Genomic DNA, 60,948 nt, shown 5'->3' with positions numbered 1-60,948 from the left:
TCAGGGATCAGACCCACGTTGCCTGCATTACAAGGTGGGCTCTTAACCACTGGACCACCAGGGAAGTCCCTCTTATTTTAGATGAAGAAATGGAGGCTGGGTAGCACTACTGGAGCAGGGGCCCAGGCCAGACTCCCTGTCCAGTGCTTCTCACCTGTGCCCCTTGGCCTCCCCACACTGTCCTCACCTGCTCCCCAAATCGTGCTTCAGAGATGAGTAATACATGTGCTCCGGGGAGGAGTACAAGGCAGACAGCCAAGCGCAAACAGGAGAGGCGGGGTGCTCCCTGTTTATCGCCTGCGGAGGAACAGGCATAGCAGAGCGAGGGCCACCCTCTCAGAGCAGGCTCAGGTGTCTCCAAATGAGGTGTCTATTTAAAATACTGCACAGACCCTTTAATGCAAGAGTTCCATTTCTACAAATCTCAAGGGATAAAAAGGCGGGAGAGGGTAAAGATTCACAAGCATCCTCGCTACATTAGTTATTGATAAGAATAGGAAATGCTGCTCATGTCAGAAAGCTAGCAGTCTATAAAATAGTATCTAATAACACTTGGAAATGAAGTTTTCACAGCTTTTTTTAAAGACACAGAGAAATGGGAAAAAGCTTATAAAAGTCATACAGTATGGAGTCTCAATTACATTTTTTTTTTAAATCGAGTGAGGTTTTTAAATATTTGTTGATTTGGCCATACCATGAAGTGGATCTTAATTCCCTGATCAGGCATTGAAGCTACGCCCCGTGCAGTGAAAGCACAGAGCCCTAACCACTGGACCACCAGGGAATTGCCTCAATTACATTTTTAGAACATTGCCGACAAGACTGATAGGCAGCACACCAAGATGCTGAATGTGGTTATACTGGACTGTGAGAATTGGAGTGGGTTTTTTCCTTTCTATATTTCTCTTATTTTCTTTTGTTTTTTAGCAATGCTTAGGTACTATTATACTTTGTAATCAGGAAATAAATTTTAACTGTTAAAAGTGGAGTGGGATATGGAAAGAAGACTTGAGCTAAAAACTACTAGACTTGAACTTCACAAGTTTGGGCAGCGTGTGGCTGGCTTTTTATTACCCAGAATCTAGATACATGGTATGTATTTGCTCTTTTTTGACTACCTGCCATCAGAAGCAGGTTAGAAGATAAGGAAGTCCTAGCCCTTTTTCACAAAGGCTGAATGTCAAAAATGGTATCAGACCCAATACAGTCAGAAGCACAGTTGTGGTTTTATTCAACAGGCATGGGACTTTTGACATTAATCAAACTGGAAACCAAACTGGCTCTAGCCCAAGTTCCGGGACAGGAGAGAAAGCAAACACCAGGGTTGCCGCTTTGACACTTGGCCTCAGCTCCCTTCTGCAAAGAACTGAATGAGGCTGTTGACGAGCAAAAAGGAGTTTTATTCCCTTGTGCCAAAACGTTTCAAGTCAGGCTAGTCAGTCACACTCGGGTGAGTAGTTCCCACACAAGAAATGGGGATAGAAGAGGTACTTAATGTTGTACTCTGCTCGGGCTAAGCAGTGAGCAAACTCCTGGTCACACTTGCATATGAGTTCTTGGCATTTGTCCTCCGTTGGTTCTGGAAGAAGTGGAGAAACTGAGGTTAGAACAGGGATTTGCACAGACCTGAAGATAAACACAAGGGAAGCTAGTAAAGCAGGAAACAGGAAAGGTCATAAACTGCATCCGGGTAACACTTTGACAGTTCACCACAGTGATCTCCCTCATCATGACAACTCCCAAGGAAAGTGATATTCAGTCCATTTTACAGAAAACGAAGTTACCAGGGTAATATTTTCAGAGGAAAAGTCCAAAGTCCGTACGCCCTTTTATAAAGCTTCTCTTCTGTAACAGTATTACACTATTGCATTTGAGGATCCAGTTAGACAAGCAGTAGGTGCCTGGGAATCCAGGCTTTTTTTTTTTTTTTTTTTTTTTTTGAGCCCTGCTCTGTGTGATCTTACTATGAACTTTCTGAGCGAAGTCCTCATTTAAAAAGGGGCACTATCCACTTTGCAGGTTTATTATGAAGCCTGGGTAAGAAAGCATATATAAAGTGCCAGGCAGGGGCTTGGCCCTAGGCATGCACACCAACAATGTTGGTTCCACCTGCACTTCCCTACCTTTTCTCTCCAAGTCTCTTTCAGATGCTCCTTCAAGAAAACAGCTTGTTCCCATAGCCAACATAATAGTGGTGAAAAGCTGAACGACTTCCCACTGAAATCTGGAACAAGACAAGGATACCCATTTTCGCCATTCCTATTCAGCATAGTAGTAGAAGTCCTAGCCATAGCAATCAGATAAGAAAAAGAAATAAAGGGTATCCAAATTGGAAGAGAAGAGGTAAAATTGTCATTATATGCAGATGACATGATAACCATATTAAAAAACAGCTTGTTTTAGGTAACAATTGTATATTCCATCTCTTCCTTCCATCTTGGGCCTATTTTATACAGAGATGCAAAGGCTGCCACCCAAAGATAAATCTCCCTCTACCTTGGGAATTTTGCTGCTACAGAATCATTCCTTTGGGTTCGAAAGATTTTGTGATCTTCAAGTTGTATCTATTAATCTAGAAGATATAACAGCTCTGGATACGTCACCTGCCTTTGACTGTGAGTTTTTATTTATTCACAAAATGGGCGGTGGAGGTGAGCGGTGTTGGGGGAGGGCAGGGGACACCCACTATTAAATCCTTCCAAATTTCTTCCACAGGCACAGTAAAGCATGAGCTTGGAGGTAGGCAGCTCAGCCATGGATATAGTTCCTTTGGACACATCACTTCATCCTTCCCAGGCAGCTTCCACAGGGTCCACACGAGGATACTAAAAGTACCTACTTCTAAGGGCTGTTGGGAGAATGAAAAGAGACGAAGTCAGCAAAATGTAGGGCATACAGCAGGTGCTTATGAGCTGTAGCTGACCTCCTTAAACTGCCAGCTAATCTTAAAGATCTCCTCTTAAAATGCACAGGTTCCTTAGAGATCCTAGCAAGATGAAGCATGAGAGTCAGAAAATTCAGCTTCTGTCTCAGGGCAACACTCAGAGAGCTTGGCAGCACCTGGCCTGATGAACAGGGGCAGGGTCGGGGGATGTCAAGCAGGAGGCAGGGGGCCTGAGACCTTCTGACCCTGTAATGAGCTGAGCTGATTAAAGGTGTTTATCAGCATGACTGCACACAGGGTTTCCCAAACTCAGGCTCGTGGCAGCCTCAAGATGATAGCTTTATGTGTGCTCGCTCACTCAGTCTTGTCTGACCCTTTTGTGATCCCATGGACTGTAGCCCACCAGGCTCCTCTATCCATGAGATTTTCCATGCAAGAATACTGGAGTGAGTTGCCATTTTCTTCTCCAAGGGATCTTCCCAACCAAGGTAATCATATTCATGTCTCTTGCATTGCAGGCAGATTCTTTACCACTGAGCCACCAGGGATATCTTTAAATCCCCTTTATTTTTAATAGTCAATTATTAAATAAATTATGATTTAATTATATTAAATAGTATTAAATTGCATTAAATAAATCGTCACTGACATAAATGGAAAACCAAAATCTTATACCACAAATATATAAAACTGATTAAGAAAAAAAGCCAGTGAAGATAAAGTTCTAATATCAGAGTCTAGTTAAATGCTGTTACCCACCTGAAGGCTATGAGCCCCTAGAATGGAGTGTCTTAGTTTTAAAAAAGGAAGATTAGTGTAAGAGAGGTTTACCCTCTCTAGCAGTCAGACCATCATGCAAGCGATACTTCCTCCTTGCCTAACTGGAGAAATTAACAAAGGACTGAAAGGGAAAATTCTTCTCACTTAAATTCATTTATTAAGCTTCTCACACTCTGGGAAACTATTGAGAGAGAAGGCAAAACACAAACACCTCCAACTCCAAGAGGCTGTGTTTAAACACCCTGCCTTGGGGATTCGCTGGCGGCCCAGGGGTTAGGACTCCAAACTCACTGCCATGGGCATAGACTGGATCCCTGGTCAGGAGACTAATATCCCAAGCCATGCTGCATGGCCAAAAAAGCAAAACAAAATTTTAAAATACAGAACAAAAAATTGCCTTGGTTATAATTCAGTAAATGGTAACAGAAAAAGTCGAGATGATGGAAGCCTGAGTTAACTGTGCAGTTACGTGAAGGGCTGGCTCTGTGGTCCCCATCTCACCCAGTCCTCTCAGGGCAGGGCCACTGGCACTAGGGGTGTGCAGGGCCCTCTGGGGCTCCTGGGCACAAGGCCTTTGTGCCCCTCACTTCTTTGATTATAGGAAACAGCCTTCCTTCAGCCTCCATGATTTCTCCATGAGTTCCTCCAACTCCTTCCCTGAGTTCCAATAGGCAGAGTCAGTTCAGTTCAGTTCAGTCGCTCAGTCGTGTCCGACTCTTTGCGACCCCATGAATCGCAGCACGCCAGGCCTCCCTGTCCATCACCAACTTCCGGAGTTCACTCAGACTCACATCCATCGAGTCAGTGATGCCACCCAGCCATCTCATCCTCTGTCATCCCCTTCTCCTCCTGCCCCCGATCCCTCCCAGCATCAGAGTCTTTTCCAATGAGTCAACTCTTCGCATGAGGTGGCCAAAGTACTGGAGTTTCAGCTTTAGCATCAGTCCTTCCAAAGAACACCCAGGGCTGATCTCCTTTAGAATGGACTGATTGGATCTCCTTGCAGTCCAAGGGACTCTCAAGAGTCTTCTCCAACACCACAGTTCAAAAGCATCAATTCTTCGGCACTCAGCTTTCTTCACAGTTGACATTCTAGGAATCCGCGAACTAAAATGGACTGGAATGGGTGAATTTAACTCAGATGACCATTATATCTACTACTGCGGGCAGGAATCCCTTAGAAGAAATGGAGTAGCCATCATGGTCAACAAAAGAGTCCGAAATGCAGTACTTGGAGGCAGAGTCAAGCAGTTGTTAACTAGGGAAGGGAAAGGATGGGAGACCAGGGAGAAACAGTCAAGAGCAGCCTTGGGGCAAGGTCCTGTTTTCCTACCAACAGATCCACACAAGAATGTCTTTGGGATATTTTGCAGATACTGAAAGGCTTCCAGGTGGGAGAAGTTACCAGTAGTATGCTGCCCATAAGCGCATAGGCCTCAGGCTAGTTGGACTTGAAGGTTGATGATGTTGACTCCCAGTTACCCCACCACCAACCCACCAGAAGAACATCCTCGAGCTGATCACTCCCTCTTTGGACAATTACTATAAAACTTCTCACTGTCTTCCCAAGTGGGTTTTGAGGGCATAAGCCTGCTCTGTCCCCCGCTTTGCCTGACAAAGCAAAAAACCTATCCTTTTCTACTTTGCCCAAAATTCTGCCTCCAAGATTTGATTCAGCACCCGTGTACAGAGAAGCTGAGCTTTTGGCATCAGCACCCCAACCTTACAGAAGAAAAATCCAGAGAAGAGGTATAGGGACTGATCCCCAGTTCAGCTCTGCCTGATCCCAGGCCTCCTGGCTTGTCTGCCAGAAGGGAATAGGGTGTCAACTCAGGGGACTCATCTGCCCTTACAAATCTAAGTTTTAAGACAGGATTTTTAAATCAATCAATAAATCTGCCTGCACCTGGTCTTAGTTGCGACATGTGGAATCTAGTTTTCTGACAAGGAGTCGAACCCTTGAAGGCGGGAGGAGAAGCGGACGACAGAGGATGAGATGGTTGGATGGCATCACTGACTCAATGGACATGAGTTTTAGGAAACTCCGGGAGATAGTGAAGGACGGGAACCCTGGCGTGCTGCAATTCACTGGGGTTGCAGAGAGTCAGACATGACTTGGTGACTGAACAACAACAATCTATTCTTTTAATAGAGCTTTTTTAAATTACTCAATGTATTTTAATTGGAGGGTAATTACTTTACAATATTGTGATGGTTTTTGCCATTAATGACATGGGAAGCAACTTATATTTAAGAAAACTTAAGGGGTACAAAACACACTGCTATATTTTTTTATGTATTATGCACTCAAAGACAAAACAAGAACAGCACCAGAAAATTAATCAAATGGAGGTCTGGGTAGTGTCAATAGGAGTTTTATTTCCCACAAACCTTTTGTGGGAAAAGTTATAATTTGAAACTTTTCTACTTTGAGCCATACAGTGCTTTCATTGTGGAAAAGTGATCTCAATTAACCAAATGTGAGCAGCCGCTATTTTGAATTTAGTTTACATTACTTATTAGACTTAAAATATCTATACCACTCAGTGATGAAAGGAGGTGGCTTGTGGGGTCTTTGATGGCCCTCCTCCTCCCTAATCTTCACCAGGCCTCCCTTTAGCACCTCCCCAGCTTCTACAATAAATACAATTTACATTGTTTAAATGCCCTTGCAGAGTAAATACTCCTTCAGGACAAGTCCTCCAATCTCCCTTTCAGGCTGCCCGCCAGCCCTTTCTACATATAAATTCTAGTAAGTAAGTAGTTAGTCGCTCAGTCATGCCCAACTGTTTGAGACCCCATGGACTGCAGCCCACCAGGCTCCTGTGTCCATGAGATTTTCCAGGCAAGGATACTGGAGTGGGTTGCCATTTCCTTCTCTAGGAGATCTTCCCAACCCAGGGATTGAACCTGGGTCTCCTGCACTGCAGGCAGATTCTTTACTGACTGAGCTACAAGGGAAGTCCATTATGCTAAGGGTGCCTCAAATACACCATCTGACCCTACAATTCTAAGACTCCATGTTGCAAAGGCCTCTCACAGGTGCACAAAGCCTTATGAACAACCACAGTCTCTGCAAAATGAAGTACATTGGTGCCACAGACTGGCCATTCTCAGCTGCGGGCTGTTGTGTCCCCCACGGGGCTTGGGGTAGTGTCTAGAGACATCTTTGGCTGTTCCATGCAGAGGGTAGGGGGTTTGCTACTGGCATCTGGTTGGTAGAGACCAGGGATGTTACTAAACATCTGCAATGCCCAGGATGGCTCCCACACCAGAGATCCAGCCTCAAATGTCCATAGTGTCAAGATGGAGACACTCTGCCACAGGTGATTGTCAGACTTTAAAAGAATGAGGCTGGGGCTTCTCTGGTGGCTCAGTGGTAGAGACTCCATCTGCCAATGCAGGAAACATGGGTTTGATCCCTGGTCTGAGAAGATCCCACAAGCCATGCAGCAACTAAGCCCATGAGCCACAACTATTGAGCCTGAGCTCTAGAGCCCAAGAGCAACCGCTACCGAGCCCACGCACCCTAGAGCCCATGGTCCACAATAAAAGAAGGCACGGCAGTGAGAAGCCTCCACACCGCAACTAGAGAAAGCCCATGCAGTAACAAAGATCCACCACAGCCAAAAATAAATACATAAAATAAATATATATTTAAGAATGAGGCCAACCTAGATGTTCCAAGATGTCCAAGACACAATATTAAGTGGAAAAAAAAAAAAAAACCATGATGTACATAATGTGATCTGATTTTTGTTCTTTTTTTAAAAAAAATTATTTATTTTATGTATTTTTGGCTGGCGGGGTCTTCGTTGCTGTGAGTGGATTTTGGTTGTGACGAGCAGGGCTACTCTCGAGTTGCAGCGTGCAGGCTTCTCAGCGCGGTGCCTCTGTGGCGACTCTCGGGCTCTAGAGCACAGGCTCCATAGTTGTGGCACCCGGGTTTAGCTGCTCCAGGGCATATTGGATCTTCCCGGACCAGGGATCGAACCTGCATCCTCTGCATTGGCAAGCAGATTCTTAACCACTGGACCACCAGGGAAGTCCTGATATTTGTTCTTGTTTGTCTGTTTACACATGCATAAATCTGGAGGAAAACAACATGCCAAGCAACAGAAGCTAGTTAACACTGGTGGATGAAGCCTAACTTCCTACATTACAATGATTCTGGGATATTTTGATTTTCCACAACAAACATGGATTAAGTTTGAATCAGAAAAGGCATGTGCATGGATGGACAGACAGATGGATGGACAGATGGAAAGATAGATAAAACTAATACGTAAAAATTGGTAAATGAACCAGCTGGTACCAGAGCCAGCACTGTTACCAGTAAAATTTCCACGGGCCACACCCTTGGAACGTGACCTGGTGGGCTAGGGACTTCTGAGGAAAGAGCCACTGAAGCTCCAAGGTTGCACTGTTCCTGCAGAGTTGGCCAAAGGACAGCTGTCTAAGGACAGGGGGACCGGCACAAACACTCCAGCCATTTCCGCTTCCCTCCCCCGTCCATGGGAGTCCCCCGGCTCCACCTTCCACTACCTCCACTGGTGTCGTCTGTCCAAGGCACTTCTCACCCAGATCCCTGCAACAGCCTCACAGGGGGACCTATTTGCCACCCTTGTTCCCTCCAGCTATATTCCTTGCAGCAACCAGAGTGGAAGATCCCCTGGAGAAGGGAATGGCTACCCATTCCAGTATTCTTATCTGGAGAGTTCCATGGACAGAGGAGCCTGGCAGGCTGTAGTCCATGAGGTCGCAGAGTCGGACATGACTGAGCAACTGACACTTTCATTTTTCATTTTCATGCATAGTACCTCATTGATTTCTTTTCCCACAAGCGCTTATAAAAGCAATTGGTATGGACACTATTTCCTGCTCTCTTTTCCGACCACAGAGCCTTGCTCCTCTGTTTTGCCCATCAGGGAGTCTGACACAGAATAGTTTCTCAATAATGGTTGTTGGGAGAATATAGAAAAAACATACATCATTTCCAATTCTTGTACAAACCCAGCACCAGAGTTTTATTATTCCCATTTTACAGAAAAGGAAAGTGAGGCTTGAGGGATTCAGTAACTTGTCCAAGGCTACAGATCTGGGAAACAGTGTACCAGGATTCCAGCCCAGCATCTCCTGACCCAATGTCTGTCCCTCCACTATGCTCCCCACTTCTCCCTGAGCAAGAAAATCCTTTGGAAAATAAGGCTTGGTCTCACTATTCTATGGCCTCAGAAGCCCAACAGATTCATGTTATTCAAGAATAATAAAAAACTGAAAAGGAAACCTAGCTCCCAAGGGTTAAGTTTAAAATAAAGGCCTGCTGGTAAATATTATTATATGCTTAACATTTTAAAAAAATATATTTGTCAAGCCCATAAATGGAAAATGGGCCACACCTGTAATTAAGCAAACAGCTAAGTTCAGAATATCTCCAAACAGAATAAGAGAATATTTTTAGCCAAAAAAATGCATAATAGATATTTTGGTTCTCTTCATTCGGTTCAGGGAAAGCAGTTCTGTAAATAGGCACAGCCCCACTAGCTGACACACTAATAAGTATTTCACAAATATCATTTTTAGATGTGTGTGTGTGTGTGTGCGCGTGCGCACGCTCAGTTGTATCTGACTCTTTGTGACTCCATGGACTGTAGCCCACTAGGCTCCTCTGTCCATGGGATTCTCCAGGCAAGAATACTGGAGTGGGTTGCCATTCCCTTCTCCAGGGGATCTTCCCCACCGAGGGATCGATCCCACGTCTCTTGCATCTCCTGCATCGGAGGCAGGTTCTTTACCATTTGTGCCACCTGGGAAGCCCTTTCACATGGTTAGGGGCAGCAGAACATGCAGGTTGAAGGGAGAAGAGAAAGGTCTTTAACATATTTTCCACTCGAGGTCCACTTCTCCTCTCCACTCACAATGGAAGGGGGCAGTGTGGGGACAGAGAATACGCCCAGAAGTGGGCTTATCATCACCAGGTTAAGCAAGTCACTTCTTTCCCTGGGCTTCATTTCCCTGCAGCTCTAAGTGAGATGGTTGGATGAGATGATGTCTGGGACATTTTCAGTCCTTGATTGACTGAATTAAGGACTCCATATTAATGTCTCCATATTAATTCAGCTTTGCTCTGTGTCAACTCTTAATGTAGACTAAGAAGACATGGCTAAGAATCTGTGCATATCTAAGAATATCCTTCTATGTAACCCTTAGTATAGCCTCCTTGCCTCTAGAGCAGACCAAGTCTGTAGAAGCTGGGGTTTCAGTGAAAAATCACACCAGACCTTCAGTTCTCTGAGGTGGAGGCAGTGGGGATCAGAGAGAAGTTCAGATAAGGGTGAGGGATGGAGGAGAGAGGAGGGGAGAAAGTAGCAACCTCCATCCAATCTGGATATCACATGATAAACTCTTTCTTTTTCATCTTTGCAACATCCATCTTCCAGGTAAGAAAACAGGCTCAGAGATGACACCAATCTAAGGGCCAAGTGATTTTCAACAAAAGTACCAAGACAATTTAACAGGGACAAAAGAGTCTCTTCACCAAATGGTTCTGGAACAACTGAATATCCATATGCCAAAGAATAAACGTGGACTCCTACCACCCACCATTGACAAAAACCAACTCAAAGTAGATCAATGACCTAAAGTTAAGAGTTCAGTGAAAAAGAATATATAACTGAGTCACTTCACTGTTCAGCAGAAATTAACACAACATTGTAAATCAATAATACTTCAATAAAATGTTAAAAAATCAAAGAGTTCAAACTATAAAACTGTTTGAAGAATATAGGGGTAAATCTTCATGACCTTGGATCTGGTGACAAATTCTTAGATAGGATACCAGAAACGCAATCAACAAAAGACAAAATTGGGACTTCCCTAGTGGTGTGTGGTTAAGAATCTGCCTTCCAAAGCAGGGAGGTGAGCGTGATCCCTGACTGGAGAACTAAGATCCTACATGCTGCAGAGCAACTAAGCCTGCACACCCCAACTAAAGAGACCACGCGCTCTGGAGCCCTAACGCCACAACTACTGAGCCTGGGCATTCCGGAGCCCATGCACCACAGCTGGAGAAGTCCACTTGCCATAACGGAGATGAGTTCAGCCCCAAAATAAAAAAGACAAAATTGATAAATTGGGCTTTATCAAAATTAAAACTTTTGTATACCAAAGACATTATCAAGAAAATAAAAAGGCAACAGAATGATAGGAAATCTTTTGCAAATCACATATATGATAGAGTCCAGTATCCAGAATAAGAAACTCTCACAATTCAACAACAATAGGACAAGCTACTCAATGAGCAGAAGACTTGAATAGACATTTTTCCAAAGAGGGTGGAAAAATGACCAACCAGCACATGAAAAAATGTTCAACATCATTACTCATGAGAAAAAGGCAAGTCAAAATCACAAAGAGATACACTAATTATCTCCACTAAATAATAAATAAAAATAGCAAATGTTGGCAAGGCTGTGGAGAAATACCCTATACATTGATAAGAATGTAAAACAGTGCAGCTCCTATAGCGAAAATTGGTGTGGAAGTGTTAGTCACTCACTCATGTCTGAATCTTTGTGACCCTATGGACGATAGCTCACCAGGCTCCTCTGTCCATGGGATTCTCCAGGCAAGAATATTGGAGTGGATAGCCATTGTCTTCTCCAGTGAATCTTCCTGACCAAAGGATCAAACCCAGATCTCCTGCATTGCAGGCAGATTCTTTACCATCTGAGCCACCAGGGAAGGGTTCCTCAAAAAGTAAAATGGAATTACCAGACGATGCAACAATTCCACTCCTATGTATATGCCCGCAAAGAAATGAAGACATGTATTCAAATAAATATTTGTTCACAAATGTTCACAGCAGTACTATTCCCAGTAGTTAAAAGGTGGGAATGCAACAGGAAGAAAAGGGGCAGGGCACAACTTGTGAAAGAATGACATAACCCAAGGACACAACATAAACCAATTAGAATCAAATGGGCCAAGATGGCAGACAACACTAGACCTTGATCCTCAATCAGCAAGTGTCATGACACATGACACCCAGAGGTGCCATCAGAGTTCCAAGGCACTGTCAAAAGACCAAGGAGTGGGCAGTGGACCAAATCCTGGAACTCTCCACCTCTTCCCAAAAATAGTTGGAATAATCCTCCCACTCATTAGCATGTGAAATTACCCAGCCTATAAAAACCAACCACATCACATTCTGTGGGCCACACTCACCCTCTGTGATGGCCCACACTCTATGGAGTGTGCTTCTCTCTGAATCTGAATAAATCCACTTCTCACCAATCACTTTGTCTCTCACTGAGTTCTTTCTACGATGAGACATCAAGAGCCTGAGCTTCATTAGGTCCTGAAACCAGGTACCATGGGTTTTGGCTGGGTTTGAGTCCCAGCCATGTGAGCTCAGTTGGTAAAGAATCTGCCTGCAATGCAGGAGACCCTGGATTGATTCCTGGGTCGGGAAGATCCCCTAGAGAAGGGATAAGGCCACCCACTCCAGTATTCTTGGGCTTCCCTTGTGGCTCAGCTGGTAAAGAATTTTCCTGCAATGTGGGAGACCTGGGTTCGATTCCTGGATTAGGAAGATCCCCTGGAGAAGGGAATGGCTACCCACTCCAGTATTCTGGCCTGGAGAACTCTATGGACTGTCCATGGAGTTGCAAAGAGTTGGACACAACTGAGCAACTTTCACTTCACTTCACTTCATGTGGGTTCAAGTCCCAATCTGAGGTAAACGGTTTCAGAAACAATACAATGTCCTACAATGAATGAAGGGATAAACAAAATGTATTATATACCTACAATGGAATATTATTCAGTCATAAAAAGGAATGAAGTTCAGATACATGCTACAACATGAATGAACCTTGAAAACATGAGGCTAAGTGAAAGAAGTCAGACACAAAAGGCTTATTGTATGACATCATTTATAGGAAATACCTAGAATAGGTAAATCCATAGAGATTGAAAGCAAATTGGTGGTTGCCAGATGCTGGAAGGAGGAGGAATAGAAGCTGAGCACATGACAGGTACGTGATTTTGGGGGGATGTTGATGAAAATGTTTTAGGAACCCCTGGTGGTCCAATGGTTAACAATCTGCCTGCCAATTGCAGGGGACACATTACTGGTCCAGGAAGATGCCACATGTCATGGAGCTACAAAGCCTGAGTCAAACAACTACTGAGCCCACACGGCCTAGAGCCCTGCTTCACAACAGGAAAACCCACCGCAAGGAGAAGCCTGTGCACAGCTGGAGAGTAGCCCCCACTTGCCGTAACTAGAGAAAGCGCGCACGTCAGAGAAGACCCCACGCATCCAAGAATAAATTAAAAAGAAGACGTTTTGGAAATCGAAGTTATGGTTGGAGGACGTTGTGAATGCATTACATATCACTGAAAGGTACACTTTAAAATGGCTAATTTTAAGTTATGCTCAGCTAAAAGTAAAAAGAAAAAAAAAGTTATGGAGTCTGTTGTCTGTTTCATTTCTAGCTCCTCAGATAACTTGGAGTCTCACTGCCCAAATCCCAGTCTTATCTACATCGTGCCTGTACAATTATTCACATCCTGTTTCTTCCCTTGATCTGGCTTTTTAAATTTGTGTGAACAGAAACTGTAAATGGAAAACACCATCCATCAGAAGATAATCCTAAAAACAAATACTTCATTCCTTTTCTTACTGGTTCGTTTTGAAAACCAGTAAGATTGCCCTGAGGTGCAAAATATTTTTAACCACAGGTTTATTTTTCTTTCAGCTTTACAGGTAGCCAGTCATGTAAAATGTACAGTGGTATCAGGTTATGTTACAATTATCCTCATTAAATACATGCTGCTTGTGGTTAAAGAGAAGTAACAGACAGATAGATGACAGATGGATAGATATGAAGGATTTTTTAAAGCCAGAATTAAATTTAAGAATAGAACTGTTTTTGAATAATGTTATAAGCCAGAAATCTCCTCTCTCTGTTCAAAAGGTTCAGGGAGGGTCCCACAGATGTTTTAGCTAAATTAAAACTGACTCTAACTTCACAAAATTGGAAGGATTAAAAGAAAATTGAAAGAGAAATCACTTTCTCTTGAGGGCGTTCAGGGTTACTCAGAACTGTGTTCATGTCCTTCCCTAAATCCTGGGCTCCATAAAATTGTGCCTGGTCTTGCTCATCGGAGGTTCTGTGTTGGGTCATTTCTTGAACAGACCATTAAGGACATCTATTAGGCATGAAATGCCATGACACTCTCACTTCATCCTCACCACAGGCCAGCTTGATTTCTACCCCATAGTTTACCAGTGAGGAAACTGAGGCCCCAGGAGATCAGGGCTTGGTGACGTCACAGAATCTGAATCACAGACCAAGCTGTCAGCCACAGGCCAGGGTCTGCAAACTCAGACATCCCCTGGGGCCAGCAGTGCTAACACAAAGGGGACCCATTAGACACAAGCATACTCTTTATTCTGATAAGTAAATGGGCTCGCTCACCACTCTCATTTTTCTCAAATCATTCAGCCTTTGGACCTACCTTCTGTTTTCCTAGGTTTGACAGAAAAATTCCTTTTCCTTAACAAAATCAACAGCACAGGAGAAATGAACTATGGTAATTGACCCTTGGCCACAATGTCGGAGAGACAATAGGGCATGGTGGAGACTGGGGCAGATGAGAGAATGGCCCTACCTACAGCGGGAAGCCCCTCTATGTTCCAGCCAGTGGCTGCTGCTGGGTGTCATGTTGGGAACTCACCACACTTGACACTCTGACTGACACAATTCCAGGAGTAGGGCTGCACCTTGGGATTGCAGCCGGAGTTCTCGGCATGTGTATAGCAGCAGTCGTGCGCATGACAGCACCTGTGGATAGCAGACAGACAGACCAAGGGCTGAGTGAGGGCAAGGATGGTCCCTTGGCCATCCTCCTGTGCCATAACTTCAGGAGAATGAAGACCCACAGGGGAGAGCATCTTCTGGTCCAGGCTTTGTTCCTGAGAATCCCTGTCCTGGGAATTAATTCCGCCGACCCCAGTGTGTCTTGGCCTACCCCTATCTCTCCTCCATGCTCAAGTCTGGCCCTTGCCTGCCTCAGTCTCTGAGCCTCTCAGCTCCAGCCATGCTGGTCCCTTCCAGCCATACCTTCCCTGCCTCCTGACTTTGCCCCCAGTCTGCCTCTGCCTGGGAAAACTTCCTGCCCACTCTTCCTGCTTGAGGTCTCAGCCCAAGCACCAGCCCCCAACCCCAGGATGGGGGAGGCAGACAAGTCTCCAGATGCAGTGGGCATGGGCGAGAAAACCTAGGATGCAAGTGATGGGATTCTGGGAGCCAGAGGGGATGCCAGGTCCAGCTAGGCTTCAGAGAAGACTTCCAAGAGGGGGTGATGCCTGGAGGGGCTACATCTGGAAAGATGTGCAGGAACCAGACAACCAGAGTGTGGGAGGAAGGGCAGGGCCCGTGGCAGGAGCCTTGGACGTACGAGGCTGGATAGAGACCTGTCAGTGACAACTATATCCTCTGAGACCCGGAAGAGACAATCAACGTTTTGCCCCCTGACCACTCTGGAAATGGATGAGTGTCTGTGGGACCCGGTCTGTAAAATAGGGATCACCATCGGATGGCCATGGCTGTGGTGGCAAATGAGAGGAGCCCGTGGCAAGGCCTAAGCCCACAGCCTGGCACAGAACAGGCCCTTCTCAGCCAGCAGCAGAAGGCAGTGATCAGGGGCGTGAATCCAGCCAGGCCGCCTGGGCTCAAATCCCAGCCCCCACCCCTCACTCTGTATGCGGCTCTAGACAAGTTGATCTCTCTGGGCCTCACTTTCCTTATCTCTGAAATGGGGTTGTTGTGAGAACTCAAAGGGGTTCTCAGGACAGTTCTGGTGCATAATAAGTCTGATCAGTGATGTATGATTTTCTTTTTTTTCAGCTAAAGTAATCACCCTGCCAGACTGGGGGCCAGCTGGCACCAAGGTCTGGCCTCATGGGCATGTTGCCCAGGAGACCCTTTGCCTGCAAGGAGCACCATTTTCTGGGGGCTTCGTATCTAAACCCCAACCTCAGTTTTGGGTATTTCCTCATAAGCCTTAAGCACCCCAGGGGGTGGGGACTTTATGCCCCCAGCATGCACTCACCAGTCTATAGCATCCTGGGGCTGGCCATGGCCCCCCAGACCACAAAAGCAGCCGTATTTCACGTAGACCAAGGCAGGGCGAGGGCCAACACAGTCAATAGTCCCGGCCAGTCCTATGAGCCCACGTCGGTGCACATGTGACCTCTGGGGAGCTGGGCGTGGGGGAGGGGGACAAGAGTTAGAGGCTGCAGGTGGGGGCTGGCCTGGCCTGGGGATAGGCACTAGCCTGAAAAGTGTCTGGATGATTTGTTCAGTCGCTCAGTTGTGTCCGACTCTTTGTGACCACGTGGACTGCAGCACACCAGGCTTCCTTTTCCTTCAGTCTCCTGGAGCTTGTTCAAACTCATGTCCATTGAGTTGATGATGCTATCCAACCACCTCATCCTCTGGATGACTATCTCAGGGTTGAATCCTGCTCTCCTTCTTCCTAGCTGTGTGACCTTGGACCATTCAACCTCTCTGTGCCTTGGTTTCCTCATCTTAAAACAGGGGAATAAGGGGACATCTCTCCCCAGAATGGAATGAGATCATGCATGTAAATTACCAGCACACAATGAGCTCTAACTATTATTATCAATATCTTCAAGGCAGCCATGAAGGAGAAAACAGGTCACAGAGCCACGGCCTCTGAAAAAAAATCATACCTCTAGGCCCTTGCACTGGCTGGTCCCTTTTCCTAGAATGCCCTCATTCTCAATCTTTTGCCAATGTCAACTTCAGACACAGTCGGATTGTGGGTTGTGCGTCTAATGTCTGTCTAGTTGCCCGTCCTGGGCACTGGACATCAGAGATGAACCAAACAGGGTCCCTGCCATCTTCTACAGGGACCTTCCCCACCCCCTCACCACTGCCTTCCAGATTCTTTGCATCACCTCTTATTTTCACTGCCAGAGCACAGATTCCTGCCACACAGGGAGGCCCTGTGACCCCATCCCAGCCATTTCTCTGGATCCTCATGTTGCTGTGGACCATAGCAGAACACAGTTGGTGCGACCGGAACCCCTGCATCTCACATGGGAGAAAGAGGAAGCTCAGATGGGAAGCACGACTCCTACAGTCACGGGGTGGGGTCGGGGAGGCGCGCTTCTGACTCCCAATCCAGTGGTTCCTCCTCACCCAATAGCAGCAGGAGAGGGAGGCCTGGGGTGACAGAGGTAAGGGGCATCAAGGACTCCATTGCTTGCGGTCAGGGGCGGTCAAACCCACTGCGACTGGGCATCAGAGAATCCCAGAGCCACTCCTCCTTCTGGTGAGGTCCAAGAGTCCACTCTGGTGTTTGGTCAAAAACCACAATCAGGGACTTCCCGGGAGGTCTAGTGGCTAAGACACTGTGCTTCCAGCGCAGGGGGAGGGGTTCAATCACTGGTCAGGGAACTAAGATCTCACATGCTGCTCACAGTCAACAAGTAGAAAACACACACACACAATCAGCCACAGCGCGGAGAAGCTATTACTTGAACTTCACCTGGCACGAGGCACCGTGTTCCCCAATCTACAGGCGACATCTGTTGTCAATCTCTTTGTCCTGTGGGCTGCTAGTTTCCCATTCAAAGATGGAGAGATTGAGGCTAGGAGAGGCAAAAGGACCCATCCTAGGTCCCAGAGCAGGTGAATTGCTGAACAGAAACTTATTCCCATATCGGCCTGACTCCTGGGAGCTCACTCTCCACCCATGGCTCCAGGACTGAGAATCCAGAGATTTGTGGATTCCCTTTCACATTTGTAAAATCTAGAACAAGATTTTATCATGCTGACTTTTCTTTGAAGAATCCAGGTCAAAATTCAAATTCAAATTGTTTTGTTGTTGGGTTGGTTTTTTTCCTTTCTTTTTTTTTTTTTTGGTTTTGTTTGGCCGCAAGGCACAGCATGTGGGATCTTAGTTCACTGACCAGGGATTGAACCAGACCCACTGCAGTGGAAACTCAGAGTCTTTCTTATCACTGGGAAGCCAGGGAGTCCCCTCAATTTTCTTTTTTCTCAGTGGAAAAAGGAGCATATTCATCTAGGGGATTGTTGCTGCTGCTGCTGCTGCTGCTAAGTTGCTTCAGTCATGTCTGACTCTGTGCGACCCCATAGACGGCAGCCCACCAGGCTCCCCCGTCCCTGGGATTCTCCAGGCAAGAACACTGGAGTAGGTTGCCATTTCCTTCTCCAATGCATGAAAGTGAAAAGTGAAAGTGAAGTCGCTCAGTCATGTCCGACTCTTAGCGACCCCATGGACTGCAGCCCACCAGGCTCCTCCATCCATGGGATTTTCCAGGCAAGAGTACCAGAGTGGGGTGCCATTGCCTTCTCCAATCTAGGGGATTAGAGATAAACTAAATAGAAACAAAATGTAACAACAAGTTTAGAGTTAAAAGCTTTGCCCTCCTCTCTGGATGACCAGCCCTCACCCTCACAGGACTTGCCCAGGTGCCCACATCTCTGCCTGAAATCTCCCCAGGCTCCCAACCCCCTCCAGGTAAAGCTCAGGGTCCTCACTGAGCCAGAGGCCCTGCAGAAGTCCATCCTCTTACCCCTCTGGCACCCTCTCTCAACATGGACCCCACATGGACCCCACTCATCATTTCCTATTCCTCCAATTAAACTTCCCATCACACTGTCACATACACCCTGTATAACAAATGCCCTGACCCCATCCTCACTTAGCTCACTCATCACCTCCTTCTAGAATCTGCCTCCTTGCCATGTGACCACAAGGGACCTTGTCACCCTGTGCTACTCTCTGCTCACAGCAATGACCCTCCAGCCTGGACAGATCTCTGCCCTAGGAGCCCCAGATCCCCTGGCATGAGTGGGCTTTCAGAAAAGGTCCCTTGACCCCTGGATCCACCAAGCCCCATGGAACACTTCCAGTCTAAGCACATCTGGGGACTTCCCCGTGGTCCAGAGGTTTCGATTCTGTGCTTTCACTGCAGGGGGCATGGTTTGATTCCCTGGCTGGGGACTTAAGAATCCACCAAAAACAAATAAATAAAAACTTAAAAAAAAAAAAAAAAAGCACATCTGAAAAGACCCCCATTCCAAACTCATACCCCAAAGCTGTCCCCAGAGGTCCCCCTACCCTGACTTGACCCTGACTCTGGCATCTCAGGGTCCGGGGCTCAGCCTTAGGGAGAACCCGAGCATGGGTGGATGCCCAGCGCTGGGTTTATAACCAAGGCAAACACTCCCTCTATGCCAACTTAGGTGGGGCAGGTCATTCTGGGGGCTGTTTGCTCTGTCTGCCCACAACAGCCTCTACTGGGAGTGCCAAGGCTGCCCAGGCTTCCTATGGGCCTGAGGGTGTGCATGTGTGTGTGTGTGCATGTGTGTGTGTGCATGTGTGTGTGTGCATGTGTGTGCCCATGTGATTCTGTGTGTGTGTCTGTGTGTATGCTCATATGGGGCTGTCTCAGTATCCCTGAGTGTGTGTGTGTATGTTCCCCTTCGTGTGTCTTTGCCTGTGTCTGTGTGTGAGCCTGAGGAGGGCATGGCAACTGACTCCAGTGTTCTTGCCTGGAGAATCCCATGGACAGAAGAGCCTGGCGGGCTACAGTCCTTGGGGTCACAAAGAGTTGGACACGACTGAAGTGACTGAGCATGCATGCAGCATGTGTGTGAGGCCATCCGTGAGCCCAACACCTGTGTACGCAGATTTTGCTGGTGGTGTTCTATGCCTGTGTGTCTCTGAGCTTGTGAGGACCACATATTTCCCTGTGGTATCCATGTAAATGGGAGGTTGCCAAGGGGACCTCTCCAAGGGTGATGTCCAGGAGTGGGTGAGAAGGAGACATCACCTTCTCTGGCTTCAGGTAGGGTTAGGCCCCTTCTCCCCCTGTTCCTTCCAACCTCTGGTGTCTCCCTGGTGGTCCCACTGCAGACCAGGGACAGGCGGAGAGAAGGGTGGGTTCACAGGATCCCAAGTCAGGTGATGGGGAGATCTGATCACTGGAGAGGGTGACAGAGGGGATGTTTGGGGAGGACACAGAGCCCCCCTGGAGAAGGTTTCAGGGTCCCTGGAAGGGGTGAATGAGGCAGGGGCTTTGGGGGAAGAGGTGGAGGTGGGGAGGGGGCGACACACGGGACTTCCAGGAAGCCGGGAAGCAATGTGCAGGTGGGCTGCACGAAGGAGGGCTGGGGACTGTAGGGCTCCTGGGTCCCCTGGAAGGGCTGGGGAGTTGGGGTTCTTGCAGGTGGGTGGGGAGGCAGGGTTCCAGGTATCCCGGGGAGGACTGAAGGAGTCCCAGGAAGCCCTGGGTCCTCGGATGGGGGCTCGTCCCTTCACTCACCTGCTCTGAGCCCGGGTTCAGATCCCAGGAGCAGCAGCAGCAACAGCCCTACCTTCGGGCACAAAGGCAGCGGAGCCATCGGACCCATCGGCGGGAGGCAAGTGTGGAGCGGTCTGGCGGGCCACTGCAGTCACCCGGCCGGGGCCGAACCCCCTCCCCACGCCCCGCCCAGCTCCGCCCGACCCCGCCCCCGGCCTCAGTCTCCGGAGCGCCCGGGCGGAGCCACAGGGGCCGGGGGAGGTGCCGGCCCGCCATCGCGACCTCTGCGTCTTGGTCACCGGATGGGCGCCCGGCCCCAGGGAGAATCCGGCCCGGGCTTAGGGGAGAATTACGGACGAAAGGCGTTCAGCGCGCGTCGGGTCGCGGAATCCCTAGGTGCTCGGTTGCTGTTATCATTACCTGCGAGCCCCTCCCTTCCCGGAGCTCACCTGGGCGTCCGACGGGAGGAGACGTAGGGGAAAGGGAGGGACTGGAAGGATCTTAAAAACTTTAGATGTCCCTAAAGCTTGGCCTCCCTGTCCTTGTCCCTTGTCCCTGCAATCCACTACCCACCGCCAGTCGGAAACGGAGGGGAGCCGACTTGCTCAAGGTCACAGAGTGGCTTCTGGTAAAAAAAAAAAAAAAAAAAAAGACCGAGGAACAGCGGTGGCAACGGGGAGCCAGGCTGCAGCTGCGTCTCAGCAAACCCCCCACCCCAGCTCCCTCCAGTCCTCAGGCTCTTCTCGGGTGAAGGGCATCAAGTCCTCCAAGAGGCCTCGCGAGGCTGAAAGAGGTACACAGTAGGTGCTCCGTGTCGAAAATAGATGGCACACATCTGTTCCCCTTTGTTCCCGGTGATAGCCCTACCCAATTAGTCATGACTGGTTCTGAGGGGGGAACCCCTCCCCAAGCCCTCCGAAAAATAGTGGCAACTAAGCCCTCCGAAAAATAGTGGCAACTAAGGTGACGTCGCGTATCACCTGCTAAGTGTACTAAGGACTTCGGGTGCACGATTTTACTTCAGAGCCCTGATGTTCTCATTTCCCCAAGAAGAAAGTGAAGCTCAGAGAAGCCAAGAACCAAGAAGTTGGGGAGCCCAGGTTCACATTTATTTCTACATGGTGCCAAACCCCTGTCTGCCTCCTTGGAGGAAAACCTGAGCCTCCGGGCATCCACCTGCCATACTCTGAGGTCACTCTCCCCTTGCTTTGAGGAGTGAGCTTCTCAAAGCAAAACCAGTCTCTCCTCTTGAACACCCAGCATTGGCCTGCCTGGCATAAAACAGGTATCCAGTTAAGGCTTGTCCAAACAGATTATGGGTTTCAGACTCTACAAAACATGGGATAAAAAACATTTTCTTTCTTCTGAAGGTCTTCATGGGCAATGGGGAATGAAATATCCCACATAAATTTAGGGAAAAAGACTTCTGCTTTCAAGGAGCTTCACAATCAATATGCATGGAGGAAAACTCATTTATATTGTTAAAAGTGTTAGTTGCTCAGTCATGTCCAACTCTTTCCTATCATATGGACTGTAGCTCAATAGGCTCCTCTGTCCATGGGACTTCCCAGGCAAGAGTACTGGAGTGGGTTGCCTCCTCCAGGAATCTTCCGGACTCAGGAATCGAACCTGGGTCTCCTGCATTGCAGGCAGGTTCTTTACTGTCTGTGCTAGGTCCATTATAATTAAGAATTTAGGGAATCTGCTTTCAATATTGGAACTTTTGCATCTCAGACTCTACTGCTTTAACTGGTTATCCTCAATATCTGCAATATTTGCAAAACAATTTGTTTCCAATTATGTTAAATAACTGGAGTTTCGAGACCATCACCAAATATGTGAGTGAGTGTATGTTGCTCAGTCCAATCTGACTTTTTGCGACTCTTTATTCTCTGGGTCAGAATACTGGAGTAGGTAACTTTTCCCTTCTCCAGAGGATCTTCCCGACCCAGGGATCAAACCCAGGTCTCCCACATTGCAGACAGATTCTTTACCAGCTGAGCTTCAAGGGAAGTCCCATCACCAAATATACTAAAGATCTACTCTGTCCTTAATATATTTAAAGTAACTCAAATTAAAAGATGCTTACTCCTTGGAAGAAAAGCTATGACCAACTTAGACAGCATACTAAAAACTAGAGACATTACTTTGCCAACAAAGGTCCATCTAGTCAAAGCTATGGTTTTTCCAATAGTCATGTATGGGTGTGAGAGTTGGACTATAAAGAAAGCTGAATGCTCGCTTCGGCAGCACATATACTAAAATTGGAACGATACAGAGAAGATTAGCATGGCCCTTGCGCAAGGATGACACGCAAATTCGTGAAGCGTTCCATATTTTTTAAAATTGACAAACCATTAGCCAGACTCATCAAGAAACAAAGGGAGAAAAATCAAATCAATAAAATTAGAAATGAAAATGGAGAGATCACAACAGACAACACAGAAATACAAAGGATCATAAGAGACTACTATCAACAATTATATGCCAATAAAATGGACAACGTGGAAGAAATGGACAAATTCTTAGAAAAGTACAACTTTCCAAAACTGGACCAGGAAGAAATAGAAAATCTTAACAGACCCATCACAAGCACGGAAATTGAAACTGTAATCAAAAACCTTCCAGCAAACAAAAGCCCAGGTCCAGATGGCTTCACAGCTGAATTCTACCAAAAATTTAGAGAAGAGCTAACACCTATCCTGCTCAAACTCTTCCAGAAAATTGCAGAGGAAGGTAAACTTCCAAACTCATTCTATGAGGCCACCATCACCCTAATACCAAAACCTGACAAAGATCCCACAAAAAAAGAAAACTACAGGCCAATATCACTGATGAACATAGATGCAAAAATCCTTAACAAAATTCTAGCAATCAGAATCCAACAACACATTAAAAAGATCATACACCATGACCAAGTGGGCTTTATCCCAGGGATGCAAGGATTCTTCAATATCCGCAAATCAATCAATGTAATACACCACATAAACAAATTGAAAAATAAAAACCATATGATTATCTCAATAGATGCAGAGAAAGCCTTTGACAAAATTCAACATCTATTTATGATAAAAAAAACTCTCCAGAAAGCAGGAATAGAAGGAACATACCTCAACATAATAAAAGCTATATATGACAAACCCACAGCAAACATTATCCTCAATGGTGAAAGCCTTTCCTCTAAAGTCAGGAACAAGACAGGGTGCCCACTTTCACCATTACTATTCAACATAGTTTTGGAAGTTTTGGCCACAGCAATCAGAGCAGAAAAAGAAGTAAAAGGAATCCAAATTGGAAAAGAAGAAGTAAAACTCTCACTATTTGCAGATGACATGATCCTCTACATAGAAAACCCTAAAGACTCCACCAGAAAATTACTAGAACTAATCAGTGACTATAGTAAAGTTGCAGGATATAAAATCAACACACAGAAATCCCTTGCATTCCTATACACTAATAATGAGAAAACAGAAAGAGAAATTAAGGAAACAATTCCATTCACCATTGCAACGGAAAGAATAAAATACTTAGGAATATATCTACCTAAAGAAACTAAAGACCTATATATGGAAAACTATAAAACACTGGTGAAAGAAATCAAAGAGGACACTAATAGATGGAGAAATATACCATGTTCATGGATTGGAAGAATCAATATAGTGAAAATGAGTATACTACCCAAAGCAATTTATAGATTCAATGCAATCCCTATCAAGCTACCAACGGTATTCTTCACAGAGCTAGAACAAATAATTTCACAATTTGTATGGAAATACAAAAAACCTCGAATAGCCAAAGCTATCTTGAGAAAGAAGAATGGAACTGGAAGAATCAACCTACCTGACTTCAGGCTCTATTACAAAGCCACAGTTATCAAGACAGTATGGTAATGGCACAAAGACAGAAATATAGATCAATGAAACAAAATAGAAAGCCCAGAGATAAATCCACGCACATATGGACACCTTATCTTTGACAAAGGAGGCAAGAATATACAATGGATTAAAGACAATCTCTTTAACAAGTGGTGCTGGGAAATCTGGTCAACCACTTGTAAAAGAATGAAACTAGAACACTTTCTAACACCATACACAAAAATAAACTCAAAATGGATTAAAGATTTAAACGTAAGACCAGAAACTATAAAACTCCTAGAGGAGAACATAGGCAAAACACTCTCTGACATACATCATAGCAGGATCCTCTATGACCCACCTCCCAGAATATTGGAAATAAAAGCAAAAATAAACAAATGGGACCTAATTAAACTTAAAAGCTTCTGCACATCAAAGGAAACTATTAGCAAGGTGAAAAGGCAGCCTTCAGAATGGGAGAAAATAATAGCAAATGAAGCAACTGACAAACAACTAATCTCAAAAATATACAAGCAACTCCTACAGCTCAACTCCAGAAAAATAAATGACCCAATCAAAAAATGGGCCAATGAACTAAATAGACATTTCTCCAAAGAAGACATACAGATGGCTAACAAACACATGAAAAGATGCTCAACATCACTCATTATCAGAGAAATGCAAATCAAAACCACTATGAGGTACCATTTCACACCAGTCAGAATGGCTGCAATCCAAAAGTCTACAAGCAATAAATGCTGGAGAGGGTGTGGAGAAAAGGGAACCCTCTTACACTGTTGGTGGGAATGCAAACTAGTACAGCCACTACGGAGAACAGTGTGGAGATTCCTTAAAAAACTGGAAATAGAACTGCCTTATGATCCAGCAATCCCACTGCTGGGCATACACACTGAGGAAACCAGAAGGGAAAGAGACACGTGTACCCCAATGTTCATCACAGCACTGTTTATAATAGCCAGGACATGGAAGCAACCTAGATGTCTATCAGCAGATGAATGGATAAGAAAGCTATGGTACATATACACAATAGAGTATTACTCAGCAATTAAAAACAATACATTTGAATCAGTTCTAATGAGGTGGATGAAACTGGAGCTTATTATACAGAGTGAAGTAAGCCAGAAAGAAAAACACCAATACAGTATACTAACGCATATATATGGAATTTAGAAAGATGGTAATAATAACCCCTTGTACGAGACAGCAAAAGAGACACTGATGTATAGAACAGTCTTATGCACTCTGTTGGAGAGGGAGAGGGTGGGAAGATTTGGGAGAATGGCATTGAAACATGTGTAATGTCATGTATGAAACGAGTTGCCAGTCCAGGTTCGATGCATGATACTGGATGCTTGGGGCTGGTGCACTGGGACAACCCAGAGGGATGGTATGGGGAGGGAGGAGGGAGGAGGGTTTAGGATGGGGAACACATGTATACCTGTGGTGGATTCATTTCGATATTTGGCAAAACTAATACAATTTTGTAAAGTTTAAAAATAAAATAAAATTTAAAAAAAAAAAGAAAGAAAGCTGAGCACCGAAGAATTGATGCTTTTGAACTGTGGTGTTGGAGAAGACTCTTGAGAGTCCCTTGGATTGCAAGGAGATCCAACCAGTCCATCCTAAAGGAAATCAGTCCTGAATATTCATTGGAAGGACTGATGCTGAAGCTGAAACTCCAATACTTTGGCCACCTGATGCAAAGAACTGACTCATTTGAAAAGACCCTGATGCTGGGAAATATTGAAGGAGGGAAGAGAAGGGGACGACAGAGGATGAGACAGTTGGATGGCATCACCAACTTGATGGACCAGAGTTTGAGTAAGCTCCAGGAGTTGGTGATGGACAGGAAAGCCTGGTGTGCTGCAGTCCGCGGGGTTGCAAAGAGTCAGACTCAACTGAGCAACTGAAATGAAATTACAAGTCTGGTCCAGAGGTGCCTCCACTGAACATGCTGAGTGAGAGGGAATATGCCACAACGTGAATGGAGCCAAATCATCTCATTTCCTAAGGGTGAGTTAAGCACATTAATTAACTGTGATCTAGAGTTGGCCTCGGGCTTCCCTGGTGGCTCACTGCTAAGCAGGAGACAAGGTTCGATCCTGGGTCAGGAAGATCCCCTGGAGAAGGAAATGGCAACCCACTGCAGTATTCTTGCCTGGGAAATCCCATGAGGGAGGAGCCTGGCGGGCTACAGTCCATGGTGTTGCAAAGAGTTGGTCACGATTTAGCAACTAAACAACAGAGTTGGTCTCAGTCTAATCTTCAGGTTTCATCCTGGTCTATTGACAAAAAATTGCTACAAATGTTTGATGAATAAAATAATTTCTTTAGGTGATGTAAGTGAGTGCTCTTCTATTAGAAGATAAAATGGAGGTATAGCTCAGGGGAAGAGAATTTGACTGCAGAAGATAAAATAACTTTATACATACAGGGGAGTGTGTGAATCTGTGTACATGCTCCAACTCGTGAGACCACAAATAATAGAACAGTGAATCCTGATACATATGAGTACATCCTTTGACCCAGAAACCCATTTCTAGGAATAACACTAAGAAAACTAATTTCTCAGACAAGATTTATACACAAAATGGATCCTTAACAACAAAAATCTAGAAATGGCATAAATATACAACAATTAAAACATTATAAGATTTTCATACATGTTCATTATAATAGTGTTTTGAAGAATATTTGATGGCCATTTTAAAATACTTTAAAAAGCAGGCATTGGCAGTGTAATCCTATCTTTATCATTACACATCACACAACAGACAGAGAGCCATATATAAGCGTGTGTGTGTGCTAACTCGCTTCAGTCATTCCTGACTCTGTGCAACCCCATGGACTGTAGCCCACCAGACACCTCCGTCCATGGGGATTTTCCAGGCAAGAATTACTGGAGTGGGTTGCCATCCTATCCTCTAGGGGATCTTCCCGATTCAGGGAGCGAACCCATGTATCCTGTGGCTCCTGCATTGCAGGCTGATTCTTTACTGCTGAGCCACAGGGAAAGCCCAATATATAAACATATCTGATGCATGTTGACTTCCCTGGTGACTCCATGGAGCTTCCTCCGGAACAAACAGAAGAATGAAGAAGAGAATTTGGAAGAATGAATGAAACGTATCAAAATGGCTACTTGTAATATTCTGCTGGTGGAACTGCATGATTCTTACTTTTATATCTTGGAGAAGGAAATGGTAACCCACTCCAGTATTCTTGCCTGGAGAATCCCATAGACAGAGGAGCCTGGCAGGCTACAGTCCATGGGGTCACAAGAGTCGGACATGACTTAGTGCACTGTCTCACCTACTTTTATATCTGTATCTTTGTTTTCCAAATTTCTATAACAGCTTCAACTTTTGTGATTCAGAGAAAAAATTAAAACAAAACAAGATTAATAAACTTTGATTCAAGAAAGCTTGTCTATTGAAAAGTTATCTTGATATCATTCAGAAAACTCAAAGCCACAAATATAAGAATAAAGATACCCATCAGTTTTGGGTTTCTGTTTTGTGGTTTTTGAAAAACTTTGTATGCCTGTTGTTACCATGGGCTATGGGGAGGAAAAAGAGAGGAGTTGTTGTTTAATGAGTATAGTTAAATATATGCATGTACCTCTTGATTCAGGAATCCCATTCTAAGAACCTATCACAAAAATATACTGGGAAAAAAATGAAATGGTGTATGTTCAAGGCTGGGCTTTATGGATGGCTTAGTGGGTAAAGAATCTGCCTGCAATGTAAGGGACACCGGAGACTCAAGTTCCATCCCTGGGTTGGGAAGATCCCCTGGAGGAGGAAATGCAACATACTCCAGTAATCTTGCCTGGAAAATTCCATGGACAGAGGAACTTGGTGGGCTACAGTCCACGAGGTCGCAAAGAATTGGACATGACTGAGCAGATGGCACCCTCATTTTAAACTTTTGTTGCAGGAAGAGGGACCCCTTTCAGTACCCAAGAGTGGGCTCTTGTCTAACATTCGGAAGTGAATTGTCTGAGGAGACACGCATGCTGACAAAGCAAGAGACTTTATTGGGAAGGGGTGCCCAGGTGGAGAGCAGGATAGGGGAACCCAGGAGAACTGTTCTGCCATGTGGCTCACAGTCTTAGGTTTTATGTTGATGGGATTAGTTTCTGGGTTGTCTTTGGCCAAGTCTTTGTTTTGACTCAGGGTCCTTCCTGGTGGTGCAGACATTGCCCAGCCAAGATGGATGCCAGCAAGAAGGATTTTGGGAGATGGTAGGACACATGGTCTTCTCTGAGCACCAAAGAATTGATGCTTTTGAACTGTGGTGTTGGAGAAGACTCTTGAGAGTCCCTTGGACTATAAGGAGATCCAACTGTTGCAGGAAGAGGGACCCCTTCCAGGGCCCAAAACTGGGCTCTTATCTAACACTCGGAAATGAATTGTCTGAGGAGACACATGTGCTAACAAAGCAAGAGATTTTATTGGGAAAGGGCACCCGGGTGGAGAGCAGTAGGGTAAGGGAACCCAGGAGAACTGCTCTGCCGCGTGGCTCGCAGTCTTGGGTTTTATGGTGATGGGATTCGTTTCCAGGTGGTCTTTGGCCAATCATTCTAATTCAGAGTCTTTCCTGGTGGCACACACATCGCTCACCCAAGATGGATGCTAGTGAGAGGGATTCTGGGAAGTGGACGGACACACGGTGTCTCCTTTAGACCTTTCCCGAACTCTTCCGGTTGGTGGTGGCTTATTAGTTCCGTATTCCTTATCAGGATCTCCTGTCATAAAACAACTCATGCAAATAGTTACTATGGTGCCTGGCCAGGGTGGGCGGTTTCAATCAGTGTGCTTCCCCTAACACAACCAGTCCATCCTAAAGGAGATCAGTCCCAGGTGTTCATTGGAGGGACTGATGTTGAAGCTGAAACTCCAATACTTTGGCCACCTCATGCAGAGAGCTGACTCATTTGAAAAGACCCTGATGCTGGGAAAGATTGAGGGCCAGAGGAGAAGGGGACAACAGAGGATGAGATGGTTGGATGGCATCACTGACACAATGGACATGGGTTTGGGTGGACTCCAGGAGTTGGTGATGGACAGGGAGACCTGGCGTGCTGTGGTTCATGGGGTCGCAAAGAGCCGGACACGACTGAGCAACTGAACTGAACTGAAACTCTTCCAGTTGGTGGAGCCTTGTTAGTTTTGTGTTCTTTAGCAAGATCTCCTGTTGTAAAATAACTCATGCAAATGGTTACTATGGTGCCTGGCTATGGTGGGCAGTCAGTCAGTGTGTTTCACCTAAGAACTCCCCCTGAGAGACTTCATACTCCACCTTGGGGTGGAGGTCTCTTTCTTCTGTAACTTCTTGCTGCTGTGCATGGGAGTAGTCCTGCCTAGCAGAGCAGAAGTCTCTCTCTACCTAATCTAAATCTAGATATGAAAGAAAGACAAGAAAGTGAAAGTCACTTTGTCATATCCAACTCTTTGCGACCAGAATTCTCTAGACCAGAATACTGGAGTGGGTAGCCTTTCCCTTCTCCAGGGGACCTTCCCAACCCAGGGATCAAACCCAGGTCTCCCACATTGCAGACAGATTCTTTTCCAATTGAGCTGGGTCTGAAACCAGCCTTCACCCTTCTAATAACAGCCATTTTGCGTGAAACCCTGAAATAGGCAGGGGCCAAACAGGGCCCAGGGAAGGAAGGCACAATCTGGGGTGAGGGCTGCAGCGTGTGTGACTTTGTTCTGATTGGTTGGTGTGAGGCAACAGGGCGGTGCTCCAGGAATCTTGCCCTCAGCCTGAAGTTACCATCCTCCACCTGGGTGGGGCTCCAGTTCTGCCAAAGAACTCAAAGATATTGTTATGCATATTCCTTGAGTAGGAAACAGGACCCTGCCCTAAGGCTGTACCACCACTTGTCTGTCCAGTTCAGTTGAGTCCGACTCTTTCCAACCCCATGGACGCCATGCCTCCCTGTCCATCATCAACTCCCAGAGTTTACGCAAACTCACTTGACTGTTCCTCTCCTGTTTTTGTGTCCCATCCCTTCCCTGATCAGCAACTATTTGAATCTACCCTTGGAACTCAGGGAATGTCAAAGAAGCTGAATGAAGTGTGTATCCTACAAACAAGAACAGAAGACACAGAAAGACCCCAAAACCCCATAGACTCCTGCTCACTTTAATTCAGGGAACTGGGCAACTATGGCTCCGATAACTTCCTGTTGAAATGGGGCATAGTGCTGCCTCAGTTTGAAGAATGGACACTGAATTGGAAGTATTTCTGAGTACCAAGTCCTGGACCTGAGTCTTTATGATTAAAACCTCAATCCCTCGGCCTGTCATTTTTGGGCAACAGACCCAAGTAGAAGTAGTTGGAAGTGACAACTGGAATCTAAATAGACAAAATAAATCTCATTTCTTTTCAGAAGAATAAGCCTGAAACTGACTCTGGACGTATAGTCAAGTAGCCAGTTGTCTGGCTTTATAAAAAGTAAGATTGCAGTTACTAGCTGCCGGCAGACATTGTTTTGAGAACGTCTGGTGGCATCCAAGTCAGACACAACTCAGAAAACTCAAGTTCTTAGCAATGCAAGGACTAGCCTAAAATTACACCCATAGTGTCACCTGGTTATTTCCTTGGATGTCTGAACCATAGCTACTCATAGGCAGGGATGAGTAGGTACAAACTTGTTATTGTTCAGCAACCCAGTCATGTCTGACTCTTTGCGACCCCGTGGACTGCAGCATGCCAGGCCTGCCTGTGCCTCACCATCTCCCAAAGTTTGCCCAAGTTCATCTCCATTGCATCAGTGATGCCATCCAAACATCTCATCCTCTGATGCCTTCTTCTCCTTCTGCCCTCAGTCTTTCCCAGCATCAGGGACTTTTCCAATGAGTCAGCTGTTCACATCAGATAACCAAAATACTGGATACAAACTACTATATGTAAAATAGATAAACAAGGTCCCACTGTATAGCATAGGGAACTATATTCACTATCATTTATCTTACTACAATATCAATTATCTTGTAGTGAGCTATATTGGAAAAAATCTGAAAATTATATCGACATTGATCATATATATTTATCTGAATCACTTTGCTATACCTCAGAAACTAATGCAACATTGTAGATCAACTATACTTCAATTTTTAACAAAGAGAAGAAAAATTAACTTGGTATGATGATATGTCATAAGTAGTGAAACTGAGTAAATGAGATAAGAGCTTCTAAGATGAATTCTTTAGAAATAATGCTTTAGATGTGTATATTTTTAAAAGTTGGAGGGGGCACATCTCAGGGCATGTGAGATCTTAGTTCTTAGATTGAACCCTCACCCCCTGCAGTGAAAGTATCTTAACCACTGGACCATCAGGGAAGTCCTCCTGTTCTTTTTTTTTTTTTTTTCCTGATGGGTTAGGGAGTGTTTTTCATTTTCTATACTTTCTTATTTTTGGCTGTGCAGGGTCTCCATTGCTACCTGGGCTTTTCTCCAGTTACAATGAGCAGGGGCTACTCTTTGTTGTGGGGTGTGGCCTTCTCTTTGTGGGGGCTCCACTTGTTGGGGAGCACAGACTCAAGGCACGTGGGCTTCAATAGCTGTGACTCCCAGGTCCTAGAGCGTGGGCTCATTTGTGAGTTGCAGTGCACAGGCTTTGTTGCTCTGAAGCATGTGGGATCTTCCCAGACCAGGGATCGAACCTGTGTCTCCTCCTTTGGAAGTACAGACTCTTAACCAATAGACTGTCAGGGATGTTCTTTTTGAAAACAAAGTTGTCCAGGTTTTATTCACCACCAACTCCTCTCTCTTCTCCCTGCCCACTGCTGTGCCCACCTTGAGCATTCCCAGTCAAGGGTGGGCTTCTCTGGTCAGCTCAGCTGTACTCTCCTGGGAGTCTAGAGGTCGGAGAGGAGACCTGGCACCCAGTGGTAGGTCTCCTCTGGAGCCCAGCAGATCCAGCCAAGCCAGCCCTTCCTTCAGCAGGTGTTGCAGCACTTGCCTTGCTTGCTCCATCTCCCATTTAAGACTGGCTTTGATAGGGGCTTCAGCGGTAAAGAATTCTCCTGCCAGTGCAGGAGACATAGGTTCGATTCCTGGTCTGGGAAGATCCCACATGCTGTGGAGCAACTAAGCCCCTGTGCACCACAACTACGGAGTCTGGGAGCCGCAACAAGAGAAGCCACTGCCGTGAAGCCCACACACCACTCTGCAACTGGAGCGTGGCTCCTGCAGCAACAAAGACGAGCATAGCCGAAAACAAATAAATAATTTAAAAATAAAAGACTGACTTTGATATCACTGACATTCACAGAGCCATTTTCCCTGCCACCTGCAGCACCACAGCATGATCCGTATTTAACTCAGAGGGACAGACCGAAGGAGGTAAGTGCCGCCCCCAGGGATAACACCAAAGCCAGTGCCGAGTGCCTTCAGTGTCTTGATGGCCCCAATCAGGTCGTCTTGGCTGACATCCTGGGTGAATGTGACCTTTCCTTTTAACACCTGTTGATGTCATGTAGTCACTCCAGAGTTATCAGGTCTCCATTCTGTTGCTTCAGGGCCAGGCACACGTGAATAATCTAGACACCCAGCTTGTAATAGACGTCTCCCACGCCTAGCATCTCAGACCAAAATCCTTTCCCAGAGGCCAAAGAATCCACCCCAATAGTAGCACACGTGTCCTGGAACTGCATCTGGGACACAGGATTCTTCCAGATCCCCTGCTTGGGCTTGCTGACATATTCTTTAAGGTTGGTCTTGTACACATCCAACTGCTTGGACATCCATCTCAGCCAAGACAGTCACTCACTCCCTATACTTGGCCGTGCAAGCTTCTTGGGGATGACATCAGTTCCCACCCCACAGCAGTGCATCCCTTCCCTGGCCCATAGCCACCCTGCTGCCAGAAAACTGGATCCACCTCTACTCTGAAATTATTTCCTATTATATATTGAATGGATAAAAGTCCTAGTGTGTAGCGCAGGGAACTATACTCAATATCCTGCCATAAACCATAATGGAAATAAAAAGAAATATATATGTATATAATACACACACACACACACACACACACACAATGGAGTCAATTTTCTATACAGCAGAAATTAATACAACATTGTAAGTCAAGTATGTTGTTTTTAGTTGCTCAGTTGGATCTGACTTATGCAACCCCGTGGATTGTAGCCCACCAGGCTCCTCTGTCCATGAGATTTCCCAGGCAAGAATACTGGCATGAGTTGCTATTTCCTTCCCCAGGGGATCTCTGACCCAGGGATTGAAACCAGGTCTCCTGCATTACAGGTGTCTCCTGTATTGCAGGTGGATTCTTTACCAATTGAATCAACTGTTGTTCAGTTCGCTAAGTCATTGAGATCCTCATGGACTGAAGCATGCCAAGCTTCACTGTCCTTCACTATCTCCTGGAGTTTGTTCAGATTCATGTCCATTGAGTCAGTGATGCCATCCAACCATCTCATCCTCTTCTCTGCCTTCAATCTTTCCCAGCATCAGGGTCTTTTCCAATGAGTTGGCTCTTTGAATCAGGTGGCCAAAGTATTGGAGCTTCAGCTTCAGCATCAGTCCTTCCAATGAATATTCAGGGTTAATTTCCTTTAAGATTGACTGGTTTGATCTCCTTGTAGTCCAGGGGACTCTCAAGAGTCTTCTCCAGCACCAGAGTTTGAAAGCATAAACTCTTTGGTGCTCAGCCTTCTTTATGGTCCTGCTTTTACATCTGTACATGACTACTGGAAAAACCATAGCTTTGATTATACAGAACTTTGTTGACAAAGCTATGTCTCTGCTTTTTAATACACCATCTAGGTTTGTCATAGCTTTTCTTCCAAGAAGCAAGCATCTTTTAATTTCATGGAATTTGGAGCCCCCAAAATAAAATCTGTCAGTTTCCATTTTTCCCCCATCTGTATGCCATGAAATGATGGGACTGGGTGTCATGTTCTTAGTTTTTTGAATGTTGAGTTTTTAGCAAGCTTTTTCACTCTCCTCTTTCACTCTTATCAAGAGGTAGTTTAATTCCTCTTTGTTTTCTGCCATTAGGGTGATATTATCTGCATATCTGAGGTTGTTGATATTTCTCCTGGTAAAGTTGATTCCAGCTTGTGTTTCATCCAGCCCAGCATTTCACATGATGTACTGTGCATATAAGTTAAATAAGCAGGGTGACAAAATTCAGCCTTGACATACTCCTTTCCCAAATTTCAAACAGTCTGTTGTTTCAGGTTTGGTTCTAACTGTTGCTTCTTGACCTGCATACAGGTTTCTCAGGAAGCATGTCAGGTGGTCTGGTATTCCCATCTCTTTAAGAATTTTTCAGAGTTTTTTGTGATCCACACAGTCAAAGGCTTTAGTGTAATCAATGAAGCAGAAGTAGATGTTTTCCTGGAATCCTCTTGCATTTTCTATAACCCAACAGATATTGGCAATTTGATTTCTGGTTCCTCTGCCTTTTCTAAGTCCAGCTTGAACATCTGGAAGTTCTTGGTTCATGTGCTGCTGAAGCCTAGCTTAAAGGATTTTGAGCATTACCTTGTTCACATCTGAAATGAGTGCATTTGTACAGTAGTTTGAACATTCTTTGGCATTGCCCTTCTTTGAGACTGGAATGAAAACTGACCTTTTCCAATCCTGTGGCCATTGCTGAATTTTCCAAATTTGCTGGCATACTGAGTGCAGCACTTTAACAGTATCATCTTTTAAGATTTGAAATAGCTCAGTTGGAATTCTATCACCTCCTCTAGCTTTGCTCGTACTGATGCTTCCTAAGGCCCATTTGACTTCACGCTCCAGGATGTCTGGCTCTAGGTGAGTGACCACACCATAATGGTTATCCAGGTCATTAAGACCTTTTTTGTACAGTTTTTCTATGTATTCCTGCCACTCCTTCTTAATTTCTTCTGCTTCTGTTAGGTCTTTGCTGTTTCTGTCTTTATTTTGCCCATCTTTGCATGAAATGTTCCCTTGATATCCCTAATTCTCTTGAGATCTTTAATCTTTCCCATTCCATTGTTTTCCTCTATTTCTTTGCCTTGGTCACTTAAGAAGGTTTATCTCTCCTTGCTATTCTTTGGAATTCAGTTGAGTATATCTTTCCTTTTATCTTTTGCCTTTAGCTTCTTTTCTTTTCTCAGCTATTTTTAAGGCCTCCTCAAACAACCATTTTGCCTTTTCTCATTTCTTTTTCTTTGGGATGGTTTTGGTCACTGCCTCATGTACAAGGTCATGAACCTCCATCCATAGTTCTTCAGGCACTCTGTCTATCAGATCTATTTGTCACTTCCTTTGAATCTATGTGTCACTTCCACCGTATAATCATAAGGGATTTGATTTAGGTCATACCTCAATGGCCTAGTGGTTTTCCCTATTTTCTTAAATTTAAGTCTGAATTTGGCTCATGAAGAGCTCATGATCTAAACCACAGTCAGCTCCTGGTCTTGTTTTTTGCTGACTGTATAGAGCTTCTCCATCTTTGGCTGAAAAGAATATTATCAATCTGATTTCAGTATTGACCATCTGGTGATGTCTACAACTAGTGCGTTTTCTTGGCAAAACTCTATTAGCCTTTGCCCTGCTTCATTTTGTACTCCAAGGCCAAACTTGCCTGTTACTCCAGGTATCTCTTAACTTCCTACTTTTGCATCCCAATCTCCTAAGAATGAAATGACATCTTTTTTTTTTTTTTTTTTGCATTAGTTCTAGAAGGTCTTGTAGGTCTCCATCAGTTCAGTTCAGTCCAGTCACTCAGTCCTGTCCAACTCTTTGCGACCCATGGATTGCAGCACGCCAGGCCTCCCTGTCCATCACCAACTCCCGGAGTTCACTCAAACTCAAGTCCATCGAGTCGGTGATGCCATCCAGCCATCTCATCCTCTGTCGTCCCCTTCTCCTCCTGCCCCCAATCCCTCCCAGCATCAGGGTCTTTTCCAATGAGTCAACTCTTCGCATGAGGTGGCCAAAGTATTGGAGTTTCAGCTTCAACATCAATCCTTCCAATGAACACCCAGGACTGATCTCCTTTAGGATGGACTGGTTGGATCTCCTTGCAGTCCAAGGGACTCTCAGGCATCTTCTCCAACACCACAGTTCAAAAGCATCAATTCTTCGGTGCTCAGCTTTCCTCACAGTCCAACTCTCACATCCGTACACGACCACTGGAAAAACCATAGCCTTGACCAGACGGACCTTTGTTGGCAAAGTAATGTCTCTGCTTTTGAATATGCTATCTAGGTTGGTCGTAACTTTCCTTCCAAGGAGTAAGCATCTTTTAATTTCATGGCTGCAATCACCATCTGCAGTGATTTTGGAGCCCCAAAAAATATAGTCTGACACTGTCTCCACTGTTTCCCCATCTATTTCCCATGAAGTGATAGGACTAGATGCCATGATCTTCGTTTTCTGAATGTTGAGCTTTAAGCCAACTTTTTCACTCTCTTCTTTCACCTTCATCAAGAGGCTTTTGAGTTCCTCTTCACTTCCTGCCATAAGGGTGGTGTCATCTGCATATCTGAGGTTATTGATATTTCTCCCGGCAATCTTGATTCCAGCTTGTGCTTCTTCCAGCCCAGCGTTTCTCATGATGTACTCTGCATAAAAGTTAAGTAAGCAGGGTGACAATATACAGCCTTGATGTGCTCCTTTTCCTATTTGGAACCAGTCTGTTGTTCCATGTCCAGTTCTAACTGTTGCTTCCTGACCTGCATACAAATTTCTCAAGAGGCAGGTCAGGTGGTCTGGTATTCCCATCTCTTTCAGAATTTTCCACAGTTTATTGTGATCCACACAGTCAAAGGCTTTGGCATAGTCCATAAAGCACAAATAGATGTTTTTCTGGAACTCTCTTGCTCTCTTGATGATCCAGCAGATGTTGGCAATTTGATCTCTGATTCTTCATAGAACTGTTCAAATTCAGCTTTTTCAGCATTAGTGGTTGGGGTATAAACTTGGATTACTGTGATACTGAATGGTTTTCCTTAGAAACAAACAGAGACCGTTCTGTCATTTTTGAGACTGCGCCAAAGTACTGCATTTTGGACTCTTTTGTTGACTATGAGGGCTACTCTATTGCTTCTCAGGGATTCTTGCCCACAGTAGTTTATATAATGGTCATCTGAATTTAATTTGCCCATTCCCATACATTTTAGTTCACTGGTTGCTAAAATGTTGATGTTCACTCTTGCCATCTCCTATTTGACCGTATCCGATTTACCTTGATTCATGGACCTGATATTCTAAGTTCCTATGCAACATTCTAAGTTCCTATGCCTTACAAATAGCTGTGAAAAGAAAAGAAGCGAAAAGCAAAGGAGAAAAGGAAAGATATAAGCATCTGAATGCAGAGTTCCAAAGAATAGCAAGAAGAGATAAGAAAGCCTTCTTCAGCGATCAATGCAAAGAAATAGAGGAAAACAACAGAATGGGAAAGACTAGAGATCTCTTCAAGAAAATTCGAGATATCAAGAGAACATTTCATGCAAAGATGGGCTCGATAAAGGACAGAAATGGTATGGACCCAACAGAAGCAGAAGATATTAAGAAGAGGTGGCAAGAATACACAGAAGAACTGTACAAAAAAGATCTTCATGACCCAGATAATCACGATGGTGTGATCACTCACCTAGAGCCAGACATCCTGGAATGTGAAGTCAAGTGGGCCTTGGAAAGCATCACTACGAACAAAGCTAGTGGAGGTGATGGAATTCCAGTGGAGCTATTTCAAATCCTGAAAGATGATGCTATGAAAGTGCTGCACTCAATATGCCAGCAAATTTGGAAAACTCAGCCGTGGCCACAGGACTGGAAAAGGTCAGATTTTATTCCATTCCCAAAGAAAGGCAATGCCAAAGAATGCTCAAACTACCACACAATTGCACTCATCTCACACGCTAGTAAAGTAATGCTCAAAATTCTCCAAGCCTGGCTTCAGCAATACGTGAACCATGAACTTCCAGATGTTCAAGCTGGTTTTAGAAAGGGCAGAGGAACCAGAGGCCAAATTGCCAACATCTGCTGGATCATTGAAAAAGCAAGAGAGTTCCAGAAAAACATCTATTTCTGCTTTATGGACTATGCCAAAGCCTTTGACTGTGTGGATCACAATAAACTGTGGAAAATTCTGAAAGAGATGGGTATACCAGACCACCTGACCTGCCTCTTGAGAAATTTGTATGCAGGTCAGGAAGCAACAGTTAGAACTGGACATGGAACAACAGACTGGTTCCAAATAGGAAAAGGAGTACGTCAAGGCTGTATATTGTCACCCTGCTTACTTAACTTTTATGCAGAGTACATCATGAGAAACGCTGGGCTGGAAGAAGCACAAGCTGGAATCAAGATTGCCGGGAGAAATATCAATAACCTCAGATATGCAGATGACACCACCCTTATGGCAGGAAGTGAAGAGGAACTCAAAAGCCTCTTGATGAAGGTGAAAGAGGAGAGTGAAAAAGTTGGCTTAAAGCTCAACATTCAGAAAACGAAGATCATGGCATCTGGTCCATCATGGGAAGCAGATGGGGAAACAGTGGAGACAGTGTCGGACTTTATTTTTTGGGGCTCCAAAATCACTGCAGATGGTGATTGCAGCCATGAAATTAAAAGACGCTTACTCCTTGGAAGGAAAGTTATGACCAACCTAGATAGCATATTCAAAAGCAGAGACATTACTTTGCCAACAAAGGTTCATCTAGTCAAGGCTGTGGTTTTTCCAGTGGTCATGTATGGATGTGAGAGTTGGACTGTGAAGAAAGCTGAGCACCGAAGAATTGATGCTTTTGAACTGTGGTGTTGGAGAAGATGCTTGAGAGTCCCTTGGACTGCAAGGAGATCCAACCAGTCCATTCTGAAGGAGATCAGCCCTGGGATTTCTTTGGAAGGAATGATGCTAAAGCTGAAACTCCAGTACTTTGGCCACCTCATGCGAAGAGTTGACTCATTGGAAAAGACCCTGATGCTGGGAGGGATTGGGGGCAGGAGGAGAAGGGGACGACAGAGGATGAGATGGCTGGATGGCATCACTGACTCGATGGACGTGAGTCTGAGTGAACTCCGGGAGTTGGTGATGGACAGGGAGGCCTGGCGTGCTGCGATTCATGGGGTTGCAAAGAGTCGGACACGACTGAGCGGCTGAACTGAACTGAATGAACTGATGCAACATTGTTGTTTAAGGCACCAGACTTAACTTTCACAACCAGACACATCCACAACTGGGTGTCATTTCCACTTTGGCTCCATCTCTTCATTCTTTCTGAAATTATTTCTCCATTCTTCCCCAAGAGGCTATTGGGCACCTTCCAACTGGGGAGTTCATTTTTAAGTGTCATATATTTTTGCCTTTTCATATTGTTCATGGGGTTCTCAAAGCAAAAATACTGAAGTGGTTTGCCATTGCCTTCTCTAGTGGACCACATTATGTCAGAACTCTCCACCATGACCCATCCATCTTGGGTGGCCCTGCACAGTCTGGCTCATGCTTTCATTGAGTTACACAAGGCTATAATCCATGAGATCATTTTGGTTAGTTTTCTGTGATTGTGTTTTTTGTTCTGAAGGCCATGAGACTGAAGTTCTTGCTTCTCCTGTCTGCCCTCTGATGGATGATGCTTGTGTCAGCTTCCTGATGGGAGGGACTGGCTATTGGGAAAACTGGATCTTGCTCTGGTGGGCAGGGCCATCCTCAGTAAAACTTTAATCCAATTTTCTGTTGATGGGTGAAGCTGTGCTCCCTCTTTGTTAGTTGTTTGGTCTGAGGTGACCCAGTCCTGGAGTCTGCACTCTCTATGGAAGGGCTATAGCCTCTATTGTAGGGCTAATGGCAACCTCCTCCAAGAGGACGTATGCCAACATGCCACACCTCCCAAGACTGCTGCTGCTAATGCCCCTGATCCCTCGGCAGGCCACTGTTGAGCCTCACCTCCATAGGAAGCCCCCAAATACTCACAGGCAGGTCTGGTTCAGTCTCTTGTGGGGTCACTGCTCCTTTCCCCTGGTCCTGGTGTCCACAAGGTTTTGTTTGTGGCCTCCAAGTGCCTCTGTTTCCTCCAGTCCTCTGGAATTTCTGAAATCAAACCCTGCTGACTCAACTGTAAAGCAATAATTTTTTTAAAAAAGTATATGAAAAAGTTTGTAGGTATATGTGTAACTGAATCTCATTGTTATACAGAAGAAATTAACACAACATAATCAATTTTATTTCAATAACATAAATTTTAAAATAAACATTTCAAATATTGAGGAGAAAAGCAAACTTTTTTTTCTAATATTAAGTTCTCTAAAAAGTGACTCAGGCTTCTCAGGTGGCTCAGTGGTAAAGAATCCACCTGCCAAATAGATGACGTGGGTTCAATCCCTGGATCAGGAAGATCCCCTGGAGAAGGAAATGGCAACCTACTCCAGTATGCTTGCCTGGGAAATCCCATGGACAGAGGAGCCTGGTGGGCTACAATCCACGGGGTCCTAAAGAGTTGGACATTACTGACTGACTAAACAACAACAACAGTGAGTCACACGGACCTTTGTTTTAAAAGTAATACAGAAAATGCTAAAGTCTCATTAAAACAAACTGATTTCCAACCCCCCCGCCAAAGCAATAGTTTCTCCAGATTTTGTAAGTGAAAACTTTAGACTTAAGTCTATCTCTTTAAGTGTTAGTTGCTCAGTAGTTTCTGACTCTTTGCAACCCCATATATAGCCCACCGGGCTCCTCTGTCCATGGAATTCTCCAGGCAAGAATACTGGAGTAGGTAGACATTCCCTTCTCCTGGGGACCTTTGCATCCAGGGATTGAACCCAAGTCTCCTGCACTGCAGAAGGATTCTTTACCATCTGAGCCACTTTAGAGTTTTGCTAAATTAAGGTAATGATGGAAAACTCATTGACTATCCAGATCATTTCAAATAAGATATAAAATGCTAAAGCATTCATTGCTGAACAAGCATAAGTTTACCTACTTTGTCTTCTTATGAAGAAAAAATTAAAGATGTTGGGTTTATTAGATACATACCTTATACTGTATTAAGAAAAAAAATTATGCTATGAGAAAATGCACATTTCAGGAGGTTATAGAATATGTTCATAAGTTTTCCAGTCAGGACATGTTGGTATGACAAACAGTTCACAATTGCTTACTCTTTTTTTTTTTTTAATTGAAGTATACTTATTTACTTAAAAAAATTTTAATGCTTACTTCTTAGTTTTCACTAGAAAATAAAAGTTTATTTATTTACGAGTTGAGAATTCTAATTAATATATGTAATTAAAAATTACTAAAGAAGACATCTTTGAATGCAAGGAAAGAGAAATGCATTCTCTTAAGGAAAAGAAAGTAATTTGGCCCTAAAGCTGGTTACTTCTAAATGGGAAAGAAAATAAGGAACAAATTAATATGAATATAGAATGTTATAGTACACAAAAGGTTAAAAAGAATCTTTAGAAAGGAATTCTATGTGTGGTCAGGACTGTCCAAGATTAGAATGAATTTAATCAAGTAAACAAATTTTAATATTAAAGGCAGGATAGTGAAAACCCTGAACTTCTTTTCTCAGTTAGGAGAACCAATTTTTTTTTTTAATATCAAGTTACTTTTGATAACAGATTGTAAGCTTTTTAGAAAATCTTTTAAGTACTTTATTTTAACTTTCTGTGTTTGCTTTGAAATCTTTTATTGTCACTTTTATTAAGTGAATAACTATTGTCTCACTTCCTTCATGGCTCAGACAGTAAAGCAATTGCCTACAATGCAGGAGACCTGGGTTTGATCCCTGGGTTGGGAAGATCCCCTGGAGGAGGGCATTGGAACCCACTCCAGTATTCTTGCCACAAAGAGTTGGCAAAGGGACTGAGAACCCCCAGGGAATTTGACTATGAAGGCCAGTGGGACTTGATTAAAGAACTTCCACAGGACCGGGGAAACAGACTCTTGGAGGGCACAAACAAAACCCTGTGCACACCAAGACTTAGGAGAAAGGAGCAGTGACCCAGAAGAGACTGAGCCAGACTTGACTGTGAGTGTCTGGGAGTCTCCGGTGGAGGTGTGGGTCAATAGTGGCCTGCCATGGGGTCCGGGGACTGACTACAACAGTCCTGGGAGCTGCGGCATGCTGGCATAAATCCTTTTGAAGGAAGTCACCATTACTCCTACCATAGTTTGGCCTCAGGTGAAACTACAGGGAGGAAACACAGCACCCCACCCCCATAAGCAGGAAATTGGATTAAAGATTTACTGAGCATGGCCTTGCTTACCAGAGCAAGACCCAGTTTTCCCCACAGCCAATCCCTCCCATCAAGAAGCTTGTCCAAGCCTCTTATCCTCATCCATGAGAGGGCAGACAGAATGAAAACCACAGTCACAGGAAACTAACCAAACTGATCATGTGGATCACAGCCTGGTCTAACTCAATGAAACTATGAGCCATGCTGTGTAGGGCCACCCAAGATGGACGGGCCATGGTGGAGAGTTCTGACAAAATGTGGTCCATTGGAGAAGGCAATGGCAAAGCAGCATGAGAACCCCATGAACAATATGAGCAGGGAAAAAGATATAAAAGTGAAAGATGAACTCCCCACAGTAGGTGCCCAATATGCTACTGGAGACGAGTGTAGAAATAGCTCCAGAAAGAATGAAGAGGCTGAGTCAAAGCGGAAAAAACACCCAGTTGTGGATGTGTCTGGTTGTGAAAGTAAAGTCCGATGCTGTAAAGAATATTGCATAGGGACCTAGAATAATAGGTCCATGAATCAAGGTAAATTGAACAGGAGATGGCAAGAGTGAACATCAACATTTTAGGAATCCGTGAACTAAAATGGATGAGAATGGGCAAATTTTACTCAGACAACCATTATATCTACTACTGTGGGCAAGAATCCCTTAGTAGAAATGGAGTAACCCTCATAGTAAAAAAAAAAGAGACCAAAATGCAGTCCTTGGGGGCAATCTCAAAAACAACAGAATGATTTCTGTTTGTTTCCAAGGCAAAGCATTCAACATGGCAGTAATCCAAGTCTATGCCCCAACCACTAATGCTGAAGAAGCTGAAGTTGAATGGTTCTGTGAAGACCTACAAAACCTTCTAGAAATAACAGCAAAAAAAAAAAAAAAAAAGATGTGCTTTTCATCACAGGGGAATGGAATGCAAAAGTAGAAAGTCAGGAGAAAAGTTTGGCCTTGGAGTACAAAATGAAGCAGGGCAAAAGGCTAACAGAGTTTTGCCAAGAGAACACACTGGTCATAGCAAACACCCTCTTCTAACAACACAAGAGACTACTCTACACATGGACATTACCAGATGGTCAATACCAAAATCAGATTGATTATATTCTTTGCAGCCAAAGATGGAAAAACTCTATATAGTCAGCAAAAACATGATGTGGAGCTGACTGTGGCTCAGATTATGAACTCCTTATGAGGAACTCCAAATTCAGGCATAAATTGAAGAAAATAGGGAAACCACTAGGCCACTGAAGTATGACCTAAATCAAATCCCTTACAATTATACAGTCTAGGTGACGAATAGATTCAAGGGATTAGACCTGATAGACAGAGAGTCTGAAGAACTATGGATGGAGGTTCATAACCTTGTAGAGGAGGCAGTGATCAAAACCATCCCAAAGAAAAAGAAATCTAAAAAGGCAAAATGATTGCCTGAGGAGGTCTTACAAATAGCTGAGAAAAGAAGCAAAAGGCAAAGAAGAAGAAAGAGTTACTCATCTGAATGCAGAGTTCCAAAGAATAACAAGGAAAGATAAGAAAACGTTCCTAAGTGAACAATGCAAAGAAACAGCGGAAAACAACAGAATGGGAAAGACTAGAGATCTCTTCAAGAAAATCAGAGATACTGAGGGAACATTTCATGCGAAGATGGGCACAATAAAGGACAGAGATGATATGGACCTAATAGAAGCAGAAGATATTAAAAAAAGGTGGCAAGAATACACAGAAGAACTATACAAAAAAAAAAAAAAAATCTTCATGACTCAGATAACCATGATGGTATGATCACTCACCTAGAGCTAGACATCATGGAGTGTGAAGTCAAGTGGGCCCTAAGAAGCATCACTATGAAGAAAGCTAGAGGACATGATGGAATTCCAGCTGAGCTTTTAAAATCCTAAAAAGTGATGCTGTTAAGGTGCTGCACTCAGTATACCAGCAAATTTGGAAAATTCAGCAGTGGTCACAGGACTGGAAGAGGTCAGTTTTCATTCCAATCCCAAATAAAGGCTATGCCAAAGAATGTTCAAACAATTGCACTCATTTCACATACTAGCAAAGTAATGCTCAAAATACTCCAAGCTAGACTTCAACAGTACATGGACCAAGAACTCCCAGATGTTCAAGCTGGATTTAGAAAAGGCAGAGGAACTAGAGAGCAAATTTTGAAGATCTGTTTGATCCTAGAAAAATCAAGACAATTCCAGGAAAACATTTATTTCTGCTTCATTGACTAATCTAAAGCCTTTGACTGTGTGGATTACAACAAACTGTGGAAAATTCTTCAAGAGATGGGAATACCAGACCACCTTCCCTACCTCCTGAGAAATCTGTATGCAGGTCAAGAAGCAGCAGTTAGAACTGGATATGGAACAATGGACTGTTTCCAAATTGGGAAAGGAGTATGTCAAGGCTGGTATTGTCACCCTGCTTAGTTAATATATATGCAGAGTACATCATGAGAAATGCTGGCCTAGATGAAGCACAAGCTGGAATCAAGATTACTGGTAGAAATATCAACAACCTCAGAAATGCAGATGATGCCACCCTCATGTTTGAAAGCGAAGAGAAACTAACGAACCTCTTGATGAAGGTGAAAGAGGAGAGTGAAAAAGCTGGCTTAAAATTCAGCATTCAAAAACGGAAGAACATGGCATCCAGTCCCATCACTTCATGGCAAATAGCTAGGGAAACAATGGAAACATTAACAAACTTTATTTCCTTGGGCTCCAAAATCACTGCAGATGGTGACTGCAGCTATGAAATTAAAAGATGCTTGCTCCTTGGGAGAAAAGCTATGATAAACCTAGACTGTATATTAAAAAGCAGAGACATTACTTTGCCAACAAAGGTCTGTAGAGTCAAAGCTATGGTTTTTCCAGTAGTCATGTATGGATGTGAGAGTTGGACCATAAAGAAGGCTGAGCACTGAAGAATTGATGCCTTTGAACAGTGGTGTTGGAGAAGACTCTTGAGAATCCCTTGGACTGCAAGGAGATCAAACCAGTCAATCCTAAAGGAAATCAAACCTGAATATTCATTGGAAGGACTAATGCTGAAGCTGAAGCTCCAATACTTTGGCCACTTGATGAGAGGAGCCTACTCATTAGAAAAGATCCTGACGCTGGGAAAGATTGAAGGTGGGATAAGGAGATGACAGAGGATGAGATGGTTGGATGGCATCACCAACTCAATGGACATGAGTTTGAGCAAACTCCAGGAGATGGTGAAGGACGGGGAGGCTTGGTGTGCTGCAGTCTATGGTGTCGCAAAGAGTCGAACATGACTGAGCAACTGAACAACAACAAAACTATTGTCTCACAGTGACCTATGATCCTTTTTGACCAAATGTCTTGAAATTTTTAATATTTTTGACAAATTTCCCAAGAGTCAAAATCTTTTGTTTTTTAATTTATTTTTAATTGGAGAATAATTGCTTGACAATGTTGTGTTGGTTTCTGCCACACAACAATGTGGATCAGCTATAAGCATACATATAACCCCTCCCTTTTATAACACCCTCCCCCCATCCCACCCCTTTAGGTTGTCACAGAGAGCCAGGCTGAGCTCCCTGTGTTATGCAGCAACTTCCCACTAGCTATCCATTTTACAGGCTTACCTGGTAGCTCAAATGGTAAAGAATCTGCCTAATGTCTATGTGTCAATGCCACTCTCTCAATTCGTTCCACCCTCTCCTTGCCACACCAACAGTCACACTTACCTGAAGTTCTTTTGACCTCTAGCTAGCTTTGAGATGCTTCAGAGTGTCCCTATGGCATCCCAGAGACAAAGATTAAGCTAATTAGGATGATTAAGTATGTTAAATTACACGGGAAACATTATCAAGTGGTTGGAGATAAACCTTACTGTGTGGGTAAATGTGATTAATATAGATGTTCTAGAAATTATATAAAACTTCTAAGACTTGAATATGTCCTGGTAGAATTTTTGCAGTCATAATTCTTGTTATTATCTTAAAATGTTGTATGTCACCACAGTAACCAAGTCTATTTGCCAATTGCATTGTAATCAGCTGTATAACCATGGCTTTTAAAGTCTTATTATTTATAGGTAGTTATTGCTGTACTCTGATGCTTTTGCAAAAATGTCGTTCATCTCCAGGAAGATTCATAGAAAGGAGTTTTTTATATGTACACAGTTTACTGAAAACTTTCAGGTCATACTGCTGAACTGGGTAAGAAATTAAAGAATTCTAATGGAAACCCTAAGGGATTAAATGGTTAACAGACGACCACAACAAGGATTAGTCATGTGGGGCTGAGGGCACTGATGAATGTGGTTATAGTTTTTGTCTGCAATATTACTGATTTAATGTGTGTTTTCTATTAGGAAAGCTTTCTCAAGTTAATCACGGCTCATAGTAACGTAGTAATCTATACCTTTGTAAGAGCCATTGAAACATTTCTCTTTTTTCTCTACCAGATCCTTCCAGAATTTTGAAACTTTTACTGAGTATTCTTATTTTATGGAAATATAGTTATTTTTGTACGTTCAGTAAGAATGTGTTCTCCTTAAAACAGTACAGAATTGTGAACATTGGTCATATTACCATGGCTTTGACTGGAATGGCATATTTGAGAATATGCATAGAATCAAAGGACTTGGTCAGTACGGTAGAGAATTTGTCTGCAATGCAGGAGACCCTGGTTTGATCCCTAGGTGGGGAAGATCCCTTGGAGAAGGGAATGGCAACCCACGTCAGTTTTCTTGCCTGGAGAATCCCATGGACAGAGGGGCCTGGCCGGTCACAGTCCATGGGATTGCAAAGAGTCAGACACAGCAACTGAGCAACTAAACAGTACTACTGTAGAGTTCGGTATAACCAGACAGGGCTTCCCTGTTGATCCAGTGGCTAAGTCCATGCTCCCAATGTAGGGGGCCTAGATTCAATTCCTGATCAGGGAACTAAATCCCACATACTTCAACTAAGAGTTCGCTTGCAGCAACTAAAGATCTCACATGCCACAACGAAGACTGAAGATCCTGCGTGCTGCAAACAAGACCCGGCACAGCCAAATAAATAAGGAAATATCATTAACAAATACGACCAGGCAGTTTTATGGAGCTAATGTGGATTTTATGAAACCATAAAGTTCTTGGAAAAACAACCCAGTAGCGTCTGTCTACAATGTGGGAGACCTGGGTTCAATCCCTGGGTCGGGAAGTTCCCTGGAGAAGGAAATGGCAACCCACTCCAGTACTCTTGCCTAGACAATCTCATGGACGGAGGAGCCTAGTGTCCATGGGGTCGCAAAGAGTCGGACATGACTGAGCAACTTCACTTTCACTTTCACCCTGCTGAAAGGATTCCCAGCAGTCTTACCAGGTAAATACAGAAGGCCACCTCCTGGTAGATGCAGGAATCTCAGGATACTTTCTTTGGGACTTGGAAAGAGGAATTCACCCAAATCAATAGATATCACAGGTGGAATCTGATGGTAAGACCTTGGCATGGCTTTCCTAGCCTTGAGAGGCCTTTTTTAAAAAATTGAAGTATAGTTGATTTACAATGTTCTGTTAATTTCAGGCATAGAGCAAAATGATTCTGTTATACATTTTTTTTTTCAGATTCTTTTCTCTTATAGGTCATTAAAAAATACTGAGTAAAATTCCCTGTGCTATACAGTAGGTTTTTGGTGGTTATCTATTTTAAATATAAGTAGTGTGCTTACGTTAATTCCAATCTCCTAATTTGTCTCACCCCCTACCCATTCCCCTTTCATAACCATAAGTTTGTTTATTTATGTCTGTGGGTTTGTTTCTGTTTTGTACAGAAGTTCATTTGCATAATTTTTTAGGTTCCATATATAAGCAATATCATATGATATTTCTGTTTGGTTTATTGCACTTAGCATGATAATCACTAGGTTGATCCATGTTGCTACGAATGGCTTTATTTCATTCTTTTTGTGGCTGACTAATATTCCACTGGATAAATCTACCAAAGTTCAATCTGAAATTCCTTATAAAAAGATCCAGCAGAACTCACTTGAAAGAGCCTATGTGATATTTTTATGCATATGTAAATAATCAGGCCAAGTTAATTGAAACCAGATTTAGGCTGCAAACAAATTAGTCTTTGGGTTTTTTTGATACACCATACCGCTTGTGGGATCTTAGTTCCCGAACCAGGGATTGAACCTGGGCCTTGGCAGTGAAAGCCACCAGGAAATTCCCCAAAATAGTCTTCATTTAGCTACATTTGTAGAAATGAGGGTAATTTTAAACAGAAAAAGATTATGCTTCCGAGGAAATTAAATTCTAATTTTGTCAATTGACTCAACTTCCCAGATAGCTACTTGCTGTTATGTTACATTATAGTATAGTTAAACTGAATTATTAAAAGGACTCTCCAGGTTTGTTTCTGAAGCTTATCGCAGCAATTTTTCTTTGGATGAAGATCAGATGCCTCATGACCTTCAGCCAGGAGATTGTGCACACCAGAAAGGCATCAGTTAAAGGGCTGCCTCCAACTTAGATAAAAGGACTCTCTGCAGCTTCTCCTAACCAGCTCATGCACAGTGAAACTGAAGGGAGTTGACTCTTGAATTCATATTTCCCAATTAATAAGGGCCTCTGCATTGAAGACCTGTATAGAAAGACCTGCAGACCCCAAACGACACCCACACCAGGATGAGAAGAAGACAACAGCAGTGATGGGCAATTGACCCAAGAATCCAGACCAGGCAAAACTCATCCTATAATTCAGTTGAACCGTTTACCAAATGTTTGTCTCCCGATCAATATTTAAAGTTATTAGGTTACTTCTGACCAAACTGCTGCCCTCAGCATTCAAGACAGAAAGGAAATTCTCTGGTGAAGTTTTCACAGAGTATAACTACTGGCAGGTGTCGCTGCTTGTTTTAAGTCTACTGCTGAAAGAACAGGCACAATGTTGGTGTGACAATTTGGTTTAATTGATAAAATGTATAGTCTATAAATGGAGGAGGGAATGGCAACCCACTCCAGCATTTTCACCTGAAAGATCCTATGGACAGAGGAGCCTGGCGGGGTGCAGCTCTTGGGGTAGCAAAGGGTCAGACACAACTGGGCAAGCTCACACGGACGCATAGACTATAAAATGTTTCCAGATCAGCATGCCTCTGAGTTTGTTCACTATGTCTGATTATTTTTTCCCTCAAGGTATATATCTAGGCAAATGTATATATAGCATCATGTCCCTCACTAGCACTGGGGCACATGATGGCAGCAACCACCCCTGGCATCAAGAGACAGCAATTTTAACCTATCAAAATATTTGCAAACAAAAATTGGAATAAGATTTGTAAGCTAGGTCATTATATCAATTTTAATTTCCTGCTTTCAGTAACAACATTATGGTTAAGTAAGACATTGACAGAGGAAGCTGGGTGATATAAGGTGTACAAGAAATTCTCCATACTCTTTGATGGTTTTGAAACTGATTCCTCCTAAAATCATCTTCCCTTTACTGAGTTTATGATTAATCTCTCAACCCAAAATGTTATTCTCTTTCTTGTCCCCTCTGACCTCAATCCTGTGCTAACTGAACACTAATCAACTAGAGTCAGGTAACTAAAATTGCTGTTGTCGATAACAACATTAATGTACTAAAATTGCCCTCAAAGATATCATTATTAACATTGTTTCTCCAGGCTAAAATGAGTTCACAGACCCAAGGACCATGAAACACTTGGTCAGAGATGCAAAAGCCAGAAACAGCTTGACTCTTGAAACTATGATTAAGAAAAAGATCACAAAATGATGATTAATCTCAACTTATATTGTTCTTCACCTTTGGCAACCCCCAACTCAAAGATTAACTGCAGTGAATCTGATGTTTGTCTCCTACTCCCTTGCTTGCTGTGCTGTGAAGTGCGTAGTCATTCAGTTGTATCCAACTCTTTTCAACCCCATGAACTGCAGCACACCAGGCTCCTCTGTCCATGGGGATTCTCCAGGCAGGAATACTGGAGTGGGTTGCCATGCACTCCTCCAGGGGATCTTCCCAATCCTGGGATTGAACCCAAGTCTCCGGCATTGCAGGTGGATTCTTTACCATCTGAGCTACCAGTGAAGCCCGCTCCCTTGCTTGGTACCCTGCAATTAATGCTATAGTTTCCTTCACAGGCACCTGGTGTTCGTAACTGGCTTTGCTGTGTGACTGGAAAGTGGACACGAGTTTGGCTCAATAAAAAGATAAACCAAATTGTGTGTTAGTTGCTCAGTCATGCCCGACTCTTTGTGAACCCATGGACTGCAGCCCACCAAGCTCCTCTGTCCATGCGATTTTCCAGGCAAGGATACTGGAGTGGGTCACCATTTCCTTCTCCAGGGGATCTTCCCAACCCAAGGATCGAACTTGGGTCTCCTGCACCACAGGCAGATTCTTTACCAACTGAGCTACAAGGGAAGCTAACAAAAATAGTTACCTAGGTTACCTGCAGGAGACTATGAGAGTATATTGAGGAAAGAGTAGATGATATACTTCTCAATGTATTTTTTTACAAGTTTTGATTGTGGATTCAAGTACAATTTTACATAATTTAGAAATAAAATTAAATCAAAAGGACAATATCCCTAAAAAATTTTTTTTAAAGCTGAAACAAATGACTGTCTGTATAAGTAGTTGGTAAATAACCACAAAGAGAGGAAGGGACTTTAAAACATGATATTTTGGTTTTACATCCTAAAGACAAACACCTACACCAAGAAATCCTAAATTGTTCAAAGGGCTTTTGGTAACGATAATGGTTCAGTTCAGTTCAGTTCAATTCAGTCACTTAGTCGTGTTCGACTCTTTGTGACCTCATGGACTGCAGCATGCCAGACTTCCCTGTCCATCACCAACTCCCAGAGTTTACCCAAACTCATTTCCATCATGTTGGTGATGCCAACCAACCGTCTCATCGTCTGTTGTCCCCTTCTCCTCCTGCCTTCAATCTTTCCCAGAATCAAGGTCTTTCCCAATAAGTCAGTTCTTTGCATCAGGTTGCCAAAGTATTGGAGCATCAGCTTCAGCATCAGTCCTTCCAATGAATATTCAGGACTGATTTCCTTTACTATTGACTGGTTTGATCTCCTTGCAGTCCAAGGGACTCTCAAGAATCTTCTCCAACACCACAATTCAAAAGCATCAATTCTTCAGCACTCAGCTTTCTTTAAAGTCCAACTTTTTCATCCATTCATGACTACTGGAAAAACCATAGTTTGACTAGACGGACCTTTGTTGGTAAAGTAGTGTCTCTGCTTTTTAATATGCTGATAATGGTATAAAGTATTAAAATAAAATGAATACAGCAAACTAGGAATAGAGGAAATTTCCTCATCTTGATAAAGAACATCTACAAAAAGTCTACAACTAACACCAAACTGAATGATGAGAAACTAGAACCCCCCTGCTAAGATCAAGAGCAAGGCAAAGATGTCACCTCTCACTACTTTTTTTTAAAACATCATACAGGATGTCCTAGCTAATTGCTTTGATTAAATGTTTGCATCCCCTCCCAGCCCCTCAAATTCATATGTTGAAATCTAACCCACAATGTCAAGACTATGGTTTTTCCAGTGGTCGTGTACGGATGTGAGAGTTGGACTATAAAGAAAGCTGAGTGCTGAAGAATTGATGCTTTTGAACTGTGGTGTTGGAGAAGACTCTTGAGAGTCCCTTGTACTGCAAGGAGATCCAACCAGTCCATCCTAAAGGAGATGAGTCCTGGGTGTTCATTGGAAGGATGATGTTGAAGCTGAAACTCCAATTCTTTGGCCATCTGATACAAAGAGCTGACATTTGAAAAGACCCTGATGCTGGGAAAGATTGAAGGCAGGAGGAGAAGGGGACAAAAGTGGATGAGATGGTTGGATGGTATCACCAACTCAATGGACATGAGTTTGAGTAAACTCTGGAAGTTGGTAATGGACAGGGAGGCCCGGCGTGCTGCAGTTCATGGGGTCGAAAAGAGTTGGACATGACTGAGCAACTGAACTGAACTGAACTGAACCCGCAATGTGATAGTATTTGGAGGTGGAGACTCCGGCGGTGAATCTGTCATGAAGGTAGAGCTCTCATCGATGGGATAAGTACCTTTCTAAAAGAGACCATGGAGAACTCCCTCATCCACTTCCTCCATTTAAGGACATGATAAGAATACAGCTGTCTTTGAATCAGGAAGTGGGCCTCACCAGTTACCACACCTGCTGTCACCTTGGTCTTAAACTTCCCAGCCTCTGGGACTGTGAAAAATATATTTCTGTTTTATATAAGCCACTCAATCTATGTTAATTTGTTATAGCAACCTAAATGGACTAAGACACCAGTAAATAAAATGAGAAAAGGAAATAAAAGGTATACAGATTGGGAAGGAAGAAATAAAACCGTCTTTGTATACAGATGACATGATTGTCTATGTAGAAAATCTTTAAACAAGTAAGGAATTATAGCAAGATTGTAGGATCCAAGATTAACATACAAAAGTTAAAAATTTTCCTGTATAGCAGTGCTAAACAAGTAGACTTTGAAATTAAAAACAATACCATTTACATTAGTACTCCAGAAATTACTTAGTATAAATTTTACAGAATATGTACAGGATCTATATGATGAAAATCACAAACCTGATAAACAAAATCCAAGAAGAACTATATGAATGGGGAGATATTCCATGTTCATGCATAGGAAGACTCACTATTGCCACATTGTTATTCTTCCCAGTTTTATCCATAAATTCAATGAAGTCTCAGTCAAAACCCCAGCAAGTGGTTTTGTGGATATCAATGAGTGGTTCTAAAGTTTCTGTGGAGAGGCAAAAGACCCAGAATAGCCAACATGATTTTGAAAAAGAACAAAGTCAGAGAACTGATCCTACCCAACTTCAAGACTTTTGAGTGAAAGTTGCTCAGTCGTGTCTGACTCTTTGTGATCCCATGGACCCATGGAATTCTCCAGGCCAGAATACTGGAATGGGTAGCCGTTCCCATCTTCAGGGGATCTTCCCAACTCAGGGATCAAGCCCAGATCTCCCGCATTGCAGGCAGATTCAAGACTTTTAAAGCTACAATAATCGAAATACTGTGATGCTGGCAAAGAATACACAAATAGGTCAATAGAACAAAATAGAAACCCCAGAAATAGACCAATTAAAAAAATTATAGTCAACTGATCTTTGACAGAAGAGTGAAGTCAATACAATGGAACAGTCTTTTCAACAAGTAATGCTGGAACAGCTGTACATATATGTGCAAAAAAAAAAAAAAAATCAGACACAGACTTTACACTGATCACAAAAATTTAACTGAAATGAATCAGAGGCCTAAATGCAAATTTTAACACTATAAAACCCCAGTAGGCAACATAGAAAATCTAGATGACATTGGGTATGATGATCAATCTTTAGATGAAACATGATCTAAGAATTAAATAAATAATAAACTGGACTTAATTAGAATTGAAAACTTCTGCTGTGTGACAGTCTTGGAAGACTGAGAAAATAAGACAGAGTGGGAGAAAGTATTTGCAAAGGCACAACTAATAAAAGACTACTATCCAAAATTTTGGCTCTCCAGGTGACACGGTGGTAAAGAACCCACCTGCCAATGCAGGAGACATGGTTTCAATCCCTGGGTGGAGAAGATCCTTTGAAGTAGGAAGTGGCAATCCACTTGCCTGGAAAATTCCGAGGAAAGAGGAGACTGGTTTGCTATAGTCCCTGGGGTATCAAAGAGTTGAACACAACTGAGCAACTGAGCACACACCTATCCAAAATTTACAAAGAACTCTTATAACTCAACAATGAGAAAACAAACAACCCAATTAAAAAATGACCCCAGAAGCATAACAAACACTTTACCAGGAAAGATAAACAGATGGTGAAAAAGCATGTGAAAAGATGCACTACATTATATGTCATTAGAAAAATGCAAATAAATACAACAACACAATATCATTACACACCTATTAGAATGGCCCCAAATCTAGAATTTGACAACACCAAATGCTGGTAAGGATATTCCCCAACAGGAATTCTCATACATTGCTAGAAGGAATGCAAAATGGTACTGTCTCTTTGGAAGACAGTTCAGCAATTTCTTACAAAACTAGACATGCTCTTACAGTAAGATCCAGCAATTAAACTCCCTGGTATTTACATAAAGAAGCTGAAAGCTTCCATGCAGGCAAGAATTTGCATGCGGTGTTTTTTAGCAGCTTTAGCTGTAATTGCCAAAACTTGTTGTTTAGTTGTTAAGTCATGTCCTACTCTTTGTGGCCCCATGGACTGTAGCACACCAGGCTTTCCTGTCCTTCACTATCTCTTTAGGGTTTGCTCAAATTCATGTTCATTGAGTCAGTAATGTTATCCAACCATTTCATCCTGCATCGTCTCCTCTGCTTGCCCTCAGTCTTTCCCAGCATCAGGGTCTTTTCCAATGAGTCAGTTCTTTGCATCAGGTGGCCAAAGTATCGGAGCTTCAGCTTCAGCATCAGTCCTTCCAATGAATATTCAGGGTTGATTTCCTTTAGGATTGACTGGTTTGATCTCTTTGCAGTCCAAGAGTCTTCTCCCGTACCACAATTCGAAAGCATCCATTCTTTGAGGCTGAGCCTTCTTTATGATCCAACTCTCACATCCTTACATGACTACTGGAAAATTCATAGCCTTGAATATATGGACCTTTGTCAGCAAAGTGATGTCTCTGCTTTCTAATACGTCATCTATTTTTATCATAGCTTTTCTTCCAAGAAGCAAGTGTCTTAATTTCATAACTGCAGTCACTGTCTACAGTGATTTTGGAGCCTAAGAAATTAAAACCTGTCACTGTTTCCACTTTTTCCTCTTCTATTTGCCATGAAGTGATGGGACTGGATGCCATGATCTTAGCTTTTTGAACATTGAGTTTTAAGCCAGTTTTTTCACTCTCCTTTTTCACCCTCATCAAGAAGCTCTTTAGTTCCTCTTCACTTTCTGCCATTAGAGTGGTATCATCTGCATATCTGAGGTTGTCGATATTTCTCCCAGCAATCTTGATTCCAGCTTGTGATTCATCCAGCCCAGCCAAAACTTGGAGGCAACCAAATATCTTTCAGTAAGTTAATTGATAAACTGTGGAACAGCCAGACAATGGACTATTACTCAGTGCTAAAGTGAAACAAGCCATCAAGCCAGGAAAAAAACATGGAGAAACCATAAATAAGTGCCTACTACTAAGTAAACCTGGAGAAGGCAATGGCAACCCACTCTAGCATTCTTGCCTGGAAAAACCCATGGATGGAGGAGCCTGATACGCTATAGTCCATGGGGTCACAAAGGGTCGGACACGACTGAGCGACTTCACTTCACTCACTAAGTGAAAGGTGCTTCCCAGGTGGCTTAGTGGTAAAGAGTCCCTTCGTCAAGAAGGAGACGTGGGTTTGGTTCCTGGGTCAGGAAAATTCCCTGGGGAAGGAAACAGCAACCCACTTCAATATTCTTACCTGGGAAATCCCATGGAGAGAGGAGCCTGGCAGACTACAGTCCATGGGATTGCAAAGGGTTGCACACAATTTAGCAACTAAACAGGGCTTCCCTGGTGGCTCAGATGGTAAGGGATCTGCCTGCAATACGAAGACCTGCTTCAATCCCTGGGTTGGGAAGATCCCCTGGAGAAGGGAATGGCAACCCACTCCAGTATTCTCGCCTGAAAAATTCCATGGACAGAGGAAACTGGCGGGCTATCATCTATGGGATCACAAAGAGTCAGACAAGACCGAGTGACTAAGACTTTCACTTTCACGTTCATAGTGACGAAACAGCAGCAGCACTAAGTGAAAGAAGCCAATCTAAAAAGGTTCCATAGCAAATGATTCCAAGTATATGGCAGTCTGGAAAAGGCAAAACTGTGGAAACAACGAAATGATCCTTGATTTCACGGGCATGATTTCAAGGGTGGTGGTGGGGGCGGGGGCGGAATGAACAGGCAGAGCACAGGGGATTTTTAGGGCAGTGAAAATCCTTTATACAATAAATTAAAGCAGAGTCATTTAGATCTTCAAATTTAGTCAGTGGCATATTCAACAATAGGGGGTTACCCTGCCCTCCTCCGGAGGATCTTCCCAACCCAGGGATCCAACCCGTGTCTCTTATGTCTCTGCATTGGCAGGTGGGTTCTTAACCACTAGCGCCACCTGGGAAGCTCAACTAAATTCTAAGTCATCAAAATTATATGGGGGAAAAAAATGTAATGATTGAAGAAAAGATTCAAATACGTTCTTGGGGCAAGAAATTAGGTTATAAAACACTAAGTGCAGTGATCCAGCCCACATTTGTCGTATGTCTATGGGGAATTGAGGAAAAGCTACAAAGGTTATGTACAAATTTTAACATTTTCTCCATTGATTGTTATTCTCTGTGGTTTTTCATAAGTTTCTAAGTTTTCTACAAAGAATAAGTATTACTTAACTAATTAGAAAAATGTTTTAAGAAAAGACGAGAATTCTATTTTCAAGACCAGTATCTTGATTCTTAGACTAAAGGTCACAGAAGTCTTTTTTAAATACGTTTTTATGTATTTATTTGTGGCTGCACTGGGTCTCTGTTCCTGCACCGGGCTTGCGCTAGTTGCAGTGGAAGGGGGCCACTCTCTAGCTGTGGTGCTTGGGCTTCTCACTGCGGTGGCTTCTCTTGTAGAATGTGGGCTCTAGGGCTTGTTGCCCCACTGCATGTGGGATCTTCCAGGACTGAGGATCGAACCTGTGTCCCCTGCACTGGCAGGTGGATTCTTCACCACTGGACCACGAAGGAAGTCCTAAATATGTTTTTAAAATGCCAGGAGACAAGCACCATCCCTTCCACCTGCAAACTCCATGCCCAGTCTCCCTCTCCCACCTTCCAGCAACATCCCCCACAGAAGTTCTCCAGTGAAAGATGGAGTCTAATCAAAATAGGCACCAGGAGGGTACTGTCCCTCTATTTCTCTACAGATTTTCTGAATAGGCAATACCTTGGTTTTTCTTTTTTATATTTATTTTAATGCAGTAGAGTTGACTTACAATATTGTGCTAATTTCTTCTGTACAGCAAAGTGATTTTTTTCCTTCTTTGGGCCACACTTCATAGCATGCAAGATCTTAGTTCCCTGACCAGGGATTGAACCCTCACCCCCAGGACTGGAAGCATGGAGTCTTAACCACTGAGCCACCAGGAAAGTCCTACTGTACACGTATTTTTATTTTCTTTCCCATCATGGTTTATCACAGGATATTGAATATAATTCCCCGTACTATACAGTAAGACTTTGTTTGCTCACTTTATTTTTTTTAAATCAACTGCAAATATCCTTTTGCATTTGGTTTTACCATCGTTGAAATGGAGATGATTCTTCTCAATAATTTAAAGTGTTCTGAATTATTCAGAATTCAAGGCTACAAGTAAATAATGTCACTCATGATACTATTCTGCGAATCATAGACATTGTAAACATTTTGGTGTAATTTTCACATCATGTTTTCAGTGTATGGAATGTTTTCCTTTTGTTGTTTCTTTCAACTTAGTCATCTTTTTTCATTTTCTTTGTGAAATTTTACTTTAAAAATTTCATTCTAAAAAGGACCCATTCCTCTTGCTTTTACAGGTCTAAAATTAAAAGCAATGTGAGCAAGATTTATTAAACAGAATTGCCAGATTTAGGAAATAAAGATATAGTGCTGTTTTGTTGTTTAGTCGCTAAGTGGTGTCTGACTCTTTTGCAGCCCCATGGACTGTAGCCCACCAGGCTCCTCTGTCCTTGGGATTTCATGCCCAGTTAAATATGAGTCTCAGATAAGAAAAAAATTTTTTTTAGTATGTCTTAGGCATTCTCCCAGGGACGGGGTAGCCTGGTGGGCCGCCGTCTATGGGGTCGCACAGAGTCGGACACGACTGAAGCGACTTGGCAGCAGCAGCAGCAGCAGCAGGCAAGCGGCGAGTGGCAGCTGCGTGGGGCAGGAGTGGTGAGCATCAGAGAGGAGATACCCCAATGTCCAAGGTACAGAGCAGTGGCTATGCTTTGCTGGAGCAGCCGTGAAGAGATAACCCACGTCCAAGGTAAGAGAAACCCAAGTAAGACGGTAGGTGCTGAGAGAGGGCATCAGAGGGCAGACACACTAAAACCACAATCACAGACAACTAGCCAATCTGATCACACGGACCACAGCCTTGTCTAACTCAATGAAACTAGGCCATGCCATGTGGGGCCACCTAAGACAGACCAGTCATGGTGGAGAGGTCTGACAGAATGCAGTCCACTGGAGAAGGGAATGGCAAACCACTTCAGTATTCGTGCCTTGAGAATCCCATGAACAGTATGAAAAGGCAAAATGATAGGATACTGAAAGAGGAACTCCCCAGGTTGGTAGGTGCCCAATATGCTACTGGAGATCAGTGGAGAAACAACTTCAGAAAGAATGAAGGGATGGAGCCAACGCAAAAACAACACCAGTTGTGGATGTGACTGGTGATAGAAGCAAGGTCCGATGCTGTAAAGAGCCATATTGCATAGGAACCTGGAATGTTAGGTCTATGAATCAAGGCAAACTGGAAGTGGTCAAACAGGAGATGGCAAGAGTGAACACCAACATTCTAGGAATCAGCAAACTAAAATGGACTGGAATGGGTGAATTTAACTCAGATGACCATTATATCTACTACTGTGGGCAGGAATCCCTTAGAAGAAATGGAGTAGCCATCATGGTCAACAAAAGAGTCCAAAATGCAGTACTTGGAGGCAATCTCAAAAATGGCAGAATGATCTCTGTTCATTTCCAAGGCAAACCATTCAGTGTGACGGTAATCCAAGTCTATGCCTCAACCAGTAACACTGAGGAAGCTGAAGTTTAATGGTTCTATGAAGACCTACATGACCTTTTAGAACTAACACCCAAAAAAGATGTCCTTTTCATTATAGGGGACTGAAATGCAAAAGTAGGAAGTCAACAGGAGTAACAGGCAAATTTGGCCTTGGAGTACAGAATGAAGCGGGGCAAAGGCTAATAGAGTTTTGCCAAGAGAATGCACTGATCATAGCAAACACCCTCTTCCATCAACACAAGAGAAGACTCTATACATGGACATCACCAGATTGCCAACACCAAAATCGGATTGATTATATTCTTTGCAGCCAAAGATGGAGAAGCTCTATACAGTCAGCAAAAACAAGACCAGGAGCTGACTGTGGCTCAGATCATGAACTCCTTATTGCCAAATTCAGACTTAAAATGAAGAAAGTGGGGGAAAACCACTAAACCATTCAGATATGACCTAAATAAAATCCCCCAAATTCAGACTTAAAATGAAGAAAGTGGGGGAAACCACTAAACCATTCAGATATGACCTAATCAAATCCCTTATGATTATACAGTGGAAGTGAGAAATAGATTTAAGGGACTAGATCTGATAGAGTGCCTGATGAACTATGGATGGAGGTTTGTGACATTATACAGGAGACAGGGATCAAGACCATCCCCATGAGAAAGAAATGCAAAAAAGCAAAATGGCTGTCTGAGAAGCCCTTACAAATAGCTGAGAAAATAAGAGAAGAGAAAAGCAAAGGAGAAAAGGAAAGATATACCCATTTGAATGCAGAATTCCAAAGAATAGCCAGGAGAGATAAGAGAGCCTTTCTCAGTGATCAATGCAAAGAAATAGAGGAAAACAATAGAATGGAAAAAACTAGAGATCTCTTCAAGAAAATAAGAGATAACAAGGGAATATTTCATGCAAAATGGGCTCAATAAAGGACAGAACTTGTATGGAACTGACAGAAGCAGAAGATATTAAGAAGTGGCAAGAATACACAGAAGAACTGTACAAAAAAGATCTTCACAACCCAGTTAATCACGATGGTGTGATCACTCACCTAGAGCCAGGCATCCTGGAATGTGAAGTCAAGTTGGCCTTAGGAAGCATCACTATGAACAAAGCTAGTGGAGGTGATGGAATCCCAGTTGAGCTATTCCAAATCCTGAAAGATGATGCTGTGAAAGTGCTGCACTCAATATGCCAGCAAATTTGGAAAACTCAGCAGTGGCCACAGGACTGGAAAAGATCAGTTTTCATTCCAATCCCAAAGAAAGGCAATGCCAAAGAATGCTCAAACTACCACACAATTGCATTCATCTCACATGCTAGTAAAGTAATGCTCAAAATTCTCCAAGCCAGGCTTCAGCAATACGTGAACCGTGAACTTCCAGATGTTCAAGCTGATTTTAGGAAAGGCAGAAGAACCAGAGATCAAATTGGCAACATCCATTGGATCATCAAAAAAGCAAGAGAGTTCCAGAAAAACATCTATTTCTGCTTTATGGACTATGCCAAAGCCTTTGACTGTGTAGATCACAATAAACTGTGGAAAATTCTGAAAGAGATGGGAATACCAGACCACCTGACCTGCCTCTTGAGAAACCTGTATGCAGGTCAGGAAGCAATAGTTAGAACTGGACATGGAACAACAGACTGATTCCAAATAGGAAAAGGAGTATGTCAAGGCTGTATATTGTCACCCTGCTTATTTAACTTATATGCAGTGTACATCATGAGAAATGCTGGGCTGGGGGAAGCACAAGCTAGAATCAAGATTGCTGGGAGAAATAATAACCTCAGATATGCAGATGATACCACCCTTATGGCAGAAAGTGAAGAAGAACTAAAGAGCCTCTTGATGAAAGTGAAAGAGGAGAGTGAAAAAGTTGGCTTAAAGCTCAACATTCAGAAAACTAAGATCATGACATGCAGTCCCATCACTTCATGGGAAATAGATGGGGAAACAGTGGCTGACTTTATTTTTGGGGGCTCCAAAAATCACTGCAGATGATGATTGCAGCCATGAAATTAAA

The 60,948-nt window shown here is 43.6% G+C and overlaps 1 protein-coding gene, 1 long non-coding RNA gene, 1 other non-coding gene and 1 pseudogene across 5 annotated transcripts; 2 read left to right on the top strand and 2 right to left on the bottom strand.

The window, feature by feature from the left end:
• Window positions 1-1,202: 1,202 nt before the first annotated feature.
• Window positions 1,203-20,213, bottom strand: LOC147345372 (group 10 secretory phospholipase A2-like). Of its 3 annotated transcripts, XR_015154686.1 has the most exons (6): window positions 20,058-20,213; window positions 15,788-15,938; window positions 14,411-14,517; window positions 2,687-2,848; window positions 2,124-2,224; window positions 1,203-1,579 (listed from the first exon to the last, which is right to left on the bottom strand). XR_015154686.1 is itself a non-coding variant. In XM_086375664.1 (5 exons), exons 1-5 carry the CDS (start codon window positions 20,143-20,145, stop codon window positions 1,514-1,516), a joined length of 513 nt encoding a protein of 170 aa, XP_086231790.1. In that variant the 5' UTR covers window positions 20,146-20,213; the 3' UTR covers window positions 1,203-1,513. The 3 variants fall into 3 exon arrangements, 2 of the variants coding, with proteins under 2 accessions (XP_086231790.1, XP_086231791.1); XM_086375664.1 differs by lacking the exon at window positions 2,687-2,848; XM_086375665.1 differs by lacking the exons at window positions 2,124-2,224; window positions 2,687-2,848.
• On the top strand, window positions 1,916-3,493 carry LOC147345373 (uncharacterized). The gene is made up of 2 exons (XR_015154687.1): window positions 1,916-2,615; window positions 2,716-3,493. It is a non-coding gene; the product is annotated as an uncharacterized LOC147345373 (long non-coding RNA).
• Window positions 20,214-22,270: 2,057 nt separating the features above from the next.
• Window positions 22,271-22,377, top strand: LOC147345371 (U6 spliceosomal RNA). The gene has a single exon (XR_015155102.1). It is a non-coding gene; the product is annotated as a U6 spliceosomal RNA (small nuclear RNA).
• Window positions 22,378-31,679: 9,302 nt separating this feature from the next.
• Window positions 31,680-32,671, bottom strand: LOC147345370 (vacuolar-sorting protein SNF8-like; annotated as a pseudogene).
• Between the last annotated feature and the right edge of the window lie 28,277 nt (window positions 32,672-60,948).

This window comes from Bos grunniens, chromosome 25, assembly GCF_055505025.1.
Source record: "Bos grunniens cultivar Pamir isolate PY7600 chromosome 25, Bosgru_T2T1.0, whole genome shotgun sequence".
NCBI classification, from domain to species: domain Eukaryota; kingdom Metazoa; phylum Chordata; class Mammalia; order Artiodactyla; family Bovidae; genus Bos; species Bos grunniens.
The sequence above is the reverse complement of the archived record's forward strand: the minus strand, read 5'-3'. Positions and strand labels throughout refer to the sequence as shown.

What these genes read in the sequence shown, in the direction of transcription:
- LOC147345372 (XM_086375664.1), bottom strand. Translation starts at nt 20,145, where the DNA reads ATGGGTCCGATGGCTCCGCTGCCTTTGTGCCCGAAGGTAGGGCTGTTG. An exon ending in CCCCAGGATGCTATAGACTG is followed by an intron (nt 14,518 to 15,787) that starts GTGAGTGCATGC and finishes TGCTATCCACAG; the next exon opens with GTGCTGTCATGCGCACGACT. An exon ending in AAGAGACTTGGAGAGAAAAG is followed by an intron (nt 1,580 to 2,123) that starts GTAGGGAAGTGC and finishes CACTTCTTCCAG; the next exon opens with AACCAACGGAGGACAAATGC.